Raw genomic sequence first — 72,089 nt, 5'->3', positions numbered from 1 at the left:
ATAGGACCATCCAACTGGCCATGTCATAGTTTTACGTGGGATAGGACCATCCAACTGGCCATGTCATAGTTTTACGTGGGATAGGACCATCCAACTGGCCATGTCATAGTTTTACGTGGGATAGGACCATCCAACTGGCCATGTCAGTTTTACGTGGGATAGGACCATCCAACTGGCCATGTCATAGTTTTACGTGGGATAGGACCATCCAACTGGCCATGTCATAGTTTTACGTGGGATAGGACCATCCAACTGGCCATGTCATAGTTTTACGTGGGATAGGACCATCCAACTGGCCATGTCAGTTTTACGTGGGATAGGACCATCCAACTGGCCATGTCATAGTTTTAGTGGGATAGGACCATCCAACTGGCCATGTCATAGTTTTAGTGGGATAGGACCATCCAACTGGCCATGTCATAATTTTACGTGGGATAGGACCATCCAACTGGCCATGTCATAGTTTTCCGTGGGATAGGACCATCCAACTGGCCATGTCATAGTTTTACGTGGGATAGGACCATCCAACTCCTTGGGGACACGTGCAGCTATGGGGAGGACGTCAGCCGACTTTGTTTATCTCACACAAACTTGATGCTGACTATTAATTCCCCTCCCCTCCAAAGTGCTGCTGATCGAACTATGGACATTACCCCCTTGGATTCTAATTTGTGATGAGAAATGGTATTTTGACTTTGAAATTAGCTTCAACGCAAAATAGTTATTTTCTTATTCAAGGGACGTAACCTCTCAGTGCCTTTTCGACTAAATCGAATATGGGGTAAAATCGATCGAGTTATATCACAAATCTGCTTCAGTTGCAAGATCTTGACATGCTTTTCTCTCTCACAAGATAATTGTACCGCTTGAGATTGGCGGAGATACATTCAGTCTGAAGTTAATTTTGGCTGACGCCTGGCTGACGTCCTCCCAATAGCTGCATGTCTTGGGGACATCGACAATGAACAAACAAACACACACACACCAGCCCGAGTGCTCTCAGTACAGAGTGAATTATTTTTTAAATGAATTATTCCTTAACAGACACTAGTGGGTTTTGGGGAAACCATTTCATGACACGATTCTCACTTTGCGCAAAGAGCACCCAGGCTCTATATTATTTTCGGAGGGATGTTCTTACCTCATGTTGAAGTCGAGCCAGATCTGAGATGTTAATGTGAATTGTTCCCACAAGAAGGAGCGTCTTAAACCTTCACCGGATCACATTTTGGACAACACAGCCCTGATGGTGTGAGTCGTACACGACCCACACTTTCTAAAGAAGGATTCAACGTAAAACGCATGGGTCGTACACAGGAACCGCCTTTGTGCATCCCGCCGTAAAATACCTTCTGAAATTCAATATGGTCGTCTACGACCCACAGCATCCGGACTGTGTGGTTCAAATGACGTCATCTTGTATTTGTTTGTTTACAAAGATAATCCTTTTAAAAGTGGTCGATATGAAGGTTTGATGGTGTTACAAGGATTGAAGGATTACACGAAATCTCAATAATTGAAAAAAATCTCAAAATCTCAATATCTCAATACAGACACTTTCGTGAGGCTCTGGGTCGTCCACGACCCAGGAAGCAAGGTCAAGGTCTTTCAAGGCGCACTCTGGGCTCCGAGATGTCAATCACTTGAGATGTGTTTTGTCAAGCTGGCGTGAAAATGTGCCTGACAAGTACGTGTGTAGATGACGAAGGAGTCTTTTAGCACGTGGGCTGGCATATGAATGGATGTACACATTTGATGAAATATTAAGCAGTCAATGAAAATGAGAAATTGTAAATTTTCCACCTCATGGCGCGGGCAATCACATGGGTTGGCGGCAAATGACCGTCAGCGAAAATTGGTATTTGAGTTAGGCGGTCAATAAAATACGAGTCGTGTACAGCTGTAATTAAAACGTGATGATTAATTTTTCCTTTTTGTAACGAAATACAAGACGATTCTACAACAGGATCACTTGTGACCTCACCACAACTATGTTAATTGTGGCCATGTATCTACACCAAACAGGAGTTGCATACAGATGTTGTCAAGATCAAAGCTTTCTCTGTAATGTCAATCTCATGTAATTAAAAACCTGCGGAGTAGGGGAGAATTTAACGAAGCTGACAACATTCATTTCTTTTTGTATCGCACATTGAAGGCATGCATTGAGTAGTCACGGCTTCTGAATTATCCAATGTCATCAGAGAGTGTACATTCTAATATGACACACGCACACACCACAAATACACACATACACACGCACCCCCCCCCCCCACACACACACACACACACACCTACGACCCAGTCTTGTATTGTAGGACATAATCGGATCCAACTCTAAATCCCTGACAAAGTGACACATTTTCAATAAAGTTTCAATTTCAAAGTGACTTCTGGCGCCTTTCCACTCTCATGCGTATCATTGTCAGTACAGAACATTGATCTGCGTCAGAATCAGATGGCGCTGGCACGCCAATGTTCATAATAGTACAAATGATGATGACGCACCTAACACGAGGGCACGTGGCATCTGTGAAGGGCGGATTGAGAGGACGCCTCTCATGAAAGGGTAGTTAGATACCAGATATCTCGTTTACAATCTTGCACGATCTGGCGGGAGACGAAGGGGAAAGCGTAGTAGTGTCTTCAGTCTGTAGTCGGTTTGGAAGTCGGTCAAATCAACAATGTAACAGTGGCTATTTGCACAAAACGCGAACAAAAATCGGAGAAACTGTCAAAAATGTTCATAAAAGAAAAAGAAACATAATCCTTCTCACGCATTTCCACTTCCATTCAGCATTCCTGTTATTCCGACTTCCATTCAACTTGTGGCATTTCCCCACCCGACCTCTGGTTACCTAGTTGCTCTCAATTCCTGGAAGTAACGTTTTATTGCTCACTTCCATTCCTTCCATTCTTTCTTTGTCGCGTGTGTACATATCCAACACTCTCTCAGGCTATCGTGTCAAACTTGTAGAGGTGCATAATTTTGCTTGCAGGAAATACCTTCTTTTTTCCGTAACTGGTCCTATCAACCAGCCGCAGATCTGTCCAGGCTCTCCTATTACGGGCTAGGATCTCTTTCACTTGAACACTTAAAGAACAAGTGAAAAGTGTTGGTTGTAATAGTTTTCTAACTGACACCTGTGTCAACATGTGAATATTTCAGCAACTTCCCACTCTGCACAGAAAGTAGCTGGGCGGTTGATTTTTGTTATGTGTCCCAAGTGGAAGTATGAATTTGCCTGTGACGGTGAACGTGATGGCTTGCACTAGAAGGATGGTATATATCTCATTCACGGTACCAATTAGACACTTGGATTTTGCTCTTTATCTAAGTTTTTAATTTCTTTCAGCGCATATTTCATCCGTGCAAACGACCGTACCGGGTTTCACAGACAGCGAAGTGATTGAATTGACACAAAGACTGTCACGTACTTTCCTGGTAACCCACTAACGCATTGGGCTTTGCAACGGGAAAAGTATCTCTTGACATTCAGTAGTTTGCATGAGAACCTAATAAACCTGGCCTCTCAAAAAAATACTTTCTTTCAAAAACTAAAATACTCCCCTAGTCAGCAACCGATATAACGTAACAGGACGGTTGGTTTTGAAAACAGAGACGGAAAAAACCACCAAGTACCAATGTGCCTCAAATGATCTTTACCTTAGAAGCTGGTTCTACGGGGCAAAAAAAGAAAAGAACAAGGAAATGAAAATTAACGCGCAGCGTTCTTAAATGTCAGAGACGCAGACATGGAGGGGGCGGGTGAGTTGAGACGAGTTTGTGAAAAGGACAAAAGGACACGAATGCGACGACAGCAAATAAACTCGTGTGTGTGTGTGTGTGGGGGGGGGGGGGCGGCTGTTGACGCCGATGTTATCATGACATCAAGGCACTCAACCTTCAAACGACGCGCTGATTGTAACTCAAACCAGAAAGTAAGTCTCTCTGTTTCTGTCCTTGAATCGCAGAGAGTTAGTCTCTCTGTTCGGCTCATTGCATCGCAGAGAGTTGGTCTCTCTGTTTGGCTCATTGAATCGCAGAGAGTTGGTCTCTCTGTTTGGCTCATTGCATCGCAGAGAGTTGGTCTCTCTGTTTGGCTCATTGAATACCAGAGAGTTAATCTCTTTGGTTTGGCTCATTGAATCCCAGAGAGTTGGTCACTCTGTTTGGCTCATTGAATACCAGAGAGTTGGTCTCTTAGTTTGGCTCATTGAATCGCAGAGAGTTGGTCTCTCTGTTTGGCTCATTGCATCGCAGAGAGTTGGTCTCTTAGTTGGGCTCATTGCATCGCAGAGAGTTGGTCTCTCTGTTCGGCTCATTGCATCGCAGAGAGTTGGTCTCTCTGTTTGGCTCATTGAATCGCAGAGAGTTGGTCTCTCTGTTTGGCTCATTGCATCGCAGAGAGTTGGTCTCTCTGTTTGGCTCATTGCATCGCAGAGAGTTGGTCTCTCTGTTTGGCTCATTGCATCGCAGAGAGTTGGTCTCTGTTTGGCTCATTGCATCGCAGAGACTTGGTCTCTCTGTTTGGCTCATTGCATCGCAGAGAGTTGGTCTCTCTGTTTGGCTCATTGCATCGCAGAGAGTTGGTCTCTGTTTGGCTCATTGCATCGCAGAGACTTGGTCTCTCTGTTTGGCTCATTGCATCGCAGAGAGTTGGTCTCTGTTTGGCTCATAATCATTGAATCGCAGAGAGTTGGTCTCTCTGTTTGGCTCATTGCATCGCAGAGAGTTGGTCTCTCTGTTTGGCTCATTGCATCGCAGAGAGTTGGTCTCTCTGTTTGGCTCATTGCATCGCAGAGAGTTGGTCTCTGTTTGGCTCATTGCATCGCAGAGACTTGGTCTCTCTGTTTGGCTCATTGCATCGCAGACTTAAACTGGTTATAACTTGCATCCTTCCCATCCCCGAGTTTGAAGTTGATGTACATGTATTCATTAAAATGAGTGTTCCACCTTATTCCCAAACACGGTGTCTCTAGATCTCTTACTGGAAACTCTCGTGGAAGACTGTTTCCATTCTGTGTCTCTAGATCTCTTACTCTCGTGGAAGACTGTTTCCATTCTGTGTCTCTAGATCTCTTACTCTCGTGGAAGACTGTTTCCATTCTGTGTCTCTAGATCTCTTACTCTCGTGGGAGACTTTCCTCCTCACTGACCAAAGCTCTTCCAAGCCTGCTGTGCGGCTTACGTCACAGACAGGTCTCAAGCCAGTCTGTTGGTGTCCCTGGTGTTCCACAGAGTAGACGATGTTCGGACATAACTCAGGATTCTACGGGTTGTGGAAGACTGTTGGTGTCCTGGTGTTCCACAGAGTAGACGATGTTCGGACATAACTCAGGATTCTACGGGTTGTGGAAGACTGTTGGTGTCCCTGGTGTTCCACAGAGTAGACGATGTTCGGACATAACTCAGGATTCTACGGGTTGTGGAAGAGTTGCTTTCTCTTGTTTCCATAGAAAAAACACAATTTCTCAGTGTTTCTATTGAAAAGCAAATCTTCCACTTAAAAAAACCCGACAGTTTTTTTCCGGAATTCGACTATTGAGAAGCATTCACTTTATCATATGTCTGTCCGGAGTCCCTGCACAACAAGCTGTACGGGCCAGTGGCTGCGCTGCAGAAGACCACTAATTATATCTCAAGATCTGGACTCCAAGTGTGATCGGCGATCGAAAAGAAGAAGATCATATGTCTGTTATTTTTGACTCCTAATGCCGCTTGTCACTTATCGTCATCATTATACACCAGCAGTCCTCTTTCTCCGCTGCCCGCGCGTAAGCTTCGCTTTAAGACTAAGTGCAACCGTAAGCCATCAACAAATACCAGAGAAAACAGGACTCCAACGTGGAAGTGATGGCACATGATAGCAAATCGATACAAACAACATGGCTGCTCGCCACCAAGCTAATTCCGGCATCGACCAGTGGAAATGCGCCAGAGCAGGAGAAAAAAAAAGGGGGGGGGGGGGGGGGGCTGGCTGAGAGTATCAGAGGTTTTGCAGGGCGGCGTGAAAGCTATAGCTAGGCGTGTGCAAAGGGTAACAAGTGTAGCCCGGTAGCGGCGGTTTCAGGGCTGTTTGAACCAGTTCAAGCAGCTGTTGTAACTCGATAAAACCAGTCTGATTTCTTGCCTGCCACGGGGTCAGTTTGCACCAGGAGAAGAATGGAGAATGAATCAGTCTGCTTTCTGAGTGTCTATCTACACGCCTGATCGTCTTCCTGTCTGTCGTCAAATGCGTTAACAGGATTTGTAATGATAAGACCTGCGCGTTACAAACAAAAAACACCACTAACAACAGCTCTCTCTCTGTTTCACTCTTCCCGTCTCGCTGTCTCCTCTCTCTTTCTGACTGTCTTCTCTCTGTCTCAGTCTTCCTGTCTCTCTCTCTCTCTCTCTCTCTCTCCTCTGGCCAATAATGACCCTCTGTCTGACACCCGCAGTTCTGGCCCAGTATAATTCCAGGTAAACCCGGATGTCAAACGTACCAGCTAGCTGAAGGTCGAGGCAGGATGTATGACGGCTTACTAGTGCCAAAACCTCATAATTGTAATTATCAAGGGAAAATTAGTCATTTTACCATTTTCACGTGTTTATTACCAATTTTCACAGGAAAATTACTATTTTTCCCGGAATAATTACTAACTTTCACCTGTTAATTACTAATTTTTAGTTTTGGCTCACTTCCTGACGGATTGCTAGTGCCAAAACTAAAAATTAGTAATTTTCCCGTGAAAATGAGTAACTAACAGGTGAAAACAGTAACTGACAGCGTTAATTAGTAATTATCACGTGATAATGGGTAACCCCAGGTTTTGGCACTAGTAAGCCGTCATAGGGCTTACTAGTGCGAAAACCTCATTGTAATTAGTAATTTTCCCTTGATAATTACCATTTTCACGTGTTAATTACTAATTTTCCCTGGAAAATTACTAACTTTCACCTGTTAATTACTAATTTTTAGTTTTGGCTCACTTCCTGACGGATTGGTAGTGCCAAAACTAAAAATTAGTCATTTTCCCGTGAAAATTACTAATTATCCCGTGAAAATGAGTAACTAACGAATGAAAACAGTAACTGACAGCGTTAATTAGTAATTATCACGTGATAATGGGTAACTCCATGTTTTGGCACAAGTAAGCCGTCATAAGGATGTATATAATTATAACTCTTTTGACTCCACTTGTGGTGACGTCGTGCCCTTAGTATGCACCGAGCTGCACTCGAATGCATGATTTTTATGTTAAACTGTATGTTTGCTTAGCAGGTGAATGGTTATGAGTAAACTGATAAGATAAAACCAACAGGTATAATCCTATAATCGTGAAGCCGTTCAGACTGAAGCTGCTTATTGTATGTGTTCATCGTGTGTGTGTGTGTGTGTGTGTGTGTGTGTGTGTGTGTGTGTGTGTGTGTGTGTGTGTGTGTGTTTTATCATGTATGCGCGCGTGTATGTTCATGTATGCGTGTGTGTATGTTCATGTATGCGTGTGTGTGAGTGGGTGGGTGGTTACTGATCCGCATTTTCCATCTATCGTTTGTCCAGAAAGATATTACAAGTCAACGAGTGACTAGGTATAAAGGAAGCATAAACGGTTTGTTTTTTGCGCGAAAGGAAAATAAAGACACAGTGCGCATGCGTTGGTGAATGAATCATCGTACACAACACAATGAAAGTCAACCAGTAGGTTTGTGGAAGCAAGTAGATAAATCTCGCACCACGATGTTGCTGAGAGGGAGGGGGAGAGTACAGTGGAACCCCCCTTTTAAGACCTCCACAAATCTGAAAAAAAGTCAGGTCTTAAGGGAGGGAGTCTTACATTGGGGGGTCTTAAAAGGGGGTTCCACTGTATTCCACAGCCGCGGAAATCATTATGATGCACAGCTGTTACCCCCAGTGAATATTCTTTGTCGCCATCTGTTGTTTAATACCGTCGTGCTGAAGTTCAGCCTTTCTTGTAGAGGGAGCGACAAAAGAGTAGCTTGTTTTCTCACAACGCGCATGCGCAATGTCGTCATTTCTTTCGCCTGAATTCAAGAGAACCCATGCATGTTTTCACATGAAATTCGATAGAAGCCTAGTGACTTCGTTTTTATTTTCGTGTGAGTGTTTGTTTATGTTGTCATTTTGGGGAGTGTCTTGTTTTTCCCCGAATATGAAACATTTGTTTTGGGCAACACTACCATGCTTGAGCGTTCATCCTGTTTGATACGGAAGCACGTAAAGGTCACAGAGAATGTATTTACAGCGAAAGAGTTAACAGCAAAGGGTGCTTTTACACCTAAAGAACACTTTCAGATGAAATCCTGTCTCAGTATTTTCTAATTGTTCTGAAAAAATTTGAATTTAGCAAACATTTCCTGCATTTTTGTCACAACTGGATAGGCAAAAGTGACCTTTGTATTTCTTGGGTAAGGAAACCACTCAAACCAGTGTCCGGGTATCATCTTTATTAATGCTACATTGTAAGTTTCTGCGACGGGCGCAATGGCCTTGTGGGTAAGACGCCGACCTCCTATGGCATGCAAAAGGTTGTGTGTTCAACCCGGCCTCCCAGGTCAACTTATGACCTGACATGTTATGCCCCGGTCTCACATCTACGAATGTCACCCGAATTTAGGTAGTCGGCTGGAAGTCGGAAGAGGTCGGAGAGTTCGTGAGAATTAGCAATTTTGTTTTTGAAAAGTCGGTTAGTTCGGAAGGCCCTTCAGACTGTTTTGAACATGTTCAAAACAGTCGGAAGAGCCTCCCGACTCAGACGAATAGAAATTTGTCGGGTGGTTGTCGTAAGCGTATCGGTTTAGTCGTAAGGCGATTCTGATTAGTCGTAACGGTAGTCGGAAGACTCGTAAGGGTGGTCGGATTTGTCGGTAGCATAGTGTCGTTCGGATTAGTCGTTATGGTGTCTGATTTGTCGTTAGGGCAGTCTAATGCAATATGTTATGATGTAATGTGTGATGATGTATTCGGTGTTTGATAGTGGATGTATGCTTGTTAGTTGTAGATCTAGTACGATGTTTGAGGCTGTAATGTTTGTGCGGGTGTCATATGTAGCCGTACGAGGGTTCCAGTGTGTGAGTTGTGCATGGCCGGGCGCTAGAGTGCTGCATGAATGAGTAAGTGCATGTGGAGTTGTATGGCTGGGTGAATTGTGGGTTGCGTACGTCCGAGGGGCACATGTAGCCTGTGTGTCTGAAGTAGTGGGTATGTGTGCGTAAGGGTGTGTTGATATTGAACTTCAGTTGTTGCTTTGTAAATGTCTATGTATCAGTGTATTATGTCTTGCCACACACATGCCAAATTTCCTTGTATTGATGAGGACAATAAAATTTCTTGTATCTTGTATCTTGTATCTTGATTTGTCGTTAGGGCAGTCTGATTTGTCGTTAGGACAGTCGTTAGCTAGTCGGTTTAGTCGTTACACTGGTCGTGAGAGTCGGCTATTGTTCGGAAGTTTTTCAGCAAATAATCGGGCCTGTCGTAACTGCAGTCGGAATTGTCGTTACTGCAGTCGGAAGTGTCTGGACACATGTCGGATTTGTCGGCCCTAAAGTCGGGTGGTTGTCGTCTGCTTGTCGGCTACATGGTCGGATCAGTCGTGAGGACAGGTCGGGAGTGAAATTTGGAGCCGATTTTGCATCCGACACTTCCGACCTAGCCGACTTAACTATCCCCGACACTTCCGAAAAATCGTGTGAGACCCAGGCATTATAGTGCCTTATCCCCCTTCGTGTGTACACGCAAGCACAAAGGGAAACACTCTTAGCTTGTACGAGGCCCACAGTGCTAATCGACTGCAACATAACGATTTTCTACGGCTGCTTTGAAGTGCATTTGGCTCGGCGGGAAACATTTAACAAAGATTGCAATGAATAATGCATAGAAATTGCAAAATGGGTGTAGTCACTTTTGAGTTTTCTGGTAAGAATGCTCTGAATACCGAGTCCCACTTTTAAAAAGTGCTATAGCATATATGATAACCAACCCATTCGCCTGCTTCAAAGTTCTTTCATAATGCGCAAGTCTCACAGCGGAGTAAACAAGGCTTCGCGCTAAACTGGTTTCTTGTCCAAATTCGTATTTTAGCCTTAATTCTTGTCGTCACTCTTTTGGGCGTTTTGACTGGTTTTGAGTTTGTTATTTTAGCAAATAAATCAGGAAGGAAATGCTTAAAAAATATGGTCATCTACTGATAAGACTAACCGTCCGCCCGTTGGTCTGCCCCAAGATGATGCAGAGAGAAAGATCTCTCTTGTGCCCCCCCCCCCCCCCCCCCCCCCCCCCGCGGGTTAGGGGGAAGAATTTACCCGATGCTCACGAGCATGTCGTAAGAGGCGACTAACGGATTCTGTTTCTTTTTTTACCCTTGTTGAGTGTTTCTTGTATAGAATATAGTCAATGTTTGTAAAGATTTTAGTCAAGCAGTATGTAAGAAATGTCAAGTCCTTTGTACTGGAAACTTGCATTCTCCCAGTAAGGTCATATATTGTACACCGCCCTGATATGGCCCTTCGTGGTCGGCTGGGCGTTAAGCAAACAAACAAACAAACAAACAAACATATATTGTACTACGTTGCAAGCCCCTGGAGCAATTTTTTGATTAGTGCTTTTGTGAACAAGAAACAATTAACAAGTGGCTCTATCCCATCTCCCCCCCCCCCCCCCCCCCCTTTCCCCGTCGCGATATAACCTTGAACGGTTGAAAACGACGTTAAACACCAAATAAAGAAAAGAAAGATCTCTCTTGTGCACAGTTTATCTTGTCTGTCTGCGTCTCTTGTACACATTTTTTTCTGGTGTGCGCGTTTCTTTTTTGAGCGAGTGTCGTGGCAAAAATTGAGTACGTCCCACTTCTTTTATTTTCAACTTCTTTGACATCTTGCTTGTTTACTTTGGGCTTTTCGTTTTTCTCCGTCTGGGTCTTTGCTCAGTTATCTTTGACGTCAGCAATAAAAACTCATTTTAAAGGGCACATTGCGAAGAGCAAATAAACGAAGACTTGAAAATGAACCCAGAGAGCGCGCGCGTGTGTGTGTGTGTGTGTGTGTGTGTGTGTGTGTGCGTGTGTGTGTGTTTGCGCGTGTGTGTGCGTGTGTGTGTGTTTGCGCGCACAAGAGGGAATGTGTGTGTGTGTTTGGGTGTGTGTGGCACATGTGTGTGTGTGTGTGTGTGTGTGTTGGTAAGCTGACACTCTTCGTTACCGTCCCGTTCCGTTCTGGAAAACAAGATAAGCCACTACAAACACCGTCCCCTCTCGCGCCTTATCCGTCTCCGTGCTCCTTTCACTCCTATAGGCTGGCCTACTGCGCGTTAGCATTATTTGTAACGCAGAATCTTATTGTTATCCCTTTATATTTTATCCGTAAAAGATTACACCAGCCCCCCGCGGGTTATGGGGAAGAATTTACCCGATGCTCCCCAGCATGTCGTAAGAGGCGACTAACGGATTCTGTTTCTCCTTTTACCCTTGTTAAGTGTTTCTTGTATAGAATATAGTCAATGTTTGTAAAGATTTTAGTCAAGCAGTATGTAAGAAATGTGAAGTTCTTTGTACTGGAAACTTGCATTCTCCCAGTAAGGTAATATATTGTACTACGTTGCAAGCCCCTGGAGCAATTTTTTGATTGGTGCTTTTGTGAACAAGAAACATTTAACAAGTGGCTCTATCCCATCTCCTCCCCCCTTTCCCCGTCGCGATATAACCTTCGTGATTGAAAACGACGTTAAACACCAAATAATGAAAGAAAGAAAAATTACACCAATATCCGATGTTTTGAACACTTCGATTTGCGCAGGTATGCATTTGAAGGCGCAATGGATAATACCATTGATTTTCTTGTTCTATAAATAGGTTTCAGGGGCGGAGCAGTTAAGCCAGAGGGGGGAGGGGGGGCTTACAACCTGGGGTCCAGGGGTAAACCCCTTGTGGGGTACAGGGGCAAGGCTGAAGAGTTTTAGCTATTTTATGAACAATTTATGGCTTATCCTTGATTTTAAACATGACCAACTGGTGTCAGCAGCCACTCATTATTTCTTTTAAAGTTAGTATCTAATCTTTTTTGGGGGGACAGCCCGGGGGGGGGGGGGGGTCCGCGGAACCCCTGTAACACCCCCCCCCCTAATCCGCCCCTGGGTTTACACTGAAGATGCAGTGTGAGTTTGAGTGCTTTACGGAGTATTACGTCTGCATCAAAACTGCAAAATGAAGTTAACATGCAATAAATTATGATGTAAGAATGTAATAATAGGAATATAAGAGGTTTGCAGATACTTCTAACGACAGAGACCGACTGGTCTAGATAGCCGAGACAAGATAAGCACATAAGTTATCAAGAATGACGTCATCATTCGTCATCCAAGTGAGCGAATCCAGTGACGTCTTTGGCAGCTGAGACTATTCAGAAAATTGATGGACTCTTTGTAATCGTGACTTGACTGAAGACTTCTATTTTCACATTGTTTCTCGTTCTTTCTTTTTTAATTTTTTTTCTTGTATGAAATTTTGTGACTTTCTAGAAACAACAGAGTTCTGTGAGAGTGAAGGATGAAAAGAGTTGTTCGGCGTTCAGGATTAACTCATTTCTCGATGTTGTTATGTCATTCACGTGGATATCAAGATGGCGTAGCGTACTGTTTGACGGCTGGTTTGTTGAGATCGGCCGTCATGCCCTAAGCGGTCGCTACCTGGAATGTACATGTTCTACGTTGATTTTCGCGGACGAAATGTTACCTGCAAGTTGTGAAGGTACCGTGAAGTGCAGTCTGTTAGTACCTGTATCACTTGTTTTGTTTCTTGGCCCAGTAATGACAGGCGAAAGAAATCCTTATTTGGGTTATGATGGAAAATAGTTGCTGTTGTAGATGACAAGCCAGCCAAACTCACTGAGGTTAATTTGAATTTATGCCGTCTAATTCGGTTGAACGTTAAGTAGATCTACGTATACATCCGACGATTGAATAAGCAACATGAGTTGCAGGGATAGCGTTAACCGGAAATTTCCGGTATTCGCCAGTAAAAATCTCAAAATAAAATCGGCAACCGGTCACACATGCGGGTTGATATTTCGTTTTAGCAACTTCTTACTGACAAATATAAAGTAAGTACTGTGTTATAGAATGGAGCGAGAAAACCCCACCGAAGAAGGTATGTTTATGGAACGTGTAATCAAGCCGGAACAAAACGAAACACTAACCTACCTTGACTCTGTGGTCTTCTTTGTGGCCGAACATGAGCTTACAAATGATAATGAGACAATCCAAAGAAAAAGATGTAGAACTTGCAGTAATGCGCTGACTTTTCAAAATCAAAATGGCGCGTCTTTCTTACTTTTATTTGGTTATTATTTCCCAGACAGGAAACAATGACCGTGTTTTCCTTTTAGACTTGATTTGTCTGGTTGGCGCAACAGAGCGGCCATGCAGTTTCTGTGAGAACTAGATCTAGAAGTTGTTTTAACTTCGTAGTGTGAAGAAATAACTGTCGCAAAATGGCTAGCGCGATCACTTGCGTTGTCAGGCGCATAACTTGGCATATAATATTGTACTTTTAGACTGGTCTGTAAGTTTCGCTGAACAGTTCTCCCTTTCTTTTACTTATTTCTACTGTAGTAACCAGAGACAGTGCTTCTACTTCTTCTATCTCACGTCGACACCCACATTCGAATCACGTACCGCTTTTGGCAACCAGCCCAGAATACTCTTGCTTTTACCGTGGCAAGCTTTCCCGCGTGTCTCCACACGTGCTCCTCCTCCACGTGTGAAAACACACCCCTCGCCAGTGATTGGCCTATAGTGTCTCGTGATAAAGCTTGCCTCAATAAAAGCAAGAGAATTCGCTCTGTCATACAGCTTTTCAACCTGACAAGAATTTCCAGAATTAGTCAATTTGAATTACCATAACTCAAAGCCCATCTTCAATCTTCTTCTCTTCTTCTGCGTTCGTGGGCTGAAACTCCCACGTACACTCGTGGTTTTTTTGCACGAGTGGAATTTTACGTAAATGACCGTTTTTTACCCCGCCATTTAGGCAGCCATACGCCGTTTTCGGAGGAAGCATGCTGGGTATTTTCGTGTTTCTATAACCCACCGAACTCTGACATGGATTACAGGATATTTTTCGTGCGCACTTGGTCTTGTGCTTGCGTGTACACACGGGGGTGTTCGGACACCGAGGAGAGTCTGCACACAGAGTTGACTGAGAAATAAATCTCTCGCCGAACGTGGGGACGAACTCACGCTGACAGCGGCCAACTGGATACAAATCCAGCGAGCTACCGACTGAGCTACATCCCCGCCCTGCCCATCTTCAATCAAATCCTACATGTTTGACATTTCTCTTTGTTTTCCTGATGTTGCAGATCATGAGTACAAATCTAGACTCTGCCTCGGCTTTCGCTGCCGAGGGCGTTCTACAGAATGGTGTCAACCCGGGGTGGCGAGTGAACGCCGACCCCCCCTCCACCGATGAGACGGCCTCCACCGAGTCCCCCAAACTGCTGCCCAAGAGGGAGCAATGGTCACGCAAGGTCGACTTTCTCTTCGCCTGCGTCGGCTTCTCTGTGGGCCTGGGCAACGTCTGGAGGTTTCCTTTCCTGTGTTACCGCAACGGTGGTGGTGAGTCTATGTGCTGGTTTTTATTTCTGCATGATACCCATCTAGATCTGTGCAGGTCCATTAAAATAAAAAAGATAAAAAAACTACACACACACACACACACATACACACAATTCACACACAAAACACACACAAAAAGACAGCCTTTGCTGCATGACAATCTTCCTGCTTGTAAATGTAAGTTTGTATTGGTGCTTTGAATGGTAAATGGACAAATGTGAGTGTAATTTGGAGCTGTACACAGCGCCAGTCAACTGTTAACTAATGCCTTTTGTCGATGTCATTCAGTGCTAACAATTTGAAAAAAGCCTGATTTCCTCCTTTTTGACGATTCTGTATGTGCGTGTATAGTGTTAGTTCATTTTACGTATAGGATGCAGTGTTGAACACAACCGACGACGTTATGACAGCAAAGGATGGAGGGTATGGGGGTGGGGTTGTTGCTGAGGGGGAGGGGGGAGGGGGGGGGGGGGGGGGAATGTTCGGAGGACGCAACTTACAGGCCTCGATTGTAGCAAACTGAAGTCTGCAGACGACTGAATCTCCTCAAGCGGTTTGAAAGCTTCTTGGTTGCCGTTTCTGCTCTCTAATCATTTTTAATTATTCCTCGTTCAAATTGTAAAGCAACACAAACAAATCTTTTGTTTCTTGTTTAATGCAAATCCAGGGACCGGCTAATTGGGAAGGCCCACGAGACGCTGTCACTAATGAGCAGTAAAACACACCCTTTGATGTTGCTAGGTGGTGCCCAACTGAGTTTTAAGCGCCCAAGAGCATGCACTTGAAAACGAGAGAGGAGATTAAAATAATTGCTTCTAATTGCGGCGATAGGATTAGGAATGTCCATGAGAAATAGCTGACAATGGAAACTAGTCAGTATAGTCGCTCTTTTTCAGGGAAGGATTACCAGTGAAATATCCTGTCTATTAAACAGTCCTAAACATTTTGAGTCTTTGAGTGAGTCTGAACTGTTGAGCCTTTAACTATATATAATAATGTCATCCAGTCGCCCTTCTCTTTCGAATATGCCATACTGGCTTGAACATTGCAGTCTATAAATCGGTGTGTTAGAGGGGGGGGGGGTGGGGGGGGGGGGGGAGAGGGGCCATGACGTATGGCCGTATGACATTCATACCGATGAGGTCACCTTGCGGTCCTAGACTGGCTTTCGTGCAAAAGAAAAATCAGTGAATGCCGGCTTCCCGGGGAGTGTCAGGGCGCACAAGGAGACGTGGAGGGGGGGGGGGGGGGGGGGGGGGATTTAGGTTGCTGAAAACTTACACACAAACGGAGAGCAAATTAAAAAGGAGTACGCAAGAAAAGATGTTTTTCCAATATTTTCGCTTACCTAGCTATTTTTTTTAGCCTCCCGTTTCCGCCCGAACAGTTCAAGTGTAATGTTGTTGGAGACGTCAACAGATGGGAGAAAACTTCACATTTTAGCGGTTTAAAATGTATGCCTGCTCATCGTTCATTGGCGAAAAGGAGGGACTCTACGGGATGAGACTGTTTTCTCCCGACAAAAGTCGATTGTGCAATAAATTCGTTTCTAGAAGATCATGATTTCATTACATTCAAATTAATAACTCATTTACAAATTACAACACTTTTTGGTAAAATAGGTTCATTCTTGTGTCAAAATCAGCTTGGGCTAAATCGTCGTGTATGATCACTTTTTGACCCCTCCGTGAACAGGCAAACAGACAGGGACCGGCCGACCGACCTACATTCGACAAACCAACCGTTTAGTGAGCAAGACGAGAGGCCTTGATGAGATACGATACCAATACAATCACAGCCTGTGATCTAAATAATGATAATAATATGGGAGATTTATAGAGCGCTTTACGTTCTCTAAGCGCTTTACAATGAAAAAACCCATACATATACATACAAAGCAAAGCAAAAAAGCATGTGCAGCAGCATTCAGCACACAAGTGAACATCGAAACACGACATCAATACAAGCTGCAAGCATACTAACACAGGCAAAACATTCAAACATTCAAACACCTGATCAAAAATGCACCATATTGAAAAAAAAATTAATCAAAATACTGTGTGAAGAAGTGTGTTTTAAGGTTTGATTTGAAGGAACAAAATGTTTGGCAGTGTCTGATAGAGTAAGGGAGAGAGTTCCACGCAACGGCAGCAGAGTGGGAGAAGGCTCTCTGACCGTGCTGTTTGCGACTAAAATAAGACAGACGGAATATTCTAGTGTCTACAGAGGAGCGGAGGGATCGCGAGGGTGTATAGAGTGTGAACAGGTCAGACAGGTAGGATGTGGCTGAGCCAGATATTATTTTGTAGCAGATACAGCAGCACTTATATTGGATTCTCAGCTCTACAGGGAGCCAATGAAGTTTCTTAAGCAAGGGGGAACAGGACTGGGACCGAGGGGCTTTGCAGACAAGCCGGGCTGCAGAATTTTGAACGCGCTGCAAAGGATGGATGACAGACTGAGAACAGCCAGTGAGAACAGAATTTCCGTATTCTAATCGAGAAAGAATGTAGGAGGAAACAAGGGTCTTGGTGGCATCTTCGGTAAGGTATGGGCGGATAGAACCTATTCTCTTAAGCTCGGTGTAAGCGGACTGACGTACATGATGAACAGCACGGGCCCGGTGTTGACGTCAACATTTGTACTGTAAATGGGAGGTTCAGAAAGAGACGTCTTGGCTTGTTCAATCCATGTCGTATCTCTTTAAAAGTTAGCTTTGAGAGTCATTTTGCAGTGAAGTAGGTGTCCTTGTACTACTGGTTTGTTTGTTTGTTTGCTTAACGCCCAGCCGACCACGAAGGGCCATATCAGGGCGGTGCTGCTTTGACATATAACGTGCGCCACACACAAGACAGAAGTCGCAGCACAGGCTTCATGTCTCACCCAGTCACATTATTCTGACACCGGACCAACCAGTCCTAGCACTAACCCCATAATGCCAGACGCCACTAGATTGCCAATTTTAAAGTCTTAGGTTTGACCCGGCCGGGGTTCGAACCTACGACCTCCCGATCACGGGGCGGACGCCTTACCACTAGGCCAACCGTGCCGGTTGTACTACTGGTGACGAAGTTACAATCAGGTTCAAGGTGATGGTGAAGAATGAGGGAAGGGTAGGGGACCCTGGCTCTGATTGCACCGCGTCATACAGACAGTGTTCGGATATAACTCGGTCGGGTTTGTATGGGATGTGGAAGAGTTGCTTTCAGATTTCTCTCGTTTTCCCTTGCTTTTTCAAAGAAACGCTGAGACAAACTACACATGACATTGTAAGCTTGCCTCGGTGTTTCTAGGGAAGCAAGGCCAAGGGAAAATAACTACTCCACAACCATACAAACTTGACAGAGTTATTTCCGAACATCGCCGATTGGAGTTTTGAACCGTAGCCTGTGGGTGCCGCACTACTTCGTAGTGTCAGTGTAACTATGTGGCGACATCTTAAGATGTTTGACCTGTGGGTGCCGCACTACTTCGTAGTGTCAGTGTAACAATGTGGCGACATCTTAAGATGTTTGACCTGTGGGTGCCGCACTACTTCGTAGTGTCAGTGTAACAATGTGGCGACATCTTAAGATGTTTGACCTGTGGGTGCCGCACTACTTCGTAGTGTCAGTGTAACAATGTGGCGACATCTTAAGATGTTTGACCTGTGGGTGCCGCACTACTTCGTAGTGTCAGTGTAACAATGTGGCGACATCTTAAGATGTTTGACCTGTGGGTGCCGCACTACTTCGTAGTGTCAGTGTAACAATGTGGCGACATCTTAAGATGTTTGACCTGTGGGTGCCGCACTACTTCGTAGTGTCAGTGTAACAATGTGGCGACATCTTAAGATGTTTGACCTGTGGGTGCCGCACTACTTCGTAGTGTCAGTGTAACAATGTGGCGACATCTTAAGATGTTTGACCTGTGGGTGCCGCACTACTTCGTAGTGTCAGTGTAACAATGTGGCGACATCTTAAGATGTTTGACCTGTGGGTGCCGCACTACTTCGTAGTGTCAGTGTAACAATGTGGCGACATCTTAAGATGTTTGACCTGTGGGTGCCGCACTACTTCGTAGTGTCCGTGTAACAATGTGGCGACATCTTAAGATGTTTGACCTGTGGGTGCCGCACTACTTCGTAGTGTCAGTGTAACAATGTGGCGACATCTTAAGATGTTTGACCCGATACACAACCCCTCCAGCCCCATCTCGGTCGTTGTGGTAGAAGCGTGGACATGTCTTTCCCGCTGGGAAGGACGTACGGATTGTCTTGAGAGTTCACGACCTTCTTCGCGCAGTTTTATTGTCAGAACGCAGACGACAAAAAAACAAAAACAAAAAAAAAACCATTGTATATATATATATATATATATCGTTAGTTTTTTGGGATCGGGGGTTCCCATGCCAGAACCTGGTATCTCGTTTTTGTGTCATATGTTTTCAATTTTAATTTTTGTTTCTTTTTGTTTAACTATTAACATGACTGAGGAGAGGCTTTTAAAGTTCTGAAGCGCTACCAAAAATGGAAAAAGTAAGACACAGATCTGAAATGTGGCAGTTTAATCAGTATACATGTGAAGAACACGGTGCACTACAAAAACTTACGTTATGTGTTTGTGTTTATTGTTTATCGTAACATCTTAAATCACACCCACTGATCCAGTTGTTTACGTTGTGGCCGCAGCGTGACATAGATTGAACATACTTATGCTAGGTCTTTTGGATTAGTGTCAAGTTTTTCGGTTTTCTCATCGAGCCATGCCGTGCCTCTGATCAGCAACTCGGTCAGATTACGATCGTGGTCTTGACGACTTATTGCCGTGCTGGGGTTTGGTTGAACCCAGACCCTTGTGAAAAGTCGAACAGCGCTGCTGGCCAAAAGACTAGCGTTAGACTGTGCGTTCATCTAGCAAAGCAGTACACTGTGAAATAAAGAGGCTTCGTTGGTAATTCAGTAAGTAGTCTGGAAAGGCGGTGAATAAACAATTAGAGAGAGAGAGAGAGAGAGAGAGAGAGAGAGAGAGAGAGAGAGAGACAGAGAGAGAGATTGTACACATGCAACAGTAACAGCATGTATCAGCTCTTATTTTTTCACCTGCTGAGTTATGACAGGTTCTCGGTATTGTCGGTCCAGTGTCATCTGCTTAAACATGTAGTTTCCATGCAATACCAAACGGCATTTCCGAAAAGTTTTGTTGGACGACTTTGTCTCGCATAGATTCCGAAATTGAGATATGCTTAGCATCAGCTGCGAATGTTATGGCATATTAGCCATGTTTGTGGTTATCAGCGATTGGAATCATTGTGCGGATACTTTAAGTTAGCAATAGGTATCATTGTGTGGATCATTTAAGTTAGCAATAGGTATCATTGTGTGGATCATTTAAGTTAGCAATAGGTATCATTGTGTGGATCATTTAAGTTAGCAATAGGTATCATTGTGTGGATCATTTAAGTTAGCAATAGGTATCATTGTGTGGATCATTTAAGTTAGCAATAGGTATCATTGTGCGGATTCTGTAAGTCAGTATTAGGAATTATTGTGCGGATCCTTTAAGTTCGCGATTGGAATCATTGTGCGGATCCTTCAAGTCTGATGGATGCCTTTGCCAATAGTTTGGAACAGGTCTGCTCCCATGAATGCCTAATTCTCCCATTTGCAGATTCTGTGAGTGAACGGTTCGCGTAAAATGCCAGAGTTAACGACGGTCGAAACACCTTTCAGCACCTGTAAAAACAAATTTCTGGCACTGCTTCGCTTAGGCTGTACACTTTTTGCTCCTTTCAACTGTCAGTTAGTCTGCTATTTGCCATCTCAAAGCAACTTCTGTGGTTATGCTCGTTCCTCTCGTTTCTCTGTTCTTTTCTGCCTGTAAACACTATTGATTCTATTATATATATACGGTACGGGAGCATGTCGTTAATGTTTCACACAAGTAAACTAGGGTTTACCAAAACACGAACGAGGTGTATTATCCAATTAATTGTATCGTGAGGATCTATCTTCCATTACTGGTCCTGGAGCCCATAAGTCTCTTTCAACTGTATAGGCCGGTCTTAGATCCGATAAAGTAGGTGTTTGAACTACTCTACCGGCTCCTGCACACCCCCCCCCCCCCCCTTTTCCAATCTTCCACCCATTATCTCTTCCTGAGGTCTATGACGTAAGTAATGACCATGAACGGTGAGGTCTTATTCTTCTGGGAGCCGTTTTTGACGCAGGTGAAGATATTTACCTTGGCGCTGCACAAAGAATCAACCTTTGGGTTGTTTGCTGTGCCGCTATGGGCCAGACCAAAGTGCCTCGCAGATCGGAGTGCACACACACTGCATGCGGCTGTTCTCAACCGAACCGCAGAACGTTCGTGAATTCGCCGGTGGTGTAAAGTAATAATAATTTGGTCTTTCAAGCACACATGATCGACATGTTTGGACAGGACAACTGCACTGGACGAACAGAAAAACAAATTTCTTTCAGTACACTGAACCGATAAGTTTTTGTTTGTTTTGAGAACCCTGCCAGCATGTCTGAATTTTTACTCAGCCCCTTTGATTACGTATTTGTTGTTTACAAACCTTGCAACATGACCTGGCTTATTATTCTCCAGTTTGCTCTGCGTGCAAACCCATGTGTTAAAAGAGGTAGAGAGAAAGTGAGTGTGAGGGAGACAGACAGACAGTATTTAGTTATTTTACAAAATATACTTGATCTTTTGGAGCGAATTGGCGGCTGCGAAAAACCTCCTGACGTAAACAATATAAATGGCAAACTCATCGAAACAGAGCCTGACATACCAAGAATTCGGTCACAGGTGTTAGCCGGTAAGGTGTATTCCCAGCTCCAACCCCAATTCAGAACAGGTGTAAAAGAAGAAAAAAATAACCCACGCAACAACAAACAAGTCGCGTAAGGCGAAATTACTACATTTAGTCAAGCTGTGGAACTCACAGAATGAAACTGAACGTAGTCCGCCGCTAGTGCAAAAGGCAGTGAAAGTGACGAGCCTGTTTGGCGCGGTAGCGATTGCGCTGTGCTTCATAGCACGCTTTACTGTACCTCTCTTCGTTTTAACTTTCTGAGCGTGTTTTTAATCCAAACATATATCTATATGTTTTTGGAATCAGGAACCGACAAGGAATAAGATGAAAGTGTTTTTAAAACGGTTTCGGAAATTTAATTTTGATCATAATTTTTATATTTTTAATTTTCAGAGCTTGTTTTTAATCCAAATATAACATATGTATATGTTTTTGGAATCAGAAAATGACGAAGAATAAGATGAAATTGTTTTTGGATCGTTTAATAAAAAAAATAATTTTAATTACAAGTTTCCGATATTTAATGACCAAACTCACTCATTAGTTTTTAAGCCACCAAGCTGAAATGCAATACCAAACCCGGGCTTCGTCGAAGATTGCTTTGCCAAAATTTCAATCAATTTGATTGAAAAATGAGGGTGTGACAGTGCCGCTTCAGCTTTTACAAAAAGCCGGATATGACGTCATCAAAGGTATTTATCGAAAAAATGAAAAAAACGTCCGGGGATATCATACCCAGGAACTCTCATGTCAAATTTCATAAAGATCGGCCCAGTAGTTTAGTCTAAATCGCTCTACACACACACACACACACACACACACACACACAGACAGACACACACACATACACCACGACCCTCGTCTCGATTCCCCCCTCTATGTTAAAACATTTAGTCAAAACTTGACTAAATGTAAAAACAGCAACTACCGATTGTGCCGTTACCCAAACTTCAGGTATCATTCACCACAGCCAAAAACGGGCAATTATTATCTGCGTCGGGCCAATAGTGCACACCCCATCCCCTCTATCCCCTTTTGACTGTTACACACACACACCCCACCCCCCGGCCACTCTGGCTGGCGTTCCCGATAAACGAATTGTTCTCATGCCAGCTCGCTCAGTTCTGCTTCTTCAATCTATTCAATGGCTCGTGTTACTTCCTAGTCATGATTACTTTGCTCTTTTTGAATTATGTTTGTTGTGGGGGTGTCGCTCGGATAGTGTGTGTGTATGTGGGGGTGTTTTCGTTCACCTCTAAAAAAAAAATAAATAAAATAAAACCCCAATTTTCGAGAGCACCGGGCTTCACAATGAAGAGTACACTGTTCACTCTCACACGTGTTTTGGGAGCTTAGACAAGTGTTGTTGAAAGGAAAAAAAAAAGAATCGCGCTTGCCGTTTTCCAAACTGGTATTTCTTCAGAAGTGCAATATTGACTCTCACGACGGGAAGCTCTTTGCTGTGAACCACCATCGCCGATTCCTCCAGGCTTCTGCATGCTTGGCCATTGCACTGCCACCTCTCTGTGGAAGGTCAATCTGAGGTCACGCTAGTACTTTCCTGCACTGTGTAGCTTTAGAATTTAGGACAGTAAGTTCAAATTGTCATGGAGACATGATCATAGTTAACAGATACGTGGTTATCAAAGGTTGAGAAAGAAATACTTGATACATTCCTAGTCGGACTTGTCACTCTGAGTCCGTTCTGGACAGTCAGGTAAAACGAGAGCCTACGCGAACATAACCGTTTATCGTTCTGTTTTTGAAAACGTTGCTACGAGGGTGACTTCCTGCAGGCTGGAGTAGAACTAGAAGTCCATTGATTTTATCTGTGAACAGCTATGTACTTTTATTTCTTCCGGTTCTATGCGCTATTTCTTGATTTTTATATGGACAGCTGAACACAACAGCTCCGAGTAATTACACTGTCTTGTGGTCGCTTAGCCGAAATTGGCAACTCTCTCTTTCGCTCTCTCGCTCTCGCTCTCTCTCTCTCTCTCTCTCTCTCTCTCTCTCTCTCTCTCTCTCTCTCACACACACACACACACACACACACACACACGGTGCACCCACCCACACATTCTCATCAGTCGTCACCATGTGTCTGTGCATACGCAGCACTTCTCAACGACAGACTATCAATTTCCCCGCGTTGCTGCGGTGTTGAAATCGTTGCCTTGACAACGATGGAGTGGAAATTTCCCAGCAGTGTTGTCAAGGGACAAAGCCAGTCAGTCCCCTCCCCCTTTTTGCCTCCCCCCCCCCCCCCTTCACGATTACCCCCCGATCGCGAGATCGTGAAACTGGCAGAGGAGATGCTGCGTCTGGGTAGATCGATGAGCAGCGAAAGGGGTGTCTTTGTGATCTCTGTGATGGGTAGGGTTTAGGCAGTCTAGACGAAGCTCGGTGAAGGGTTTAATGATATACGATACCGTTACATGCACAACCTAGCGATGACCATTTATTCATCTCAAAATAATGTTCGACCTGTCCTGTTCAGCTGAGTTCAAGTGTCTTTCCAGACCTTCCATTCAGCCATCTGATGACAACCGATCGACCTGTTTTCGTTCTCTCATTTCTGAAGCAGGAAAGCAATGTAGCCTACGGTGCAACATTTAGAAGCGTATAGTGTGTCGGCATCAGTAAAACTCTTTGCAGAATATGGATTCCCATGCACTTCTATAACAAATATCGATGCAGTAGCAAGAATCGATGATGGCCCATCACGCTGCTTTAGTGTTTTCACTGGAGGAATGCCAGGCTAGGCGGACGTGTGAGGTTTACATGACTGGTACATTGATATCCCAACAGACCGCTGACATCGGATTCGCACACACCTCTCTAGAACTAATCAATAGGTCTGCGTAGCAACTGCATAGTTTTACGCCCACAGTAATCATCCGTACTGTCTCCAGGCATACCTCTCTCTCTCTCTCTCTCTCTCTCTCTCTCTCTCATGAGTGTAGTCGCGTGGAAAACAACAATAAAACAAGTGGCAGCCAGCAATTCCTCGCGGTATACACATGCTGGGGTTGATCGCCAGGTCAAGGCCGCAGTGTTGGACCTGGCGATGATGGAGATTAGCAGAGGCGCAGGTGGATTTATCGTTCTGACAATAACTTTTGGCATCGGCCGGGACTGACTATTGTATACACCAAGATTTACCCTAGCGCTTAGCACGGTTCGCCGATTACTAATTAGTATTTATGTCTGGCCTACGCAAAATAACCAACAGTCCAGTTCAAGTTGTTATGATTGTGTTCATTCCCACCTCGAGGCGGCGAATTCAGAAAAGTTTTCCATCGTGGATAATCACCCAAGACCGAAGCCTCGTTATTCAAGTATGTATTTTACCGCACGGCGCAGGCGTACACAATACGGACTGTGAAATGCTCGAAGCAACGACAAAGGTAGGATTACGACAACATTGCCGATTAGACTGTTCACTCTAAGCCGACATTCACGTCACCATGAGGAAAGTTGTAAACATCAATAATGAATGATGCTGTCTGTGAGGACCACAGTTCAAAATTCATGGCTACTGCTTTTACTGGAAACAAACAATCGATTTTTGAAACCTTTCTAATAGTTTCTGATATTAGTCCCGGAAGTACGTATGAACCGACGTCACGCGCACTGTAGCGCTTTATCTCTTTTGTCCATCCATGTGTGACCTTCAACTTGCTTCACTGGGACCATGTTGATGACGTAAATCAGTCATTCAGGCCACCAGAAGAAATCCAACTACCGGTAATAGGAAATGATGACATCGATAAAAGATGTCAAACGGCACACCTTAACCCAGTAATTACGGGAAATTGCATACATTTACCTGCAGATGTTAACATTGCATACACAGTCATCTTTTTTGTACTCAGAAGATGAACTTGCACGATTTATATATATATGAGCCAATGTCAAAAGGTGCTGTCTGACAGCTTCGAAAATCAAAGTACACCCAAAGTAAAATGACTGGTGTTTTGAGTTGCTTAACACATTCAGTATATAGTTTCCAAAGGAGAAAAGGGAAAATCTTTCACAACGGCTGTGTTATTTGGCCGTTAAGTTGAGGCTTGACGAGTGTCTCTTGTGGCATGTAAGGACATAAACCTGATTTTTTCCTTTTTTTTTCTAGAACTTTCATTTCTACTGAGCTCGCATATGAGTATTGGGGTGTAGATTAAATATAATCAAGGTAAAAGCGCATACAATGTGTATGTTAGCAACATGAATTCATTTATTGCTATCACAGTCACAATCGGTATGTGCTCCATACAAAAGTTCTTTAATTTGAGGTTTTCTCAGATATTGTTGAAGTCAAAGCTTTGAAACTTCACATACTTGTATGATTGTATGACCTCCAGACATGGTGAGAGAGTAGTTGACCTTCGTCACATTTCAAGGTCACGGCGGGGTCGTATTGGGTCAGAAAGTGATAAATTGGTATTTTCTCGAAAAGGTTTTAAAGTAACAGCTTTTAAACGTCACACACTTCTTTGTTGAGATAATATCCAATCCTGATGCTCAATTTGGTTTACTCTTGTGAAATAGCAAGGTCATAGCAGGTCTGTCTTAATGAGGAGAAAAAAATGTATCATTGGTTTTTTTATGTTTTTGGGGCTACATCTTTGAAACTTCACAAATTTCCAGAGTTTGATAGCCTACACACATGATATAAATATGGGTGACCTTTGTCAAATGTCAAGGTCACGGTGGTGTTGTCTTCGGGTCAAAAAGGGAATAATTTGGAATTTTCTCAAAATGCTTTGTAGCGAAAGCGTTTAAACTTCCCATACTTATATGTTTTGATGATATCCAAATATGATGCGAGTTTGGTTCTCCCTTGTCAAATATCAAGGTCATAGCAGGCCGTCTAAGGTGAACAAAAAGTAAAAAGTATCATTGTTTTGAATGTTTTGAGGGCTACATCTTTGAAACTTCCACATTTCCAGGGTTTGATGTCCCCCATAGATGATACAAATATGGAAGACCTGCGTCACATTTCAAGGTCACAGTGGGGTCATGAAATATATTCCCAGGACAAGAAAACGCCCTGACATGACGAAAGACTAGTTGACTCTGGTCAAATGTTAAAGACACAGTAAGCCTCCCGTAAACCATCACAGATACTGTCGGGCTTTTACACACAGTACAAACACCCTTTCATTTAAACACTCACCGCTTGAGAACATCCTAGGTGCCCTCCGTAAAGAGCGAGCAATTTTCAAAGAATTTATTTTTGCGTGGTTTGAGCCATCGTGAACCGTGTGATCCAGTTTCCCTTTTTCACAATGTAGTCGATCGTCAGTTAGTAATTTGAATGCGACTCGATGTGAGCTTATCTGACTATGCACGAAACAAACGGCTGTGGTTCACAAGAACTCTAGCGATGGCTTTTGACTGTTTAGAGGAATCGGCGATAGGCATAAACCGTCGTTTGCTACGAGAATCACGACCTTGCGTGACCCTGCTTCCGGGCTTTTTTTTTCAAACTTTAAAAACTTCGAATTGTACTGATCTTGTCTTGATGAAAAAAGAATTCTTTTATGATTTAAGAATGTTTGTGTAACAAGCTGTCAATTTATTATTTAGATTTTAAATGTTAGGTCTAGCGCCAAAACGCACCACGGTCCGATTGTCTCTGAGACAATCCGCAAAATTAATTCTGTAACAATTGCTCGCTCTTTACGTAGGGCACCTGGGATGTTCCCGTTTAGTGAGCGTTCACATGGAAGGGTGTTTGTACTGTGTGTAAAAGCCTGACAGTATCTGTGATGGTTTACGGGAGGCTTACTGTGCCTTTAAGGTTTGTAATGTTGGAGTCTTTTTTTTTATTTTATTTTTTTTATTTGTTGCCAAGCACATCATTGTGGGGCTTTTAATGAATAACATGCATCCGTCCACTCACAATATATTTTCTTTCATCCTTCAACATTTACCACTCAAAAAGTCTATAGTATTAAAATTCATGAAACAAATGAAAGGCATCTACGGATGTATAGATACATAATTGACCACACTCATTTGGAATACATTCTGACAATTCATTATAAAGACATCTTTAGAGAGACAGAGAGAGAGAGAGGAGAGAGAGAGAGAGAGAGAGAGAGAGAGAGAGAGAGAGAGAGAGAGAGAGAGAGAGAGAGAGAGAGAGGGAAAGAGAGAGAGTGAAAAAAGGGGGGGGGGGGGGTCAGGGGGGTAATGATGGTGGAGGTAACATTTACAATTGTTTTTATTAAAAAAAAGTTACTAAATATTTGTCTTGGAACTTTTTAATCAAAAATAAATATTTCTGATCTGCAGTTGCCTTTCGAAGATAACAAAAAGAGGCATTGAAGCCTTGGTTTTCTTATAAATACTTGTGCACATTTTAGCAACCAAAATTATACAGTTTAATTCTTTCAACAGAGCTGCATGCATTTTTCGATTTTTAACTCCAAACATGATTTCATGCACAGTTAACTTTATCTGTGTACCCAAATATAAAATTCAATTTGTTTCCAAAACTCAAGCACCACTGGGCCAAAGAAAAACAAGAAGGGCAAAGCCCATACGACTCACATGCTTGACCTTGACCTTTACATGACCTTGACCTTCAGGGTCAAGGTCAAATAACTAAACCTAGCAATGACATCATACACTAAGAACTGCTTTACACATTTTTCCTACCAAAATACATGTGACCTTGACCCAAGGTCAAGGTCATCCAAGGTCATGCAACACAAAGCTGTTAATTCAAGACATAGGAAGTACAATGGTGCTTATTGGCCCTTTCTACCATGAGATATGGTCACTTTTAGTGGTTCACTACCTTATTTTGGTCACATTTCATAAGGGTCAAAGTGACCTTGACCTTGATCATATGTGACCAAATGTGTCTCATGATGAAAGCATAACATGTGCCCCACATAATTTTTAAGTTTGAAACAGTTATCTTCCATAGTTCAGGGTCAAGGTCACTTCAAAATATGTATACAATCCAACTTTGAAGAGCTCCTGTGACCTTGACCTTGAAGCAAGGTAAACCAAACTGGTATCAAAAGATGGGGCTTAATTTGCCCTATATATCATATATAGGTGAGATATTCAATCTCAAAAACTTCAGAGAAAATGGGAAAAATGTGAAAAATAGCTGTTTTTAGACAACATTTATGGCCCCTGCGACCTTGACCTTGAAGCAAGGTCAAGTTGCTATGTATGTTTTTTGGGGCCTTGTCATCATACACCATCTTGCCAAATTTGGTACTGATAGACTGAATAGTGTCCAAGAAATATCCAACGTTAAAGTTTTCCGGACGGCCGGCCGGACGTCCGGCCGGACGTCCGGCCGGACGGACGGACGGACGACTCGGGTGAGTACATAGACTCACTTTTGTTTCGCATGTGAGTCAAAAAGTGTTCTATATAGTCAATGCTATTACTACAGTGTGAACAAATATTGTCTTCCACAACTTTCATTTTACATAACATAATATTTGTGGGGTAAATATTGTGAAGTAATTTCCATTGTAATACTCGTAGCCTTGTCTCTTTAACCGATTCAAAACTCATCAGCCAATCTTTCTTGTCAATTTCATAATTAAATTTCCTCCTCCAAAATCCAATTGCACACGGTTCAACAAGTTTCATGCTTACTAATTCTTTTCTAAACTGTTGTGCGTTGTGTACTTTCTTACCACGATAAGAGGGGATATCCGTCAAATCAATTTCTTCCTTTCCGTGCATCATCTTATTAATAACATTTACATCAACAGCACGAACCATGTTATATTTCAAAATTCTCTGTGGGGATTTTCATAAAACATCACAAATGAACTGATAGGAAACAAACTCTTTTCTATGTAAAACATCATATACGCTAACAAGACCCTTTCTTGTCCAATCTTCAAAATACAGTACATTTCCATCATAAACAAAATATTGGTTATTCCATAAAAGCAGATTAAATAAGTTATCGCAGACAAATGCTGGTTTAGCTTGTCAACGTTCAACATTGGGTTGGTGCATGTCTCACAGAAGCACTGCAGAAAAGTCCGACTGGTAGACAGCAGGATGTGTTTTGGGCGCCTCCGTGCAAAAGGGGTCAGAGATATTTTGTACAACGGATTTTCAGATTTGAACATTTCAAACAAGTCCTCCACTTTCTTGGTCAGAACTTTCTTCTGGATCATTGACACTTTTGACACTGTACGCTTTCCAGGCACATCGATTGATTCCCTGTCGTAGAATTTCTCCACTTTTGTGTCTGTCGGACGTTTACGCACGTACAGTTGCTTGAGAGTTCTACAACTGTCTTGTTGTACTGCTTGTCGCTTGAGTAACGTTTTAATGAAATTTTGTTTCTGAAGAGACTCTTTGTCCCGCTTCCTGGAAATGGCATTAAATGCCATTTTTACTGACTTCAAAAAGCTCACTGGTCTTGCGAGATTCGTCAGATTGTCTTTTTCTTGTTTTCTGTGGTATCTGTCCATTCTTATTTTGTTCAATTCCCTCTTCTGTTTATCTGTCATGGAAGATCTTCTTTTGCACTGCCGAACCTTAGCATTTTCTTTGGTTTTCTTCTTCTGCCTGTCTGCAGGTGTCTCCGCTTTACGAATTATGTTTTTAATAGCCGTTTTCTTCCTTTTTGCTGCAGTTAGCGGAGAGCTGTTTTTCTTTTTTTCTTTCTTCGCACGAGCCCTGGGACACACACACACACACACACACACACACACACACACACACATACACACACACACACACCGCACATTATGAGTTGTAATGTTGAGTATCGGTATCCTCATATTTGTAGTTCTTTAATTGTCCATGCAATGATAATCTCGGTGTGAAACGGCAGGTCTGCAGCAAACGGTTTAAACTGAAAATTATTAACCCGGAGACGGGTTTTAGCGCAAAACATTGGGTAGTTTTTTTCCCGGTTTATTTCTTTAAAAAGAATTTTACATAAACACATTCCTAAACCTACCAAAATCTGACACATTTTGCGCGCTTGAATGCATGCATGCATCGGTGCGTGCGTGCGTGTGCGTGCTTGCTTGTGTGTGTGAGTGCTTGCATGCGTGTGTGCATGGGTGCGTGCGTGCGTGCGTGAGTGCGTGCGTGCGTGCGTGCGTGTGTGTGTGTGTGTGTGTGTGTGTGAGTGTCCTCGTTACAGTCTGTACACTGAAAGGTAATCAAATTCGCATACTCAATTTTTAATTCGACTCTGGATTAGATGGAGACTTGACAGAAGATTCTACAGATTTGTAAATTACCTGCTCAACTGTTTACGATGTCTTGCTTTCTCGCGATCCATTATGCTCTCCGCTCGTCGGTCCGGTGTTCCCTCCAAGCCTCGCTCAATACGTTCTGTCTATCCGAGAGGGGTTCACTTGTCCGAGGGTTCACTAGTCCGAGGGTCCACTAGTCCGAGGGTTCACTAGTCCGAGGGTTCACTAGTCCGAGGGTCCACTAGTCCGAGGGTTCACTATAGACGCTTGAACAAAGGATATTCAATTTGATTTGTTTTTATTTTGTGTGTGTATGTGTGCGTGGATGTGCGTGTGCGTGCGTGCGTGTGTTTTTCACTACTGTGGGAACCAAATCGAAGAATATTCTCATAAAAACACTGAGTTGTTTTCATTCAAAAAGATAATGTGGTGTTTTATATTTGACTGAAGAAATCTCAGACTATTTCCCCCAAGAAACTTAGTTATTTATATTTTGACTGAAGAAAGGATATTAAATTTATCAGGATACCGCCCCGACTGGACAATTACGTGATCGAACTGCCTACAGTTTTTAGTCATATTATATAGCACCTCGGGTTTCCTTTTGCCTGTGAGGGTCAATTAGTTATCCCACCGACCTGAATTATGGAGAGGATCGAGTCTGGGTTGTACTACAGCCTCACACATAATTTCATTGAAATCGGTTCTCAAACATCGGATATCTATTTGCGGACACACACACACACACACACACACACACACACACACACACACACACACACACACACACACACACACACACACACACACACACACACAGAGACAGACAGACACAGTGAAACCTATATACCGCCTTTTAAGGGGCGGTATAATAACTGAAAAATCAAGCGTCTATAGTGAACCCTCGGACTAGTGAACCCTCGGACTAGTGAACCCTCGGACTAGTGAACCCTCGGACTAATGGGACGAACTGGAAAAAAGCGTCTATAGTAAACCCTCGGACTAGTGAACCCTCGGACTAGTGAACCCTCGGACTAGTGAACCCTCGGACTAGTGAACCCTCGGACTAGTGGGACGTTCCCGTCTATCCAGGTAGGCAGCATACTCCTGGTCGGTTTTTTTTCATCCTTTTCTTGTATTCCGAGCATCGCTGGGCACCGGACTGTGTTTTTTGGGCCGCGGTCTTAACACTAGCGCGCCGTGCGCGAAGTTCAGAAAACGGCCTAGATGATTGGGAATTCTGGCCCATTATTATTTCTTCCTGGTCATCTCAAGAGAGTGATGAAGAACAAGCATTTGTCGATAATTAAAGCACGTAATCAATCTTCTAAAACAGTGGTTTTAATTACATAAATTTTGTTTGGATGGACAAATGACGTCGTGTGTCTAGTGTGACCTGTGACGACAAATTGTTCTGTCACACAATAATGACAATTCCTTTTTATTTCTTCTTTTCAAAAACTGTGATTATGAAGCAGTCATTTGATTTGCTTCTGACTGCTAGCCAAAAAAAAGAAAGAAATTAAAAATTTTGTGGAAAAAAAAGGAAATTTGCTAAAAAAGTGTCTAGTGTGACATTGTGACGACAAAGCTTAAATTAGCCAGAAATGGTACCAAACTTCAAAATATAGTGGTTATTTTCATTGTTTTTCCTTTTCACCGACAGTTTTTGTTCAAAACTGGTTCTTTTGTGTATCTAGTTGAACAACAACATTTTTTGGAAGCTTTTTTAAAGTTTGAGTTTTTGTGACGCAAAGAGTCACGCTAGACACGCAATTTTCAAACTTTAATAATTTCTTTAAAAAACGGACAAATGGGAAGAAAAACACACAGAACTATGTATTGGGGTTCATGCAATCATTTGGTTTAAATCCAACTGCCCAGAAAAAAGCTTATTAGCATTTTTTCTAAAACTATCGAGAGTACTCAAACACCTTGTCAAAATACGTCCCTAAAAAGCACTAATTTGCGTAATGAATGAGGAGCAGAATTTTAACTGTTTATAGTTAGTCTTTGGTTTTTCTCTGCGATCATCTTTATTCATTAATCTCTCAGAAAAACCAAAAGTTCCATCTGAGTGTACATTCAGTAAATAGTTACAGAACTTATAAAATACCTAGCGTACCCACAGCACCTTTTGACATTGGCTCATATATATATATAACCGTCGTGACTGTCGGGCAGCAAGCCATAGCCAGTTTCCCTTCCTTCATTACACCCCCGGTATAGGGGTGTGTATAGGGTTCGGTCGATGTGTTTGTGTGCGCATATAGATCTCAAGAATGAACGGACCGATCGTCACCAAACTTGGTGAACAGGTTCTATACATTCCTGAGACGGTCCTTACAAAAATTGGGACCAGTCAAACACACGGTTAGGGAGTTATTGGTGGATTAAGATTCTACAAGGACTTATAGAGGGACATATTAATGGTCAAAGGGAAATAACCTTCTCAGTTGGTGGCAGTGAGAATGGTTATTTCCCTTTGACCAACGGGGGTGTTTTTCCTACCTCGGAGGAATTTCTTGTTATGCATGATGTCAAATGCAGCCTTCTTGCGGAAAATCTTTCGCTCTGTCAGAAGATAATCTCGAACATATTATGACAGCTGTATGCCAACTACGGTTCATTTGTCACAGTCCGGACACTGCGGCCGTGAATGATCTTGTACAAGATCCACTGACACACCTAATTGTCGGGATTATGCAGCCTTAAAGGCTTACTAACTTACTCCCGTGTTTACAAAGTATAGTTTGCCCACAATCGATGTCAAACGCACCATAAGACCATAATAATGACGATATGTCGTCATGCGCGGACCATATACGTGCATTTCAGCTTGTTCTAGCCTCTGAAAAAGTGAGGATGTCAACAACGACACGGAGTTCTCTCCCTTGCGTCAACAGCGCATGTGTTGCCAAATCTATAAATAGGACGATCCAGATCAAAATGAAAATTAACATATCTCAACATTGAAGGGGTCCTAGACCACAATATTTTGCAGGGAACTTAATTTAGCATGTCTCCAGCTGTTGGTAAAGCAATTAGCGTGTATAGTCATCGAGTACATATGGCTTTAACCAGGAAAGTTACTCTTCGCCGACACCCAGGGGACACAACTCGTACGATTTCCGGCCAATAACAAGCCACATGCGCTTGTGTAACAAACAAAACACCTAAATTCAATTAAAAAACAAACAATTACCGACCCAAAATGTATGGGCCTCGTCATAGGAAACAAACAATTGATTTGTTTTGGCCTTATTGTGTCCGCCTGTTCTGTTCTCTGACGCATTAATCCCGACGCTCAGTTGAGCAAAAGATGGGAATCGTCCGACCTTCTCCTGACCTACGCGAAAGTCGGTTAGGAAAGCACTGAGGAAAAGTATACTTACGCGCTCAAAGCAGCCTTTTCTTCCGCTTGTACTGACGTCTTGGGACCGTTTATAGGGCACACATGTCAGTACTCTATAAGAGGTTTCGTTTCGATCGGAACAAAACATCCGTGTCCTTCCGATCCAGCGCATGAGATTGTTTTCTGAAAACAGAACAAAAGGCGAAATTACTACATTTAGTCAAGCTGTGGAACTCACAGAATGAAATTGAACGTAGTCCGCCGCTAGTGCAAAAGGCAGTGAAAGTGACGAGCCTGTTTGGCGCGGTAGCGGTTGCGCTGTGCTTCATAGCACGCTTTACTGTACCTCTCTTCGTTTTAACTTTCTGAGCGTGTTTTTAATCCAAACATATATCTATATGTTTTTGGAATCAGGAACCGACAAGGAATAAGATGAAAGTGTTTTTAAATTGATTCGAAAATTTTATTTTGATCATAATTTTTAATTTTTTTAAATTTTCAGAGCTTGTTTTTAATCCAAATATAACATATTTATATGTTTTTGGAATCAGAAAATGATGAAGAATAAGATGAACGTAAATTTGGATCGTTTTATAATTTTTTTTTATTTTTACAATTTTCAGATTTTAAATGACCAAAGTCATTAATTAATTTTTAAGCCACCATGCTGAAATGCAATACCGAAGTCCGGCCTTCGTCGAAGATTGCTTTGCCAAAATTTCAATCAATTTGATTGAAAAATGAGGGTGTGACAGTGCCGCCTCAACTTTTACAAAAAGCCGGATATGACGTCATCAAAGACATTTATCGAAAAAAAGAAGAAAAAAAACGTCCGGGGATATCATTCCCAGGAACTCTCATGTAAAATTTCATAAAGATTGGTCCAGTAGTTTAGTCTGAATCGCTCTACACACACACACGCACAGACCGACAGACACAGACACACACATACACCACACCCTCGTCTCGATTCCCCCTCTATGTTAAAACATTGAGTCAAAACTTGACTAAATGTAAAAACGAAATTCAAACAAGGAAGTAATTGATATTGGAGCACATTCAAGCAAAAGAACAAAGAGGGAAATTAAACATGATACAACTACAAGCTCGGTGGAAGTGTTTGAGGAAAAGTGTGTGACTCTACAGAAAGACAGGACTCGCTCGGGGCCAAAGCAAAACATGCGCTGGGGATATCGAAGGGGGCAGTGTGGGGGTAGAAGGAGCGCAGGAGATCAATAGACAGACCCCCCCCACACACACACACCCCTCCCCATTGCGCCCCCCCACACACACACACCCCGATCGTGCTCGTTCATTAAAAGTCGAAGAAGGAGAAGAAGAAAATATGCACAGAGAAGAAGATTATATAGGAGGGAAGGAGGACAAATGGCAATCTCGTTTTAAAGGTTTTGTGTGGATGTTTTCCGTTCTTCTTTTTTGCGCATTAGCACGTGTTCATCATTTTCCATCACATTGATAAATCTATTTTACGATCAGTCACGTCAAAGCGTGACGAGCGCCTCAGGATCCTGCTGTGACGTAATGAGTTTCTATTAATCTCATCTGTACTTAGACCGGCACGGTTGGCCCAGTGGTAAGGCGTCCGCCCCGTGATCGGGAGGTCGTGGGTTCGAACCCCGGCCGGGTCATACCTAAGACTTTAAAATTGGCAATCAAGTGGCTGCTCCGCCTGGCGTCTGGCATTATGGGGTTAGTGCTAGGACTGGTTGGTCCGGTGTCAGAATAATGTGACTGGGTGAGACATGAAGCCCGTGCTGCGACTTCTGTCTTGTGTGTGGCGCACGTTATATGTCAAAGCAGCACCGCCCTGTATGGCCCTTCGTGGTCGCCTGGGCGTTAATTAAGCAAAAAATTATTTTTTTTAAAATCTGTAGCCTACTTAGCGTTAGGCAGGCAGAAGTGTGCGGGTATCAACTGCATCAAGTTCATCGTATACATGTTATTATGAAAATGTACATACACATTCTTCTTGATGATATCCTTTTTCCTTTTTTTTTCTCCATAATGTTCAGGCGTTTTTCTCTCACAATTTTGATCTTTTATATATATATAATATAAAAGGTTAAAATGTCTTTAATGACGTTACACATTTGTATGATCTGGTTTAAAAAAAAAAAAAAAAAAGGCGGCGGCACTGTGACGACCTCATTTTTCAATCAAATTGATTGAAACTTTGGTCAAACAATCTCGGTTGCATTTCAAAACTGTGCACGTTTTTCAACCGGCTGAGACGAAATGTGCTTCCAATTTCCAACGGACAGCCAGACATTTGTATAACGGAAACTTCTCCCCCAGGCGTACTATTGAACCGCAGAGTATGGTCCAGTGACACGCACGTGCACTATTGTCTGGATTATTTGAATTGGGATCTTACTGTATTATTCAGCCTGATCGATTGGTCTGGCCGTGTCTGGGCAATTTCACATCAGTAGTGCACCAGCAATCTCTGAGGGGCACATTTTGTAGGCCACTCCAGGCGCACCAGCGAATGAAATCTTTACATCTCTTTCGTCCAAATTATGTAGACAGTTCAGTGGGTACTCCCCGCCTATAAATCTGTAAGGGTAATGAAATCCCGCTTTAATGACTCGTTAACTTGTATTGCTTACATCTACCACAGAAGAGAGATATAGTGGTTATCCACAGAAGAGAGATATATTGTGGTTATATCTACCGCAGAAGAGAGATTGAGAAGACAAAAATCGGTAGTTTGCTACTTCTTGTACATGTTCGAGCAATCACGGGAAATGTGCCAAAGGAAACGTCTATTGAGTAACCCCACAAACTTTTCAAAACTGGAGAAAACAGATATCAGGGGGACATGTTGACACACACCCGGGTAAACCAAACAAAACCTCTTTGGCAAAGAACTTTCTGCACAGCCGCACATTTCACAAAGTAATGCTTGTTAATGTTATTGGATCTGCTCTCCAGTCAGACGCGTGTATTCTTTGTAGTTTTGCTTACTTATCCTCTGTGCCCGATCGACTTGTCGGTGTGTTTATTCAAATATACAAGCATCACACTTTTCTTATTGAACTAAATTGCTTCCATCATGTTTGCTTGGCTCCACGCACCCAACTCCCCATCCCCACTTCCAAGAAAGCTTTCCCATGCAAAGCATCGGCGATAACGGAAATTAACGGATCATTTGGAAAGCGAAATGCGAAAAGAAGTATGAAGCCGATTTTACAGAGGCGGGGGAGGGGGGGGGGGGGGGAAGGGGGGGGGGGGGGGGGTATGAGGGTGTTGGGTGATGGTGATCGAGGGTGGTAACGTTGCAGTATGCAGACCCCATATTCTTTGGCGTTGTAACGGTTTTATTGTAGCAATTGCATGTGTGTGTGTGTACAACACTTTTGTAAAATTATATAATAAATGGTCCCAGAGAGACTATTGATTGCTCCTTTTACAAGGATAGCGCTGAAGGTGTGTGTGTGTGTGTGGGGGGGGGGGGGGGTGGGTGGGTGGGTGTGCGCGCGCGCAATAAGCTAAGATAAAAAAAAAAACCAGTGCACTGATCTAGACTGTCATGTTCAAACAATTATCATCTTAACCGTATTATCCTAATTTTCGGAGGAAAGGGGGGGGGGGGGGTGATTGAGAGTGTCAGTGGAGGATCAACATTTTGTGCGGACTGTGGTGAGTCTCCTCATTTTTGTTTTTCTTGTCTCAAGGTGAAAGGGTTAAACTATCAGCGTGCTCCAACAATAAAGAAAAGACCACCACCACCCCCCACCCCCCCCACCCCCCCCCCCCCCCCCCCCCCCCCCCCACTGCGCCGCTTCTTTCAGCTTCAGGCCAAACATCTCGTTTCGTGATTTGATCGATACGTTGCCCTCCTTTTCGTTACTGTGTTTTTGCACCCGCATTCGGCTTCTGCAGGGTTCGGCTTGCTGTCATAATGCAGTCCCCCCCTCCCAGATCTTCTGGCACCCTGCCAATACTTCAAAAAGTGCAAATCTAGGGAACGGAGTGAGACAGAAAGTCGGGGAGAAAAAATGATAATGGAGAAACGTCTAAGGTTGAAGGCCAGACGACTTTATTGGCCGATCTGTCGCACGCTGGCGTGATAGGTAATGGATTTGGTGTATCTGACCAAGAGTTAATGGATGTGGTGTGTCTGACCAAGAGTTAATGGATGTTGTGTATCTGACCAAGAGTTAATGGATGTGATGTCTTTGACCACGCATTTAATTGATATGGTTTCTCTGGTCACATGGTTATTCCATGTGGTGTCTATGGCCACATAGTCAATACATGTGGTGTCTGTGGCCAAATAGGTAATGGATGTGGTTTCTGTGGCCAGACAGGTAATGGATGCGGTTTATGTGGCCACGTAGGTAATGGATGTGGTTTATGTGGCCACATAGGTCATGTGGTGTCTGATAGGTAATGCATGTGGTTTGCCTGGTTGCCAGGAGAGCTGGAGACTTGCCAGCAAGCGTTGATCTGACAAGTGCGTGAATAATTGTCCAGCTCGCTGTCGGGATCGATGCAATCCCAGACTTCCTGCTTTTTGTCGCAGGGTGGGGCGATGACGTGTAGCGGTAAGGGGGGGGGGGGGGGGGGGGACCGTGCGGATCGAAGGCTGTGTCGGGAGGGTGGGGGTGGGGGAGGGGGGTTGTGCAAGGAGATAAGGGAGTGAGTGGAGTCACGTTGTTGCTGCATGCTTGATTGATGCAGCATTCTTGGGTCATTCCAGTGTGTGTGTGAGAGACAAGACAGACAGAGAGAGGCCGATGGGGGTGGGAGCACTTTCTCAGGACATGTTTCAGGGGATACTCGCCACACACAAGTTTATTCTCAGTTGTTTATGTTTTTGCTGTTGTTGTTGTTGTTGTTGTTTCTTCGTTTTTACTGTAGTGGATAAACAATTCATTGCCAAAAAAATATTTAGCTGCACGATTAAACTATCAAAGTCAAACTAATTTTGATAAGTTCATTTCAAGCTCACGTTTCAATGACTGATGAGGCTTCTTCTTTGTGTTGCAGGAGCGTTCTTGATTCCCTACTTGGTTGCTGTGGTGCTTGGTGGAATTCCCATGTTCTTCCTGGAAGTCACTGTCGGTCAGTTCATGTCCGAGGGAGGCATTGGGCCGTGGAAGATTGCACCCATTCTTCAAGGTAACACTGGCCGCTGAGCATTCTGGCCACTGAAACAAAGAAAACAAGATGATAAAAATCGTTGTTTATTGATTAATCTGACATTCATTTTTAACAGCACAGCTCTCTGTGGTTTATTAGCATTCCTGAACGTAGGCCTACATTTGATAGTCCAGAGGACGGTGAAGCCATGGTCGTCTGCTGCGTTCAAGGGAAATAATCGCATAAATTACGAAAATAAGGCAAGATTTAGCTCCCTTGATTTTGCAGACAACAATTTCTTGGTGGACAGCCTGCGCAAGACTGCCTCTCTCTGCTTATCTTTTTTCTTGGTATGTGCAAGTGGTGAAGTTGGCAGGTGTTATAACTTTTGGCTATCTTTGGCTCATTTTGTTGTTTTGTTTATTTTATTTTCAGGACATCTTGCATTTGTTGTACTTTTCATAGCTGTGACAGAACTGTTGTGAACCATTTCTGATTTTGGATTTAAATGGCAAGCATGAACTATGAAGTAAAATATTACAGATTGAAAGAGAAGGAGAAGGACTTTGTTTTTTGGGGTTTGGTACGTTTTTGGATAGATTTTTCAGTCAATTTTTCATTTTCTTTTTTCAGGTATAGGTTATGCGAGCACCATCATTGTCTTTCTACTGAACTGCGAGTACAACATCATATTGTCATGGACGCTGTACTACATCTTTTCTTCCTTTACGTCGGTTCTACCTTGGTCCAATTGTAACAACTCCTGGAACACGCCCAACTGCACCACCTTTGACAGCAAGTCCCCAACCAACAAGTCCGAAGTCAACGAAACGATGGCAGCAAATGTGTCAGCAACTGGCCTGGCTGCAAATGTCACGGCAAACTTGTCAGGCATTATGGATCCTGTCACAGAATTTTGGGAGTAGGTATTTTTTTATCCATGATTGTGTTCTTTTTCGCCTGGCTAAAACTCTGTTATTCCACCCTGGGTGGTTTGTCTGTAGAAAAAAGACAAAAAAGACACATTATGAAAATAGGAAGATGAAAAGAAAATGGAAAATGTGAATGTACACGTTTACACCTGTCGTCTTTTGAAAGGTTGCAGTTGTGCATGCAGAAAGCATTGCATATTTCTAGTTAATTATGAGCATTTTGTATGCATTTTTGTAAAGTCTCTTAAAGTTTTACTTTCTGAATACATCTTGATGACTAGTTAACTAAGCTCATAAGAAGCATCAGTAATTCTTCTGATGAAACAAAGTGTAAGAAAAAGATGTTGAAATGTTTTGAGAACCAAACTAAGCAGGATCAATGACAGAGTTTTAAACTGGGAAGGTTCCTCATGTGTATATTGAGAAAACTTCATTGGATACATTTTATTTTACTATTGTTATGTTTTTATTTGAAGTTTTATTTTTCGGTCCTTCTGTCGTTTCTTCTTGTCTTGTTTCTCTTGCTGTTCTTTTCCTGCACTGATACACAACACACACATCAACACAACTTTCTTTCAGGATTCTCTGTTTTCCAGGTAAGAAAACACAAACGTCTACTCGTCAAAATGCAGTCAACATTCATGTTGGATCTTGATCTCAACATGTATTGTCTACCTGTCTCCCATATTTTCCCCCTGATGTCTGAACTACGCTTAGCAAAATAAGCTATTCAGAGATTACGGTTTACCTTTGAGGCCCTATTATTTCCTTTTCTCTAGTGTATGTGAATGGGGCAAGATAGGTTTGGGTAGAAGGGCTTTTATGAAAAAAGGGAATGTAAAAAATTAAAAAAAAAGGGGGGGGGGGGGGGTGTTCCATTCAGTGGAAAATAGAAGCTGAAAGTTATTTTGAATACCAGGTGTTCTATTTGCCATTGGTTTATATATATAATAATTTCATGTTACTATTAGTGTGCTCTTCTCTTTTGCACATTCACTGAGAATTATGTTTAAGGAATGGAGGGAAAGTTTTACTTAATTAGTTAGAGCTTAAAAGAAGGGTATTACTATACTCTCCTCAGGTTTTTGTGTATTGGTATTTACTGGAATTTAAGAAAAGAATGATGTGTGAATGCTAAAAGTAAAACTGAGGAACAACTGTCTATCTGTTTCTGTCTCTGTCTGTCTCTCTGTTCGAGACTGGTCCGTCTCATTCATCTTTTTATGGTTGGATTTTCAGTGAGTTGTGTAGACTCACAGTCGGTCACATGTTTAATTTAAGCTTCAGTGTATAACTTACGTAGTGTGTTTTGTACGTTTGTGTGTCTTATGTCAAACTTGTTTTTAAAGCTGGAGCTCTCTGATATAGCTTTAATTTATCACATGAGGCCGGGTTTTTAAAGCTGCTTATATGCAGTGCTGCGTGTGATTCTTATCAGGTTGTAAATGCTTATTCCGCAAGTAAATGATGACTACAAGACTAAAATACAAATAGTTGTATTCCACTCAGATGCTTCTTCAGGCTTAGTCTTTGCATTGAAAAGGAAATCAACTCAAACCTTCACACATGTATATTAGAAAGAAGTTTATTGATGCTACTGCTTAGTTTCTCTGGGCTTTTTGTGGTGTTTGAATATCTGAAAAAACTTCCAGCATATATATCAAAACCAATTTTGTGTGTGGTCAAAACTGTACCCGAAATGTCATGTTTTATGGCATTATTTTGTTTTCTGATTTTTTCTTCCTGCCTAGTTTCGTCAGTGGCATTTAGCACAGCTCAGCCTGAAGTTCTTTTTGTTTCATCTTTTGCAAGTTATACCAATTGCCTGAATGCTCTTTATTTTGATTATTATTATAATGCTTGAATTTCACCCGCGCCTGATGATGCTATATGCATTTAAATGAACCATATTTTTTGCTTTATATGTCTTTGTCCATAGCCGGCGACCCCTAGCCCACCTCCTGTGGGGTACGGAAGATTTATACGGTAATTTTAGCCAACCAATGTTAGGTAAAATCACGGAAGTACTTGTATGAAACGGGTTACGAGGTGAGAGTAGAGTTTGTTGTCAGTATATATTTTCCGTTTGTCCGTCTGTGAAGGTCCATTTGTGTGATTTGAGTGTCTTTATGAAATAACTATAGTAGTGTTTGTTTGAGAGATGCCAGGCTGTTGCTGGCCTATTTGACTTGATATGGCTGTATATATCAGCACTTTGTTGTAGTTGGTTGGCCTTCACAATGTTTGTAATTATTGTAGTTGGTTGGCCTTTATAATGTTTGTAATAGATCCGTGCAGTGATGTCCTCTGATTCCATTTACGACAATTTGCTTCCTCTCATATTGTGGCCAGGATGGGTTAATGCTGCTAATTTCATTCATGCTGTCCCCAAGGCACGGTTAGAGTGTGGCTCCAAATTTTGTTATAGTACTTTTCAAAAGAGCAGTTCCTTTTATGAGGCGTCCTAGTGTAGACATTAAAGGATTGATTGGGAGCTGTTTCTGATCGCTTTCTTTTAGACGGTGGAATGTAAAAATTGTAATCGTGGAAGTACCCTCCTTTTGGATTGTCTCACAGTTATCCTGTTAATAAACGCCTCCGACCCCACCCACAAACTTCTTCCCATTTCTAGTAGCAAATGAGGATAATTTTCATGACAGTTGTTCAACTTAAAAAGGAAAGAATAGTAAAAACAGTGGCAGCAGACTTTCATGGTTACCCCTGTTCCCCTCTTCCGCACTTTGAAACCCACAGAATTAACAACTTTCTTCCATTTCAAAGCAGTGAATGGAATCCTGCACTCATCATTTTGGAAATGTCCACCTACACTGATCGGTATACTGCCGGAAGATTTTTGTTTTTTTGCCGCAGTCGGCACGGTTCTGGCATCACATTTAATATCACTCGAGTCTTGGCATGCATTTTGTTTTGTCACTGCACACGCTCAGAACAGACTTGCAAACAGGCAGACACGCACATGCAGAGTAAATCATGCAGCTAAAGGCCGCAGAACATCGCCTGTGAGGCGCCCCCCTCCCCAAGTTTCACCCTGACTGGCTCTCTAGTCTAGAACTAAATTTCCTCAGGCGCAAGGTGCTGGCCTTGAGCTCTGGAGTGGGGGAGCCCGGCCCAATCAAGTGGGACCTCGCCCTGTGCTTGTTACTCGCATGGATCATCGTGTATTTCTGCATTTGGAAGGGCATTAAGTCCTCCGGAAAGGTGATCAACGGCCCCCGTTTGAAACAAACAAAATTCTTGCGTGGTTGTTACTTTCTTTGTTTTATGTTTGTTCGTTGGCTTGCACTACTTCTGGTATGTGCATTCCTTTGCTCCAGTAGGGCACTTGTTGTTAGTTGTGAGAAGTTTACTTGGCATTGGTAAGAGGTTTTGCTGCCAATGCGTTTCCTGTATGGGCATCAATTTCTCTTCCTGCAGATAGTTCTCAGGTTTTCCCCCTTGTAGTTGTTCTGATTTACTCCTGTTAATTTGTTGGACGTTTTAATGTAATTCTGTTGATGTTTGTGGTGTCGTAGGACCAGCTATAATTTGTAAATGTTTCTGCAATTAATAGTTACTTTCTGTTACTGAATCAGAACAAAAATGAAACTAATTGAATATTTCTTACATGAATACTACCATGTTTTAATTCTCCTTAAAAAAAAGAAAAGAGCACAGCTCCCATGAATGAAGGGAATTTAAATTCCATCGACACCACAGTTTGGGAATGGTTTACTGTTCCATTGATTGTAAAGGCGTCATAAGCTTTTCCAGCAGCAATAATTTTAACCGTTTGCTTCTAGACAGGTGTCCTTCACCACTGCATGAGATAAAGCATGTGCGTTTTGTCTCTTTCATAGGTTATGTATTTCACGGCTACCAGTCCTTACGTGCTGATGTTTGTGCTGTTGATCCGTGGCGTGACCTTGGAGGGAGCTACAACAGGACTCCATTACTATCTGGTTCCGGACTGGAGTCGACTGTTGGATGCCCAGGTGAGATTAAAGGACTATAAGCTGTTGAACTGACCGTTTGGGCCGAGTTTTGGGGGATTTTGAGGAATCGGAAGAATCTAGGGAATCCACTGTACCTTGATCTAGACGCATACGGCATGATACCGCAAGTATGGTGACAGACCTTTTTACCCTTAATATTTTGGAGTAATTTATTACTATTTTTTTAGGCTTTCGGGGGGAAAAATACTCCATTTGAGTCCAGACTACGATTTTCAAATGTGCTTCAAATTAGTTTTGTGTTGCTAATGTTGGCGTCTATAACCACTGGATTACTATTCTGGCCATCAGATTACTATTTTTTTACTTGACCATTACTCTTGTCAAGTATTGGGGGTGAACAGGTGATGAATTTAAGTGAGTGAATACGCTTCAGGGCGTTGCCTCTCTCCAGTCTCCGGTGTTTTAATTAAAAAAGTAGTCGAGCGGCGCCACCTGGTGGGCAGATGACTAGCCCCTTCTATGACGCGGCCGCCTAGTAACAAGCATCACATACACAAACAAGGGAAGTGACTCAGTGGAAGTAACCAAACCAAACTGTCGAACAGTGTTCTTTCTTTGCCTACTCCATGACATTCAATTAAGCTTTTAAAACATCTACTTTTGCAAATTGTAGGCAGTCCTCTTGCACGGTAGCATTATTTCTAACGTAGGATCTTATGGTATATCTTGAGAAGCAATCTGACAGCCTTTTTTCTAAGGTATAAATTCCCTTCAATATTATTGAAGAGAACATATTGCACTGTCAAGTGCACTCTTGGCGCGTTTCTCGCAATTGCATTTCTGGCACGCAAAAATACAGGCATTGATGAAAACAGAAATTGAGAGAGAGAGAGAGAGAGAGAGAGAGAGAGAGAGCATGCAAGAGCAACTGACCAGCAAGCACACACACATTTTGTATTGTCTGTGTGGTGCCAGCACTATGCGGCAACCTGTCAATGACTAAATAATAGACCATTTTTGGAAAAAAAAACTTTCTTGGGTTTGTATTAGTTTTGGAAGAGTGAATACCCTTGCGTTTCTTCTGATAAACTTTTAGGGGCCTTGCAATTGCTAGTGAGGGGTCGAGTTTGAAACACATGGACAGGAATTTGTCTTTTATGCAGAAAGTCCTTGATCACAGGGGCTTCTAATAACCTATTGTCAACATATTTGTTATCATTCAATAAACTTGGCAACCTGTGCGTCTTTGAACACATTTATACTTGCATGCATACAGACTGTTTAATCTTGTGTTCAATTTCCAACAGGTGTGGGTGGATGCAGGTACCCAGGTCTTCTTCTCTTACTCCATCTCATTGGGAACCCTCACTGCATTGGGAAGCTACAACAAGTTTAATCATAACAGCTTCAGGTAAATATAGGGCTAGCAGTCTTCAGAGACTTGTACACAGTGGAAAGGGCAGGACTAAAAGACTGAAGTAGAAAAATGAGGAATTCGGTTTTCTGTGTTTGACCTATAAAACTATATTATTATTATTATTGTGATCATTTTTATGCGCCTAATCTAGATATAGCCCTAGGCGCTTACATATTAATTTCTGCCATTTGAAATGGAATTGTTTACAGACAGACAGACAAACAGACATTTTTTACACACAATATATAACGCATTCACATGCACTATATGCACTTAGGTATATACACAGACAGACAGGCATGGATGAAGATAAGAGAGGGAGACCGAATCAGACGGACAATTAGAGAAAGAGAGAGGCAGTAACAAAGTCATGCACACACGCCCATGCAGGCAAGTTAGCATGCCTGGGCAATCTCCCGATATAACCCCGTCGGTTCAATCTTCAAATGGTTCAAAACTACAAACACCGTACCGGTTAAGGATTCCTACAACGGGATAACGGAAAAACCAAGTTCAACACCACTCTATATATACTCCAGACGTCACGTGACGGAAAGAATGTCATCACACCATTGAAATGACATTCTTTCCGTCCCCTATAGGCGACGAAATAGGTCAAATTTTGTGCACTTTTTAGTGGAAAATGCTTCGACGCCGGAGCGGGTACTGGACCCAGTGCCGTTGTAGTGCAAGTGTACTTTGTAGTGCACTTGCACTACAACGGCACTGGGTCCAGTACCCGCTCCGGCGTCGAAGCATTTTCCACTAAAAAGTGTGACCTATAACCGGTACGGTGTTTGTAGTTTTGAACCATTTGAAGATTGAACCGACGGGGTTATATCGGGAGATAGCCCATGCCTGCATACGTGTACACACACACACACACACACACACACACACACACACACACACACACACACACACACACACTAATGAAGTCACTTTCATGCAATACAGGAAATTCTGTAACTTGGCGGGGGAATAATGACTGCACAAATACATCTATTGATCTTGCAAATCTGAAATGGACCGACAATAGTGGTGTCCTTATATTTGTTCTGGTTCAACAAACTATTCATAAAATGTGTTGTGTGTTTTGCAGGGACACCTTTTTCTTTGCTATCATAAACACCTTGACAAGCCTTCTTGCTGGCCTGGTCATTTTCTCCATTCTGGGTTTCATGTCGGTCCGACAGGGGGTGGATATTGCTCATGTGGCTGAGTCAGGTCAGTCTTTATGTGTGATACCATGCGTGTGTCTGTGTGTTTTGTGTGTTTTGTGTGTGTGTGTGTGTGTGTGTGTGTGTGTGTGTGTGTGTGTGTGTGTGTGTGTGTGTGTGTGTGTGTGTGTGTGTCAGTGCATACGTGTGACAGTGCATGTGTGTGACAGTGCATGTGTGTGACAGTGCATGTGTGTGACAGTGCATGTGTGTGACAGTGCATGTTTGTGTGTGCATTTGTGTGTAAGTGTGTGTATGTGCGTTATGTGCAGTTGAGGCTAAGCTTTGTGTTGTGCAAGTGCGCGTCAGGGTGTGACCATATATTGAAATGGGTTTTATTCGGTTGACTTGTAAGGCAGACATTTCTGAGTCTGATAGCACTAACAATATGTTGATCAGTTTAATCTGCAGGGATGGAAATGATGTGATTTCAGGTCCCGGTCTTGCTTTTGTTGCTTACCCGACTGCAGTCTCTCAACTCCCGGTTGCCCCTCTCTGGTCGATCACGTTCTTCTGCATGGTCATTCTGCTGGGCCTCGACAGTCAGGTATATATTTCTTGTCGTTGTAAGGCTGTAAGTTTTTTTTTTATCAAAGTTATTCATGCACCTAATGCTGATACAGTGTTTTTTCAATATTGAATACTTGGTAAGTTGTCTGAAAATTATGGTTGGAAGGCACTGAATGGCATTTACAGCAGTCCCTGCAATGTACGGCCCCCGGCGTGAGCGGACACCTGACATGTACGGACACATTTGCTCGGCACGGAGTGTTTTCCTTCTATATTTGCCCCCCCTTGCAAAACACCTGCAAAACGTGGACGCGGACACTCATTTTCGGTCCCAACAGCAGGTCATACCTCCAATGTACGGACAGACCATCCTCAAATTTTCACCCCAACAAAATCGATAACAGAGCAGTCCGGCTCTTGGTACAAAGATCACAGCCGCAATGGTGTGATGACAGTCACTGATAACTTGAGTGCACGTGTACCCATCGTGTGTCTGTGTGTAACCTCTTTCATTGACAAGATACTCTTGTTTCCCCTCAGCCTTGACCAGTGAGTCGGTTGCCTAATCTATGAACCCTTCAGTTGTCTTGCTTTGTCAAAAGTTACGACACAGTCAACTGGTTTTGCTCTGAGTGAACAGTGCAGCTGGCCTCTCTGGCCACAGCCCCCAACAGTACATGGCTGGAGGGAGTGAGAGAGAGAAAGGGGGGGGGGGTGTGGAGGGTTAGCTGGCTAAACTCTGTGGGGTGTCCGGTGTCACCGCATGTCAGCAGGAAGAGCATTGGAGAGAAATAGAGAGGTGTACTCTTCCACACTATTTCCAAGCATCAGTTGTCACGGCTTGGGGTAGGCATTATAGTGAGGGAGAGTGGGAGCTGTGTTATGTACAGTGTATTTCCGACTGAAGAGTGAAAAGTCACTGCGCCATGCCACATGATCGGCATGCAGTCAATAAAGCCAGACAAGAAACAAATAAATTACTTGATTATGACATGCAGCTCTATCTGCTGCTATTTATTCAAACTGGTTTTCAAGCTTATTCTTGCAAAGCATCTGCACACGCTCCTCTGTGCTGTGTTTGTGTGGCTGCTTTCGTATGTCAGTGCATGGTGAGTGTGTTCACTGCCTTGAGGATTTATTTTATCTCTTCTTTTCAACACTTTTCATACAAATCCTTTTTACAGAACGTTTAAAGAAGTATTAGGAGTTTATTGTTATTGTTTAGTAGCCACAAGAAGTGATTAGCATAGACTCAATCCTGTTGTTTGTGTGTCTGTGTGAGTGTATGGGGGAGGGGGTGGTGTGGTCACCCCTCCCGTGACCGGACACCTGCAATGTACGGACAGTTTTGCTATGGCCCAAGGGTGTCCGTTCATGAGAGGGACTGCTGTACCAAATTTTCATTCCAAAGCGACCAGGTTACTGTTGTACGTCAGTGTGCAACAAGATTTAATAAAGAAGCTTTAGTGGTCCGTTTGAACATTATGTGAGGACATGGTCTTGTGACCTCAACCTTCAAGGCAGGATCTTGGAGTTTGAAAGATTCTTCTTGTTTTAAAGATAAGAAAATGTGCCAGGTTTGATGACAAACGCTACTCGAAACTCTGAAGCAATGATTAATTGTTATTGTGAATGGTGTCTTGCACCTTCTCTAACAAGTCACATGAAAACGTTTGTGATGCTGGATGTGGTAGGCAGGATACATTTAGCGTATTTAAAATTCTTTTCTTACGCTCATTACCATGATTTCACAGCAACTCTTATTCTGTTATTTTTATGTTATTTTCATGTACCTGTGGCCTTAATTTGGCAAATACTGCTTATATGTACAGGTTGAGTGTTGTGAAGTCACTGAAGGTGCTAGACAGGAGCTGTGTTTGACTGGTTTAAACGTTTGAAGTGTACCTTCACCATTTCCCCAGTGCCAGTGGTGGCTCATGAATAAATGCAACAATGAAGTTAATCAAACTTAGCGTATTTATCAAATCATTTTTGACTCACATGCGAAGCAAAAGTGAGTCTATGTACTCACCCGAGTCGTCCGGCCGTCCGGCCGTCCGGAAAACTTTAACGTTGGATATTTCTTGGACACTATTCAGTCTATCAGTACCAAATTTGGCAAGATGGTGTATGATGATAAGGCCCCAAAAAACATGCATAGCATCTTGACCTTGCTTCAAGGTCAAGGTCGCAGGGGCCATAAATGTTGCCTAAAAAACAGCTATTTTTCACATTTTTCACATTTTCTCTGAAGTTTTTGAGATTCAATACCTCACCTATATATGATATATAGGGCACAGTGAGTCCCATCTTTTGATACCAGTTTGGTTTACCTTGCTTCAAGGTCAAGGTCACAGGAGCTCTTCAAAGTTGGATTGTATACATATTTTGAAGTGACCTTGACCCTGAACTATGGAAGATAACTGTTTCAAACTTAAAAATTATGTGGGGCACATGTTATGCTTTCATCATGAGACACATTTGGTCACATATGATCAAGGTCAAGGTCACTTGACCCTTATGAAATGTGACCAAAATAAGGTAGTGAACCACTAAAAGTGACCATATCTCATGGTAGAAAGAGCCAATAAGCACCATTGTACTTCCTATGTCTTGAATTAACAGCTTTGTGTTGCATGACCTTGGATGACCTTGACCTTGGGTCAAGCTCACATGTATTTTGGTAGGAAAAATGTGTAAAGCATGTGAGTCGTATGGGCTTTGCCCTTCTTGTTGGAGGTATGTATAGCAGCAGAAATCAAAATGAGAGGGCATTGTCTTTCAGTGTACTTTTGTTTTGTCTGCTTCAGTTTGTTGGTGTTGAAGGCTTCGTCACATCTGTCGTTGACCTGTACCCCAGAGTTCTTCGCAGAGGCCGATACAGGCGTGAAGTTTTTATTGCCGGTGTGTGTGTCATATCATACTTCATTGGTCTCTCCATGGTCACTGAGGTACGTTTTTTGTTTCTCTCTTTCTTCAAATTACCCAGCATTAGTTTTATTGTACCTTTATCTCTTGAGGATTGTTTAGTGTATATAACATGTACTGTACGCTTATTTCTTTGTTTTGATTCACCTGAAAAATCAGGAGTCTTAGAAATGAGCAGTGTTTGGTTGACCGTCTGTGTCTAGACCAGAACACTAAAGGTTGAGGTTTTCTCGATTGCTATTGAGGCTAGTGTTTTGATATTTTGCACACTCCTATGGTTTGATGGCCTTCAGACATGGCCCTTATCTGGTTGACCCTCATTAATTGTCAAGGTCATGGCAGGGTCAAAAGTTAGGGTGAAAAACTGGAAAATTAACATTTCTAAAGATAGAACTTCACATCCTTCCATGGTTTGATGACCTCCAGATATGATCCAAGTCTGGTTGACCCTTTTGAAATTTTAAGGTCGCATTGGGGTCAAGTTTGGGTAAACCAAAAAAAATGGTGAGAAAAACCATATTTTGCTTGAACAATTTAGACGATAGAGCATGTAAAATTCATACATTTTTGGGGTTTCATGACCTCTAGGTATGAGGTTTCATGACCTCCAGGCATGAAAAGTATCTTATGCTGGTCAGATTTCAAGGTCACAGTCAGGATGATAAACAAGAAATCAATTATTTCTTGAAAGTTTTTGACCTAGAGCACTTTATTTGATATCATGTAGGGCGAAGATGAGTCGTGTGGGCATTCGTTCTTCTTGTTTCTTGGAGTATATACTGAAAGGTTTAGTGCCTGGTCTTGGAAAGTTAGATTGCTTAAATACAGGGGGTTAAAGTCTCTTGCATGTGTATGGTACTGCTGTATGGAAACGGACCTTTTTTACAACCAATTTTTTGAAAGCAAAAAATACCAGCTGCTTGACCTCTTTTGGTGTGGTTGAAAGAATTTTTGTTTGCTTGGCACCAATGCCTTTCCTGCTTAGTACACACACAAAAACTACAGACTATTCCCTTTTTCTCAAGATGTGAATCGCTTTTCTGGTGGTGTTCATTGATTAACGCCAAACAATAATGTACCAGTATTATGGACCAAGTTTGTCTTCTTGAATTCCTCTGCATGTGGATTAGAAAATGCCATTCCCAGGGTATTTTTGTTCAGTTAATTTTAACCTCTGACCAAAACAGAAATTCTTTCAGCAACCTGACCAAAACGAGTTTTCTTTTGTAATTGCTATTGATATATTTGAGATGGGATGTGGAAGAGCTATATAGGAAGAGACTTCTGTTGCAACTGAGAAAAGGAAAAAAGGACACAGTTTTCTTGGGGTTCGGGGAGGGTTTCTGCTTCCATTTGTTTATTTCGTATCTAGTTTTTATTTATGCATTTTTATTCACTATTCGACATCTTTTAAAATATGAACACAAATTTACTGATACTGATTTTTATTTATTTATTTATTTTCCTTAACTGTTTTGTATTGATTGTTGAGTATTTTTGATGGTATTCAATTTTTTTCTTTAACAATTTTAAATATATTTCTGCTCATATTGTAGATTTATCTTCTTCTTATTTGTTAGTGTACATTGTACAATTTTATACAAGCATTATGGCAATATCACATGTTTTAAATTGTTATTTAAATATTGAAAAAAAAAGTATTATTATTTACATTCTTATAATTATTCAAATATACTTTATTGATTCTTTCAAGGCAGGATGTTTGACATGTTAAAGTGATGATATGCATGTTATGTACAGTTTTAGTCACTGTACGAAACTGTGCGAATACTAGCTGAACCGACTAAGCACGGTTTCATCCCCCCTTCCACAGGGTGGGATGTATGTATTTCAGTTGTTCGACTACTACTCTGGCAGCCGAATAGTTCTTGTTGTGGCTTTCTTCGAGTGCATCACGATCGCTTATGTGTACGGTATGTTTGAAGGAGCACAAAGGTGGTATTTTGACAAATTTCTCTGTTAATACCCATGACATCTGTTTTGGGAAAGCAATCCAGCGTGTGAAAGCAAGATACGGCCCCAGTTGGTTTTGAAGCACATCACCCAGCTCAAGGAGTTTTCATCTCACAGTCATGCTCATAACATTGTTTCTTTTCACCATAACATAGACCTGTTTGTGAGAATGTTCAATATATATGTATTATACAACCTCAATATGTTCTAGCATTGTCATAAAATGTGTATGCAAATGTGAGAAAAAACAATCAGCTTTGCATTTCAACCAACACCAACAATTGTTCAGATGTGTACAGATCAAGAGATTTGCCCTTATGTACTTCCTAAAATGTGTCTTTACACAGAATGAACTTTTTTTTAATAGAGTGTCTTTAGGTAACAAAGAACTTTCACTGTACATTTACATCTGCTTGCAAAATTTCTCTGTTGATGATAGGACTTTTTACCATAGAAATTTCTGTGAAGATAATTATGTTTGTTCAATAAAAAAATTAATTCTTCCCCCTTAAACCCAAAAAGCAGAAGTGAAGGCCAGTTTAATCATTGCTATAACTGCTCGCAGTGATAGCAGCAGGTTTATAGCCTTGAAGCCTGTACAGCATTAGGGTGGAAACAAAAGAAAGTGTTAAGAAAAGAAAAAGGACTGAGAAATACCAAAAAATCAACTAGAAAAAGAACACAAAGAACAAGGGGAAAACATTTTAGAGAAAGAAAAAAAAAGACGTACAACTGTACCTGTGAAATGAATTCTCTTTCTGGATGATTTAAAATTAAGCCCAGGAATCATGTAGTGCATTGATCTCCATACTTTCATGTCAACATTTTCATTGATACAGTTGTTATCATGTACTGCAATGCCATGCCATCATAGGGATTTCTAGAAGAAAAAAGACTAGAGTGATCATGCACGTTATAGGCTTCATATCAGTGAATTTCCTGTGCATCCTTGTTTTGTTTACCGTTCCGATTAGTTCTGTATGTCACAGTAGCCAAGTGTAAACGATGATTTGTGATGGGAAAGTTTCACATAGCCTTGATCTTGATTTACACGTTTTCACTAAATGCTTGGTTGTAAGTCTTTCATTAAATTGATGATCAAGCAAGTGTTTCTTAAAGTTTAAAACCTATCATGATAAAAAGACTGCAGATTAGAAAGTCAGTGTGTCAAGTCTATAAATCCCAACCACATTTCCAAGAAAACATATTTCTTCCCTCGATTGCTTTAATTATCAAGACTTAATTATCTGATTTTTTATAGTTTCAAAATTAGTTGAGATTGCAGGACAGAAAGAAAGCATGAAAATAATCTTCTTCAGTTTTTGTGATTGCTAGTTTGGAACCAAATTCTTACTTTCAATGATCTGTTTTGGTCTTGTACATCATGAAATGATCACTGTTAATATTTTCCCAACAGACAAATAAAAAAAATAAAAAATCTCTTCATAGAAAAGCTGCAAGGCTGCTTTCATTTAACTCACAGCTGAATAGCAATTTTGTAAACATACATTTTTATCAAGGAATTTTCTTTCTGTTTGAAATGTACATGACCAAACTTATAATATTCTCAGGTCTTTTCCCTACTGGAGGAAATTCCTGTTTTAAAATTGGCATTTCAGAAGTTGGTACAAAAATATGAATGAAAAGCTTCACACCTATGTAATTCCTTAACAGTAGCTCAACTCATCAGTATCCTGCTGACGTTGTTTTGCCATGACTGCAGTGTTTTGTACTACTCAAGATGCCTTTGAATTGGCTTTCTGTCCTTGTTGCTTTATAAAGTTTCCACTTTTCTTTTTGTTACCGAGATAATTTTGATCCTCTGAACATGTGCTCCTATTAATAGACGAATTCGGCAAACAACTCTGTGTTTTTATGAACTGTGAAACTGTTGTATTGCTTGAAGCCGAGGTGAGACAAGCTGATCACTCAATGGGATATCTAGTGAAAGCTTGCCTCATCTTCAAGGGACACAACTATTGCTTGAAGCCAAGGTGAGACAAGCTGATCACTCAATGGGATATCTAGTGAAAGCTTGTCTCATCTTCAAGGGACACAACTCTTCATCATCCCATAAAATGTACCCTGACAGAGTTATCTCCTCTTAATCGTCTGTTTTTAAAGCACACTGTCCTTCAGAGGCTACTAAGTTACCTGGGATTCTTTACTTACAACTCTCTTTGATACAGGTCACACCTTTTTGATGCCTAATTTTATGTGCGGAACCTCAAGAACACATATTTTCCAAAAATAAAGCAAACCTATGAAATATATACCTTCCGATGTGATCGATATATCTTCTGAACTGACAAAGCTCTTAGAAATCAACTAAGAAAAGTAAAGTACTTTTCTGATCGTGTTTAGTAGTTTCCGTCAGATAGTTCTGATGTAAAAGCAGGAATAACTGGCATGATCTGTAACAGAGATTTATCAAGATGTAATCTGGGGGGGGGGGGGGGGGGGGGGGGTCCAAAGCTGTTCTGAAGAGTGCTTTTGTCTGTCAACAAACATTGTATTGCCAGCGGAGTCACAGAAAATGTGTTAGGATTCTAGGTGGTGAGCTTTAGATAAGGGGAGGGGGTGAAGAACTAAGCCAGTGAGGAGTTACCTGAGACAAGACAAGTATACATCATTTGTGTTCACATTGAAAAGCATATTGTGTCAGTGTACACTTTCACAACTATCTCAGTTTATGTATTCGTGACAGTCACACCGTCACAGACTCGCACACACACACACACACACGAGCACACACACGTACACCATACCTGTTAGCCAGTGTCACCTCAGTGATGTTAAGTCATACATCAGGCTAGAGAGCTCGAATAGGATCCACAAGTTTCTGAGCTAGGAAAGCAGCTGTCTTCCTAAGAAAAAAATGGCCCTGAGCAGAAAATACTCCTCAAAGAAAAAGAATCTACTTCCTTTTTATTTTGTCAGAAATAATGGCTCAAGAGTCGCAACACATTGTGTGTGCGTTCTAGCTGCCAGGAAGATATTTTGTCCTGTCTAGCCTGAAGTATAAGAACGTGTCGGGAAAGGGAAGGAAGGCAGCTACAGAATTGTGTCACATCAGTTATCTATGCTTAAATTCCATCCATGGCTCATCTGTCATTTAAAGCCCTAGTAATGAGAAGACAGTTTCTTGAGAATAAACTTCTGAAGTGCAACTTGTGCTGTGCTAGATCTGTGTATAGTATTTGTAAGTGCAGCCAATGTGCAATTGCCGTTTGATGTGAACCTGTAGACTTGAGGTCCAGGGTAATTCAAAACGCTGTTTGGGAAAGAGAGAGGCTTTAAATATGTAGTTTTGCCAACTGAGTGTCATTTGTATTCAGTTACATTGTTCAATTATAGGATGATTTTCACACTTAGACCAACAGGCACACGCATATACACACACACTCACTGACATACACACAATGCAGCACAACGCAAGACAACATAAAACACAACAACACAACTTGTAGAACCTTTTCAAAACATGAATGGTTGTCCGTGGCAGCTGCATTCAGGATAAAAAACTGAAGTGTTTTCTTGTAGTCAGTATATTGTATGTTAGCCAAATTGCTATGAGAAGAAATTTCAGAATGTTCCTCAGTTCAGAAACGTTGAAATCAACAACGCCTGTGAGATAATTGGCTAAAGATCATTGTGAAATGAAGGGGGATAGGCTTAGAGGTAGCAAGGGTATGAATGACAAGGACTATAAGCATAAAGTAGGAATTGCTGATTGTTCAGTTTTGAATATATAGTCAGTTACAGTTCATACAAATACGTTTGGTGTTTCTTTGTCTTTTTTGAAGATTGACAATAAAGTTTGATTTTCATTAACTGTTCTGCATTCTGTTTTCTGTCTGTTATTTTTTTTTAAATCAGTCCCCCTTTGGTAAGTATAGTAGCTTTTCAGTGGACTTTGAAGCAAAATTTAAATCGGTCTTGAAGAATAAAAAAAAGATATTTTTGAGAGAAAAAAATCTATCAAGACCAAGAAACTTCCGCTGTCCTAGATAAGCGAGCTTGGCTTCTATTGCATGTGTTGTCACTTGTTTTGTTCGTGGGCTTTATTCAGATAGAAGAAGATAAAAAATTGTTTGTGACCTGCTGTACGTCCGCGTGAACACAATGTTAGATCATGGTTTGCACGCTGTGTGATATTTTGCAAAACATCTGCATGGGTTGACCCCAAAGGGCACACACTGGTGTCGGTGTGTGTGCGTTTGCCGTGACCGCCGTTTCATCTTTTTTCCTTTTGGTGTCTTGCAGGGATAGACCGTTTTTACGACAACCTTGAGATGATGTTTGGGTTCCGTATTGGCCCCGCCATGAAAATCTGCTGGTGTCTCCTTACCCCAATCTACACTTTGGTGAGTGTCTGTTATGGTGTACCAGGGCCGGATCTGGGGGGGGGGGGGGGGTCCTGGGGTTCCGGAAACCCCCCCCCCCCCCCCCCCCCCCCCCCCCTGGCCATCCAATGTACCTCTCAGAGAGAAAAAAAAGTGGACTTTTTAAGCTCTTCCCCCAACTCCCTCAGTTTATTTGGTCTTCTAAAACTATTTCAAATTATGAACAACATAAAGTCGACAACGGCCTGCCCTCCCCGTTATAAGTCCATCATCATAGTAATATTCAAAGTAAAGAGTCCTGTCAGACTTATTTACTAGGCATATATGTCTTTGGGATTATTCCACTGAACCACTATGGTAAATGAATATATGAAGTACTTTGTTACTGTTGAAAATGTGTAATTTTGATTCCCAATTGCAAGGAAAGACCAAAAAATGACCTCACAAATGCAAAATTTTCTCGGCTTCTGGGAGGCTTTGCCCCCCAGACCCCCCAGAGGGGCGTTGCCCCTGCACCCCACCGGGGCCTGAACGGCCCCAGGACCCCTGCCTTCAGTTGGAACCCCACCCCCCACCCTCAAACGAACTTGGTCCGGCCCTGTGTACTAATTAGTGTAGATAGATGCATGACTGATGCATATCATGGACACTTTCTTTTTACATTTAGTCAAGTTTTGACTAAATGTTTTAACATAGATGGAGAATCGAGACTTAGGGTTGTGGTGTCCGTGTGTGTGTGTGCTATTGAACCGATCTTAATGAAACTTCACATGAGAGCTAAGTATGATATCCCCAGACAATTTTTCCCTTTTTGACTCACATGCGAAGCAAAAGTGAGTCTATGTACTCACCCGAGTCGTCCGTCCGTCCGTCCGGACATCCGTCCGTCCGTCCGGAAAACTTTAACGTTGGATATTTCTTAGACACTATTCAGTCTATCAGTACCAAATTTGGCAAGATGGTGTATGATGACAAGGCCCCAAAAAACATACATAGCATCTTGACCTTGCTTCAAGGTCAAGGTCGCAGGGGCCATAAATGTTGTCTAAAAAACATCTATTTTTTACATTTTTCCCATTTTCTCTGAAGTTTTTGAGATTGAATACCTCACCTATATATGATATATAGGGCAAAGTAAGCCCCATCTTTTGATACCAGTTTGGTTTACCTTGCTTCAAGGTCAAGGTCACAGGAGCTCTTCAAAGTTGGATTGTATACATATTTTGAAGTGACCTTGACCCTGAACTATGGAAGATAACTGTTTCAAACTTAAAAATTATGTGGGGCACATGTTATGCTTTCATCATGAGACACATTTGGTCACATATGATCAAGGTCAAGGTCACTTTGACCCTTATGAAATGTGACCAAAATAAGGTAGTGAACCACTAAAAGTGACCATATCTCATGGTAGAAAGAGCCAATAAGCACCATTGTACTTCCTATGTCTTGAATTAACAGCTTTGTGTTGCATGACCTTGTAGGAAAAATGTGTAAAGCAGTTCTTAGTGTATGATGTCATTGCTAGGTTTAGTTATTTGACCTTGACCCTGAAGTTCAAGGTCATGTAAAGGTCAAGGTCAAGCATGTGAGTCGTATGGGCTTTGCCCTTCTTGTTTTGATAAATATTATTGATTACATCATATCCGGCTTTTCGTGAAAGTTGAGGCGGCACTGTCATGCCCTCATTTTTAGATCAAATCGATTGAAATTTTGGTCTTCGATGAAGACCGGACTTTGGTATTGCTTTTTAGCTTGGAGGCTTAAAATTTAATTAATGACTTTGGTCATTAAAAATCTGAAAATTGGAATTAAAATTAATTTTTTTATAATATATAACAATCCAAAAATAATGTCATCTTATTCTTCATCATTTTCTGATCCAAAAACATATAAATATATTATATTCAGATTAAAAACAAGCTCTGAAAATTAAAAATATATACAAAATTATGATTAAAATTAAAGTTTCGAAATCGATTTAAAAACAATTTTATCTCATTCCTTGTCGTTTCCTGATTCCAAAAACATATACCAGTAGATAATGTTATGTTCGGAGTTAAAACAATCTCAGAATGTTAAGAAAGAATAGAGATACAGAGGAGGACTGCTGGTGATGCTATACGGTCTTGGTGAAAAAATGCAGTGCGTTCAGTCTCATTCTGTGAGTTCGACAGCTAATGACTAAATGTAGTAATTTCGCCTCACGCGACTTATTTTATATCTGATTATTCAGCATATTTTATATACAAATGTAGTCTTGTTTCTCTCTTGTTCTTTTGAAGAAAAAAAATATTGTAAATGTATTCTGTCTTGTCACAGCAGGTTGCATATTGTGATCGGTAAAAAGCTCTCACATTGTCATTGACTTGAAGGCTCTCTTGTCAGTCTTTGCAACTGTAATGACAAAAATGGTATCTCCTCATCAAAGAAACACACACACACACACACACACACATACACACACACACACAAAAAGGCACAGAGAGTCGGACAGACATGATTCAGGAATTGTTCAATTATATGGTGATATTCACGATCGAACACACACACACACACACAAATGCATGCACTCTCACACACACACACACACACACGGATGCACGGATGCACACACACACACACGGATGCACACACACACACACATGCACACACACGGATGCATGCATGCACACACGCACACGGATGCACACACCATACGCACGCTCGCACACACACACACATACACATGCACACAGTCAGTCTTTTACTCTTAACTTTCAGATGTGCCAGTCCTACTTTTCACCTTATTTTCAAACAAATTATCCGGCAAACACAATATTGAAATGATGACATGCTTTGGTTTGTTTCCACGGCAGGTAATCTTTGTGCTGGGGTGCATCAGTTACTCTGACCTGACGTATCAGCGCAAGCTTGTCACATACCAGTACCCAAAGTGGGGCATTGCCGTGGGATGGCTGCTGGCTGCCATGTCTGTCGTCTTCATCCCCATTATCTTCCTCGTGAGGTACTTCTCCACAACTGGTACTTTATCTGAGGTAAGGCTCACTTCATCACAACAGATTTTTGGCTCATCTGAGTAATCAGTGAGTCTGACGTTAGTAATGAGCAGTGCTTGTCTGTATGGACTGGCGGATGGCAGGCTTACCGTCAATCCCAACGTGAACAAAAAACTTTATTCACATCAGTAGTACATTTTCAGTATACCTCAAATGTACTGAATTTTGTTGGCAGTACATGTTTGATACCTTTTAGGTTCATTTTCAGGCAATTGGTACAAATTCACTGTGTTTGCAGCTTATTTTTGGTATACCAATTTTGTACCGATTTCTGCAGGGAAGGGAAGTAACTGTTGGACAACTGTTGAGGCTGTAGTTGTTTCCCTTTATCTTTGAAGCAGCTAAATCAATGTGGCACACTATTTAAAATTAGCTTCTTTGTAAGGTGTTTCAATTTCTTTTACCGGCACTGTTGGCCTAGTGGTAAGGCGTCCGCCCCGTGATCGGGAGGTCGTGGGTTCAAACCCCGGCCGGGTCATACCTAAGACTTTAAAATTGGCAATCTAGTGGCTGCTCCGCCTGGCGTCTGGCATTATGGGGTTAGTGCTAGGACTGGTTGGTCCGGTGTCAGAATAATGTGACTGGGTGAGACATGAAGCCTGTGCTGCGACTTCTGTCTTGTGTGTGGCGCACGTTATAATTATGTCAAAGCAGCACCGCCCTGATATGGCCCTTCGTGGTCGGCTGGGCGTTAAGCAAACAAACAAACAAAATCAATTTCTTTTCAAGCTCTTTGTTAAAAGGCTCAATGTTTTTTTTATTTGTCACAAAAAGTGTTATTTGCATGGTAAATGGGCCAGAATTGACTCTTTTTGTGTGTTCGGCTTTTGGGGGTAAAACATTCAGTCTTTTGAAAATATATTCATCTTCAAAAACAATTAAGATTGATTTTTTTTGTTTCTCTTCAAAACTCTATCTTAATTGTTTTAGACTGATTTTTTTTGTTTCTCTTCAAAACACTGTCTAAAAAGATCCAATTTGCACATATTTTGTTTACTTGGGATATATCATAGGCACAATACAACAAACAAACAAACAAAAACCTAAAAACAATATAGCACCTTTTCCAACTTTGACAGAATTTCTAAAAATCATTCCTCTGCTTTTTATTGAAAGTCTCTGTTATCTTGTTAAGACATCATTTTTCACACACACACAAAAAAAGAGTTTTTAGTTTCACCATTGCAATCATTACAAACACAGCATTGCTGGCAGCCTGTTTGGCTGTTCCATAGATTCCTAAGTAGTTGGAAGAACTGTCTGCCTGCCTTTTATCTTGTCATTTTTAATCAGAATTGGCTTACATGTGTCTATGATTTAATTTTGTAATTTCAATCCGAAGGTTGGCTTCTTTTGTGTCAGTGTAACTTCAGTAGAACATTGGCATTGGTACTGAGAAGGTTGGTGTCTTTTGTGTGCTTTTAGTAGATGGTTTGAATGTTGTGTGCAGCGCATCAGATACCTGACAATGCCTCGCCTCCGTCGCCACCAGGTGCGCCCCACGGAGGACATGGACACGGTCATTCTGGAGGAGGAAGTTCACTACCATGACCTGGAGGCTAAGCTGGAGGGGGGCAGAGATTCCCTGCTGTTCGAAGCTCATTTCTCGCCTGAAAAAACTCCCCAGAGCACCAACGATGCTCTGCTCTCAGAAAATCACGCGCTTCAGGACATGGAAAAGAAGGACTTGCAGAACACGTCCATGTTAACGATTTAACAGAACACGTTCAAGGGAACGCTTGTAACAGGAAATGTCCGTGGGAGCGCTTCTAACAGAAAACGTCCATGGGAACGCTTGTAACAGTAAATGTCAATGGGAACGCTTGTAACGATAAATGTCTATGGGAACACTTGTAACAGTAAATGTCCATGGGAACACTTGTAACATCAGAACGATGTTGGGCAGCTGTGAATTTAAAATGTCGATTTTACTGAAATCGAATGCATCTAAAGTCAAATGAAGAATACTTTGTATAAAGCACTGTAACTTTCAGTCCCATTAAGTTCAGAAAGTAGTTTTCTTTGAACACAAGTAGACATTGCTATATGTGACTTCCTGTTGTCTGATGGAGAAACAAAGTCCAGCTCTCTTAACATTGTACATATGCGTGGATCAGGTTTTTAATTTCATATTGAAGCGAAGAAAATAAAATTAAGACTAAACTGTGTGATAACTTCTCCAAGTTCAGTTAACTTAATTAAATCCTGTTGGTAATATATGTTTTATTTTGACATAGGTTCTCTATGGTTGCTTGTTTCATCTAATATGTGTATCATATCACTTTGAATTTCATATCTTTAAACAGCACAAAAAAACAAAACAAATCCATGGCAGCAATTTTTCTCAATAAATGTTTCAGTGACTTACCATTCAGAGGCTTATTTCTTCCTTTGAATAACTTCACCTAAATGTAGTGTTGGAATGCATCATACAGACTGAACGTCAGTTTCAGAAACACTCGAAGGTAAAAATATCTTGAACTACATGAACACTCACACACACGCACACACACGCACACACACCCACACAGTCTACAGACATGAGCTCACACACACACAGACATGAGCTCACACACACACACACACACATACACACACACACATGTGTGCACGCCCACTGCTACCAACACCACAACCATCACTCAAAGAGATAAAGCAAAAAGCTGTGGCTTCTCGCATCATTTTTGCCATTTTCTTTTCATCAGTATATGAACATATGAATTGTCTGTATAGTAGATTATCCATTTGACCCACTATGGTGTTGAACCCACCAGCAATTGTGATCAGTCACAATATAGTATTTGAGCCATATCATGAGTCGAGTGCAGGCGTTTACTAGGTGACATTCCTTCCTCTTTTGGTTTTGCAATTGTGCTACCCTTCTTTTTTTGTTTGAAAAGGAAGCTTTTTTCAGGTAGATTAATATCTTGATATAGACATTGGGTACAGTGGTAACTGTGAGGAGAGGACACCTTTATAACCAGGGTTCTTACCTGCAAGTGTCTTAATAGCTTTTATGGCAGGTACGTACATCCTTACAGAAAAGAAAAGTCGGAGTGAGATTGCTGTGAGATGGCACCAACCTGGCTGCCATGCACTTCAATCAGGTGTATCCCTTATACCCCCAGAGCGCCCAATATCGCCCGCTCCAGCTCCCATGTGCACATCCCTGAAACCCCCGCTGTACACAATGCTACCTGTGACACATATCTCTTTCCATTTCTATCGGCTTCCTGTGATGTCTGAACATTTATTATTCTGGAAAACTGGCAGTAGTTTCTTAGCTACAATTTGAAATTGAGAGAGTTATACTTTCCATGCCATGGGGGTAAGCAGGATAGATCGCAGGACAAGAGAAAGTGTCGGTTGTTTGGAGGTTTTTTGTTTTTTTTCATTGGAAGCGCTTCTTGTCACAGATACCACTGTAGTTTGATTATTAATTATTTCCACATTATAGTTTGGCAGCCTGAATCATTTACTTTCCCCCTGTTCCTTGAGTAGAGGTAGAGCCTGTACTACCTGTGTTGCAACTGGAGGATGAGGTTAAGGGGTAAATGTACTTTCAGCTGTGAAGAGAGGCACTAACATCGCTTGACATTTGCTGACTGTTTGTGTTTTCTTGGCTGACATTGTGAATGTCATGAGGATGATTTTATGTACTGTACATGCAGCTTGGCATTTTGCCAGGGTGATGTGTTTGAGAGTTTTGTTCACTGAAGAGATTGAAGCGTTCATGCACGCAGTTCCCAGTGAGGCTGTGCGGTGATGGAAACAACAGCAGCTTGTAATAATCAACAATCCAACAGGTCTTGTTAATATGAAGTCGGTGAATTTAAAGATGCGCATTTTGTTCCTGTCCATTTTCATTCTTTTTTCAAATGAAGAGATCTGTCTTGCCTCTTCTTTTGTTTAGTGTGTGTCACAGTTAATGTCATACATGTGGGTTTTCTGGTGGGTCAAATTTCTGTGTCATGATTTGGGTTATTAGGCTTGTGTGTTGATTATTTCAAAAGTACACAGTTGAACCTTTAAAAGAACAATAAATCTTGCCCTTAGCATGTTGAGCATTGCATTTTCACTCAAATTTTGTATGAAAATATAGCTAGCTTAATCTATGAATGAACTTCATGGTCTTTATTTTTGTTATCTTCAGTGCATATCATTGATGCTTAGTTTTGTATGGTTTTGTTTGTGTTTTTTACATGTTTTTTTAAAACGAATTTTTGTTTTAAACAAGGAAGAAGAAAAATGGAAGAAAGATCAAAACTTCAAGTCGAACTGTATTGCTTACTATATGGATAGTGTTGTTTGTGCTTATCTTGCATGTGTAGAAAATACTTGGATTGGATTCGTGCAGGGGTGCAGTTCTGTACAAAGTGTAAATATATTATCTCATGCGTCCAATGCTTTTTTTTGATTGGTCCTCGTGCTGAACGTCAGATAATTATAATGGTGACATTGACAAAATGAATTGAGAATATACTTTCAGGAGTTTAATTTCTTTGAGAATGTTCAAGTGCAGAAAACTGAGCATAAAAGGGATATTACTCCCCCACATGTCAAAAAGAATGAAGTAAAGCATTAACTCTTACCAGTTCGGGGGTTTTAGGGCATATTTTACAGTGCTGTTGGTGCCTACTTGCCGAGTGGCTATCTGGGGTCATATTCTAAATGAAATATAGAAAGTTATATATCAAATGAAAGGAAAATGAATAAGCTTTTCATATTTGCAAAGAGAATTGTGCTATCTTTAAAGGTAAAAAATGTTATGGGGGTGACAACATGATTTTTGTTGAAGTTTGTACGCCCATTATTTGGAACTTGTGACAAACACAAAGAAGACATTTTTTTTGTGTTCAGTTTATTTTAGATATGCTGCTAACTAGTCTGTTTTGGCATTCATTTTACATAACATAGCAAAGTTTTATTGAGTTTTGCTGATAAACAAAAAAGTTATTGTCACCTGAATACCCCCACCCAAATTTCAAAGTTGGATGTTTCATGACATACGCATGCCTAAGGCAACACACACAAAAAGTCTTGTTTACGGTATCCCGACCGACCCTATTTTTTCCCGCGACCCTAGACTTTTTTTTTTGGCATTTGGGGGAGAGAAAAAAAAAAGAAGAAAAAAATTGGCAAAATAACTTAAAAATATGGTTTTTTGAAAAGAAAAAAAAAGGAAAAAAAAAGGTCTTTGTTTTTTGGCAAAATAACTTAAAAATATGTTTTTTGGGGGGAAAAAAAGGAAAAAAGAAAAAAAAAAGTCCCGACCTACCGACCCTATTTTATTGGCCTATGTTACCGTTAACAGACTTTTTTTTGTGTGCCTAATAATGCATTCTTATAACTAACTTATAACAAAAACCCAGCTTGTTTCTGTCATAAAGTGTGTCTAACATATGAGTCTATCCACTGTCCGACCCATCCAATGTAAAATAACAATTTTTTTTTTCGATAATTAGATAATTGGTCAGTGGAAAACTACAGGGGGGGGCATCGTAAGCTTGCTTACGATGGGTAAGGGGGCGAACTGGTAAGAGTTAAAAACAAAAACAGACAAGCTAACCAACAAAATGTATCTTTAAACTTGCCATAACATAGAATCTCATTATTGTTTACAATCCACAACAATGCAATTTGGCATGTTTCCCATTTTGTTTAGACTCTGCTGGTTTTGCAAATTTGAAATCACTATCCATAGTTATTGCTTTTTAGTTGTTAACAATGACATTGCTGTTGTTATTAGCATCATTATTTTATCATTATGTGTGTGTGGACAACTGTCTTTTTAGTTGTTAACAATGACATTGCTGTTGTTATTAGCATCATTATTTTATCATTATGTGTGTGTGTGGACAACTGTCTTTTTTCCACATTCAGCCAAGATGAAAAATTTTGTATCTTTTTAGATTCCATGTTTCATATTTTCAATTTGTCTACATTTTTTTGTGTTCAGAAATATTCTTTACCTTCTAATTTCTTTTTCTTTCTATCCTTTTTTGTTTTTTTTGTTTTGTTTTTTTGGTGGCTTTGCGACCTGTTCTCTTTCTCTCTTCCTTTGTCCTTCTTTCACACTTAAAAAAAAGTGTTTAATTGTAAGTGGTTTCTGTGTGCATGTGTCTCAAATATGATCTCTAGTTCTAGTCGAAATGAATCGGATGTAAACTCCAGTAGCCAAAGACGTCTATGCTGACTAGTTTACATTGACTAATGTTGTACGCACAGGGACCTGCCTTGCCAGGCTGCATGCAGACATAGTAGACGTCTTTGTTTGTATTTTGGATTCACCTGCGCCGTCTGGCATGGGTTGAGTAGAAATCAAAACGAGTCAATGTTCGCTTTTATTTGGATTTTGATGTAACAGGTTGTTTTGGTTCCTAAATGCACTCGTCTGGATTTTTCATTGATGCTTTTGATGTAATGTTTGTATAAATTTAAGTTCTACATTCAGTGAAAGTAATATTGCTGCAGTGAGTCATGTTTTATTAAAAAAAAAAAAAAAAAAAAAAAAAAAAAAGCACAAAATATCTCATACAAACCCTGTGAATGAAAGCAACATCTTTGAGACAATCTCATTCTCAGTTTTGAGACAATCTCATTCTCAGTTTTAAGACAATCTCATTCTCAGTTTTGAGACAATCTGAGGTTTGGTGTACCAGGATCGTGCAATCGTTGAACTTTTAGTGCAGAATAGAAGAATAACCACACACACACACACACACACACACACACACACACACACACACACACACACAACCACCCACACACACACACACACACACACACACACAACCACACACAACCACCAGATAACACTCACAATAATAAACGCGCACAGACACCTGTATGTACACATACACACACCTACTGACACGCAACACACACACACACACACACAACCACCAGATAACACTCACAATAATAAACGCGCACAGACACCTGTATGTACACATACACACACCTACTGACACGCAACACACACACACACACAACCACCAGATAACACTCGCAATAATAAACGCGCAGACACCTGTATGTACACATACACACACCTACTGACAGGCAACACACAACCACACACAACCACCAGATAACGCGCACAGACACCTGTATGTACACATACACACACCTACTGACACGCAACACACACCCACACACACCCACACAACCACCCGATAACACTCACAATAATAAACACGCACAGACACCTGTATGTACACTGACACACACCTACTGACACGCACACATGTACTCGCACACAGACACACCTGAACACAGTTGTCAAAAGTTTGCAAGGGTGAGAGAAAAACTACTTTCTAAATTACCACTGAACATTGATCTCAGGAAACCAATTTTTGACTCACATGCGAAGCAAAAGTGAGTCTATGTACTCACCCGAGTCGTCCGTCCGTCCGTCCGGACGTCCGGAAAACTTTAACGTTGGATATTTCTTGGACACTATTCAGTCTATCAGTACCAAATTTGGCAAGATGGTGTATGATGACAAGGCCCCAAAAAACATACATAGCATCTTGACCTTGCTTCAAGGTCAAGGTCGCAGGGGCCATAAATGTTGCCTAAAAAACAGCTATTTTTCACATTTTCCCCATTTTCTCTGAAGTTTTTGAGATTCAATACCTCACCTATATATGATATATAGGGCAAAGTAAGCCCCATCTTTTGATACCAGTTTGGTTTACCTTGCTTCAAGGTCAAGGTCACAGGAGCTCTTCAAAGTTGGATTGTATACATATTTTGAAGTGACCTTGACCCTGAACTATGGAAGATAACTGTTTCAAACTTAAAAATTATGTGGGGCACATGTTATGCTTTCATCATGAGACACATTTGGTCACATATGATCAAGGTCAAGGTCACTTTGGCCCTTATGAAATGTGACCAAAATAAGGTAGTGAACCACTAAAAGTGACCATATCTCTTGGTAGAAAGAGCCAATAAGCACCATTGTACTTCCTATGTCTTGAATTAACAGCTTTGTATTGCATGACCTTGGATGACCTTGACCTTGGGTCAAGGTCACATGTATTTTGGTAGGAAAAATGTGTAAAGCATGTGAATCGTATGGGCTTTGCCCTTCTTGTTTTCAAAGCAGTGATAGATATACGTAGACTGATGGGAATAAAGCTGAAGTTTGGTGAAAAAAGGAGAGAAGAAGAAAAACACAAGATGTAAACATTTAAGAAACCTACTTAATTACATTGTGAAATAGTATGGTGTGTTTGTCTCTTTTGTCGATTGTGGTGGAATGATTCTATGGAGGTGACTTATTGTTTACGGGGTGGGAGGAGGTGGGCGGTCAATTAATTGTCAAGATGATGATGCAAGTAAAAGAGGTATACAAAGGTCCAAGGGTAAAAAACATGTTAAAATGTACTGACATTAGACGACTGTTAAGTGGCCAAAACTATCTTTGTACCTTTTTGTAACAATCATCATTTTCTCATCAGTGTTATACTTAAAATGAAAGAATGTTTTATTAAAAGGAAAGTTTTTAGAAGTCGAACTGCTGTTTGCTTGCATTTGTTCGCGCGTGTGTGAGAGTGTACGTTGGTGTGTGTGTGTATGTTAGTGCGTGCGTACATGCACGTGTTTGTATGTGAGTGAGAGGGGTATGGACAGTGGTACCTCAGCCCCTTCGATGAGAGGACACCTCCCTTGAAAGGACATTTGCTGTTGTCCCTTTCTGAAATTCTCTGTTTACCTGGCGTTTCAGCTCAGGTACCACTGTACTTCAACATGCAAATAAAAGAAACTGAAGACTTCATTTTTCAACCTCACACTAAACACACAACGTTTGGAAGAATTTAGACTAGGAATGTAATGTTCAAACTACTGTATACGGGCTTTTAAGAATTCAATGAAGACATGTTACGCTGGGCAAAAAGTGGCATTTTGCAACTTACTAAAATACTCCAAAACCTAACACAACGCCTCTTTGCTCTAACCTGTGTAAGTTCTCTGTCGACTTAAGGAAATAACCTAAACACATGCAGTTCTATATTTAATGTTAGGATCATCGAGTGAGCACAACCGGATCGTGGACAAACGCACGCATGCACACTCTCTGTCTCTATCTCTCTCATTATCTCTCTCAACATTCCTAAGGCAAACTACCAGCACTGATAGTTTTAAGAGCAGATATTTGTCTTATGTAATGAAGTCAAAGTAAATGATATTTGTCTTAAAAGGTATTCATTTTTTGTATTAAACATGCCCCTCTCCTCTGTATTGGTATAAAGTACACAAACCCTTTTTGGATGAAGGGACTTAAAAACCAACCACTATTTAGATGTGTGATGATCTTAGCAATGTCTTGCTTGTTTGATTGATTTTCTTTAAAATGTAATGTATGGATTAGAGCATGATGTTGAGAAAGTGCAAGCTGCACAATACCACTTAATTCACATCAATTAACTCGCAATTTACCTCAATGCAATGCATTTTGTGTACATATGTATAATGTGTTTTCACTTTAGTTATCTGTTAAAATGTAGAATTTTAGTTTTTCTATTTTCTATTTTTTATGTTGTATTTTTATTTCATTTTTGTAGTTAGTCCCTCTTTAGGGCGAGGGCTGGATGTAAAAAAGCAGACCACTGCTTAATCTACTACCCTCGTTAAATAAAGAATTGTCATTGTCATTGTCTCTCTCTTTCTGTCTCTGTCTGGATGTCCCTATGTCTACTATCTCTCTGTCTGGATGTCCCTATGTCTACTATCTCTCTGTCTGGATGTCCCTATGTCTACTATCTCTCTGTCTGGATGTCCCTATGTCTACTATTTCTCTGTCTGGATGTCCCTATGTCTACTATCTCTCTGTCTGGATGTCCCTATGTCTACTATCTCTCTGTCTGGATGTCCCTATGTCTACCATCTCTCTGTCTGGATGTCCCTATGTCTACCATCTCTCTGTCTGGATGTCCCTATGTCTACTATCTCTCTGTCTGGATGTCCCTATGTCTACCATCTCTCTGTCTGGATGTCCCTATGTCTACTATCTCTCTGTCTGGATGTCCCTATGTCTACTATCTCTCTGTCTGGATGTCCCTATGTATGTCTACTATCTCTCTGTCTGGATGTCCCTATGTCTACTATCTCTCTGTCTGGATGTCCCTATGTCTACTATCTCTCTGTCTGGATGTCCCTATGTCTACTATCTCTCTGTCTGGATGTCCCTATGTATGTCTACTATCTCTCTGTCTGGATGTCCCTATGTCTACTATCTCTCTGTCTGGATGTCCCTATGTCTACTATCTCTCTGTCTGGATGTCCCTATGTCTACTATCTCTCTGTCTGGATGTCCCTATGTCTACTATCTCTCTGTCTGGATGTCCCTATGTCTACTATCTCTCTGTCTGGATGTCCCTATGTCTACTATCTCTCTGTCTGTCTGTCTGTCTGTCTGTCTTCTTCTTCTTCTTAAGAAGTTAATGGGGTTAGAACTTCAGTTTGATGCTTAGACATTGAAGCACTGACCCTGGTAACAGGGGGAGGTAACTCCCAAAACAAAACAAAACCTCAGTTGTAGTCAAGGTCCGGTACGGTAGTTACCTCCCCTCACCGGCTGCCTGCTCATGCGCAAGCCACACTGCCGGTAATATCATTCCCAATAAAACACCACCTTCAAAACAAAAAGTTTGCGGGGTAGGTAGGGAGGGCATTTACTATGTGAGTTGGGTAAGTATATTAATTAAATGAAAATTTATCGAAGAAATTTTCGATTAAATCACATATTCTTACTCCAACTCACATATATATATAGCAGATTGCTACACAAGGTGGCGGGAAACTCAGCTAATCCCTGAACAGGACCTGGCCAGCTGCCACCATGGCTGGTAAACCGTTAGTACCATCTTGCCGAGTACTGGCAATGTCTCGCAGATAGTAATTAATGAAGACGTCATCAGTCCGACGTCCAGTAAGCTGCTTTAAGCACATCCGCAATCCTGCGTGAGTGCAGAACAGCGGCTAGCGAGGTAGCCCAAGCTCCCTTGCCCCGATGCGAGCAAGATAAGCATAAGAGTCTTCTTCGTTAGGTTTGCAAGGCTCGCGTCCTGTAAAGGTTCAAAAACTTCTCCTTCTTCTTCCTCTTCTTTCTTTTTCTTCTTCTTTCTTTCTTTTCTTCTCCACAAAAACACCGTTTACAGTTCTCGCTCGGGCCTACGATGTTCGCTGGAATGTCAGGGGAAGAAATCGAAGGCGTTTCTTGATTCAGGGTTCAAGCTGTTGACAGACAGAGGTCACATCAACGTGGAGAGCAATTTTCGCCCAGTGCACAGTTTGTGTCAGATCAACACTGGTCGAAAGGTATGACGGCTTACTGGTGCCAAAACCTCATAATTGTAATAAATACCATTTTCACATGTTTATTACTAATTCTTTTTCCCGGGAAAATTACTAATTATCCCGGAATAATGACTTACTTTCACCTGTTAATTACTAATTTTTAGTTTTGGCTCACTTCCTGACGGATTGCTAGTGCCAAAACTAAAAATTAGTAATTTTCCTGTGAAAATGAGTAACTAACAGGTGAAAACAGTAACTGACAGCGTTAATGAGTAATTATCACGTGATAATGGGTAACCCCAGGTTTTGGCACTAGTAAGCCGTCATAGGGCTTACTAGTGCCAAAACCTCATAATTGTAATTATCAAGGGAAAATTACTAATTTTCCCTTGATAATTACCATTTTCATGTGTTAATTACTAATTTTCCCGGGAAAATTACTAACTTTCACCTGTTAATTACTAATTTTTTAGTTTTGGCTCACTTCTTGGCGGATTGCTAGTGCTAAAACCAAAAATTATTCATTTTCCCGTGAAAATTACTAATTATCCCGTGAAAATGAGTAACTAACGAGTGAAAACAGTAACTGACAGCGTTAATTAGTAATTATCACGTGATAATGGGTAACCCCAGGTTTTGGCACTAGTAAGCCGTCATAGAAAGGAGCAACGCGTTTATTATTCTTCTGTGTCCTGGCTTTTGTAATATGGATGTGAGTGGACAGACTTTATAAGTTCAACACTGCACAATCACACAAACACGCAAACACGTAATTTTGATTATAAAGTAATGGAGACCCATTGTGATAGAATCCAAGGGGTAAATATAATTTGTGAAGGAAAGGATTTGTGGATTTTGAATGCTTATGCGCCAAACGATGTAAACTCCAAATGTGTTTTTTATCAGAAGGTTGTGTCAATTATTAAAGATTCCCGTTTAAGTAACGTCATTTTGTGTGGTGATTTTAATTGTGTTCTTGACAATGAGTTAGACATAGTGAGCGGAGAAAGGCACGCTGAAAGAGCAGTGTCACAACTGAATGAAATGTTTATCGCATGTGATTTGTTTGATGTATGGAGATTATTTAACCCTGGTATTAAAGAATTTTCTTGGTCAAAGAAGAATCCGTTTATTGCTAGGAGAATTGACTATGTATTTACATGTGCAACACTTTTTGATAGAACTACGGAATGTTGTTTATTGTCTGTTCCCTTTTCCGACCACAGAGGTTGTTCTGTGCAACTCAAATTATCTGAGATTGACAGAGGCCCGAGTTACTGGAAATTCAATAATTCTCTCCTCCAGGATAAAGATTTCATTGATGGTATGAATAGAATGATTGAAAATC

At 41.5% G+C, this 72,089-nt stretch overlaps 1 protein-coding gene across 1 annotated transcript; it reads left to right on the top strand.

Moving 5' to 3' along the window:
* Positions 1–12,418: 12,418 nt before the first annotated feature.
* On the top strand, positions 12,419–67,958 carry LOC138968366 (sodium- and chloride-dependent taurine transporter-like). Its single transcript, XM_070340920.1, has 14 exons — positions 12,419–12,747; positions 14,360–14,615; positions 39,000–39,131; positions 39,726–40,014; positions 43,111–43,243; positions 43,882–44,016; positions 45,285–45,388; positions 46,497–46,621; positions 47,049–47,161; positions 49,935–50,075; positions 51,887–51,986; positions 56,293–56,393; positions 59,231–59,410; positions 60,882–67,958. The coding sequence occupies exons 2-14, from the start codon at positions 14,363–14,365 to the stop codon at positions 61,146–61,148; spliced, it is 2,073 nt and encodes a 690-aa protein (XP_070197021.1). The 5' UTR covers positions 12,419–12,747; positions 14,360–14,362; the 3' UTR covers positions 61,149–67,958.
* The last annotated feature ends 4,131 nt before the right edge of the window (positions 67,959–72,089 follow it).

The sequence above is a fragment of the Littorina saxatilis genome, linkage group LG6 (genome assembly GCF_037325665.1).
Source record: "Littorina saxatilis isolate snail1 linkage group LG6, US_GU_Lsax_2.0, whole genome shotgun sequence".
NCBI lineage: Eukaryota > Metazoa > Mollusca > Gastropoda > Littorinimorpha > Littorinidae > Littorina > Littorina saxatilis.
Note: the sequence above shows the minus strand (reverse complement) of the source record. Positions and strands in the feature narration are given on the sequence as shown.

What these genes read in the sequence shown, in the direction of transcription:
- LOC138968366 (XM_070340920.1), top strand. Translation starts at nt 14,363, where the DNA reads ATGAGTACAAATCTAGACTCTGCCTCGGCTTTCGCTGCCGAGGGCGTT. An exon ending in TTACCCCAATCTACACTTTG is followed by an intron (nt 56,394 to 59,230) that starts GTGAGTGTCTGT and finishes TTTCCACGGCAG; the next exon opens with GTAATCTTTGTGCTGGGGTG. An exon ending in CAACTGGTACTTTATCTGAG is followed by an intron (nt 59,411 to 60,881) that starts GTAAGGCTCACT and finishes TGTTGTGTGCAG; the next exon opens with CGCATCAGATACCTGACAAT.